We start from the raw sequence: 67,771 nt of genomic DNA, 5'->3' as shown, positions 1-67,771 counted from the left end.
GTGCAATGATGAATTTAATGAATGTATCAGTTCTTTGAAATAATGCGACTGACGCTCGAGAAGAGTTAAGCATCAGGACCCTTGTAAAACTTGCAGCTCTTAATTCGTCTTGGAAAAGCATCTGCAAGACGTTAACTGGAGTGAGGTAAAGATCATAAGACAAATAGCCACTGTTGAATGATTATACACTGACTGAATTTTATTGAGATTTGTTCCACATACTGAACGATTGTAGTATAGCGTAGAAAACAAATGAGACCAATACCACAAAGGATAACCCACAGCATCAGCATACACAAATGTCATGAATTCCCTGTAAATCAAAGAATGATAATGGCTCTTGAAGCATAAGATTTGCCAATTTTGCACTGGAAAAGTTCCAAGGTTAGGACGAAAATTAGTTCTAATTGGTCCTATTCCACGAAGTCTCATAACATACAAGAATTTTGTTTGGCTAATATTAACTTGATATCGTTAAAATCTGCAAAATAAATATTTTTAAATAAATATTGAAATAACGACCCCCAAACACACTTTGCTGGGAAAAAATAATTAATATATGAACAAATTTTGAAATATATTAATTCCAAAGTTAATTTAATTGATATAACAGCCAAAGTTTGAAATATTAATTCAAAATTGATTGATAAGGCCAAATTTTGGCATTGTTGCTACTGAATATTAATATACGAGATATAATATTGAAATATAACTTCATTCATCTCATATATTCTGGATTTTTAACTGGAAACAAAAATTTAAATCTTTAATGTAATGTAATTTCGAACTATTTAATAAAGTTATCATATTATGAAATATGACGAAATATTTATTTTTATTTAACTTAAGTAAAATTTACCTCAATTTCGAAACATTTACTGGTAACCGCAAACAAAAGTCCTTATAAGGATAAGGACTGGCTTAAAGGGGCGAAGCAATAATGCTTTTCATATTCCCCGTTATCTGTAGAGGACAGTGTAGGGATAAGGTGTTATTGAGCAATTAAAGCTCTGATCATGGCGGGAGGGTAACAGCAATAGCCGAGCCTCGGTTAGAACTTCATTGGCTACAGTATTGCCATCCATTAGCCTCCAAGGGTATTGGATTGGATGAATCAATCACCGCATCTCACCACTTCGCAAACAAAAGTAATTATAAATTTGGTAATTCATATGAAAATAAATCGTAAGAAATAAATGGTGTTTTTATATTTTTCCTTAAAAAAGTTTATAAATTCAAATAAATAATTCATATCAAGTGCTAATTAATTTTTTATTAGATATTATTTATTATTTTATAAAATTAATCATAAACCTTTTCATTTATAAGGCCTACCAGAAGAAAAATTCATGGTGGAGTTTTGCATATAAACAAATTAATTTAGTAGTGTTCTAATACCGCATAAATTAACTAGCCATATTATTATTATTATTATTATTATTATTATTATTACATGACATCACCGTTGTTTTATTATACATGGATTTAAATGGTAGTGCACATTCAATTTGAATTTCAACAGTTTGAAATCTGGAAATGTGTTATCTTATCTCTTAAGGGACTTTGGACCTCCTGCACTATTCGTTTTTATTAGGTTGATTAGATTTATTTATTACATATGTAAAAAAATAAATGCAATGACCTTAAATATATTTTATTACATATTAAATTAACATTTATTTATACATATTAAGTTCGATTTACTTTTTTATGTATTATATATGTAAAATATTATTATACACACCATTTATTTCTTACGATTTATTTTCATATGAATTTGATATATTTATTATGATATTTGATTTCGCTATTATATAAATAGATCACTTTTACCTAAGGTAAAAGTGATCTGCAAAACCTCTTCTAGCATGATTCTTAAATATTAGAAAAATAAATTTTGCAGAAAGACAATGTATCAATGACAAACTGTATTAATTTATAATAACTGTGGAAGATAATGGTTAAAACTCATTATAAATTGTTGATGGATTACCTCTCTCCATGGCAACAAAAAGCATATTATTATTATTATTATTATTATTATTATTATTATTATTATTATTATTATTATTATTATTATTATTATTATTATCTGAGACCTCTAGGGAGTCAATGACTCATCGAGGGAGGCTGTAAATTACCCACCCCAGCTATCATACCTTCCCTTAAATTCATTTACACTAGATGCACTCACTACCCCTAAGGGCAAATTATTCCACTCACTCACTCACTGCTCTCTGAGAGAAAAACCTAGCTCTTACCCCTTTCTTGACTGAGAACAACCTTAACTTCCATGGATGCCCCCGTGTTCTCTCCCCGCCTTCCATATAACGAAACATTTCTTCATTTGAAATGCTATAACACCCATTCAAAAGTTTATAGATCTCTATCATATCACCCTTCTTTCTCCTGTTAACCAGAGTCTATAATCCACATACTCGCAATCTGTCCTCATAATCTAAATCCCATAATCCGGATATAATCTTCGTAACTCTTCTTTGCACAGCTTCTTTATCCCCTCGGAACCCGGGAGACCAAGTCTGCGCACAGTGATCCAAGTGTAGTCTTATCAAAGCTTTATAAAGAGGCAAAATTACTTCCTTATCCTTACATGTCAAGGTTCGCTTCTGTATAGAAATTATCCTCTGAGTTGTATTTGCAACTTTTGCTATGTGACCTTCGAACTTTAAATTCTTATCTACTAATACACCAAGATCCCTTGCTTCTTCAGTTTCTTGTAGCATAACCCCGCTAATATAATATGCCACTGGATCTCTAATCACTCTAATGTGCATAACTTTACACTTACTAACATTAAACTGACAGCCATTTTCATTTGCTCAGATTTCCAGTCTATTCAAATCATTTTGTAATTGCTAAATATTAGTAGCATCCCTGATTGCCCTGTATATCTTTGCATCATCAGCAAACAATTGAAAATCTGGTGATAGACCCTGCTTGAAGTCATTAATGTATAGATTGAACAATAATGGCCCAAGGACTGAACCCTGAGGTACACTACTGGTTACCTTCAATCTGGCAGATTCATACCCACTGTATACCAATTTTTGATATCTGCCTGTTAACCATCCCCTGATCCAAGTCAATAGATTATGTTCGAGTCCAATATTCTCCAGTTTACACAACAGCCTATCGTGTGGTATCCTATCAAATGCCTTAGGAAAACCCAACATTATCATAGTGTATCCATTCCCTTTATTCAACTCGGCCGTAAAATGTTATAAAACATGAGCGAATTGCTAAAATCATGACCTTCCTTTAGTAAACCCATGCTGTTCCCTGCATAGTATAGAATGCTTGTCTACCCATTTCTGCATGCGAGTTCTTACCAACTTCTCTAAAATCTTCACTACCACACCAGAAATACTAATAGGTCGGTAGTTAGACACGTCAGTTTTTGCACCACCCTTGTGCAATGGAACTATATCACATTCCTTCCATTCCTGTGGTATCATTCCTGAGCTGAGACTCAAGTTATACAAATGTGTGAAAGGCCTAGCCAATTCAGCTGAAGATTCCTTTAACAAACGGGCAGATATTCCATCTGTCCCTATTGAGAAATTCTTATCCAGGTTATGCAAAAACTCTTCAACCTCATTTTCATGAACTCGTAACTCTTCATCCAACATAGCAGTAGCACCATACACCATGATGCATACACCTGGTTGACATATCTTAGCAAAGTGAACACTCCTTAACTGAACAATCTCCTTAGCTTCCGACACTCCTGTACCATCTGCATTCGATAAAGTTATTCTTCCACATTCATTCTTTCTTTGGCTTGCGATCTAACGATAAAATTCTTTTGGATTGCCTTTAGCTTGCATGGCCATTTTCTTTTCATACTCGTTACTTTTTTGGCCCGAGCTTCATTGTGTAACGAGAGTTACTCGTTACACAATACTCGTTACTTTTCTGGCCCGAGCTTTATATATTTCATAACTCCTCTCACTTTTATTCTCACGATGCTCTTTCCACATCGTCTTCTTCTTGTGGATTTCTAGCTTAATAAGGCTGCACATCCATTTCACACCCAACCTATTTACTCTTCGAATACTAGGGATACATTGAGATACCGCCTCATTCAAGCACTTTTTCAAAGATTCCCATTCATTGCGGACAGTTTTTCCATTCAGTAACTGATACCATGGGACCAAAGATAGTAATCTTCTAAGTTGACCATAATTTCGAGCTTTGTAATTCAGCATGTGGCCTGTTTTAATCGGAGCTTCCAAGTAGATACTTCCCAAGAAAGAACAGCATGATCACTGTCACCAATTGGTGGTAAAATAGTCATATTCTTGACAGAGATCCCTTCTGACGCTATGAGCAAATCCAACACTCTTTGACCTCGAGTTCTTTCTTTCACATGCTGCTTGAGAAAGTTATATCGCAACAATTCAATAAATTCAATGTTTGGAAAATTAAAGTCACCCATAATGATCATTCGCTTGGTATCCATAAGGCTAAATTGGCGATGCATTTCTTCGTCCCCTACAATTGAGCCGCCTGGTCTGTAGTAACACCCACCATATATTTCATTCTGTTAACCTCCACTTCACACCAAATAGACTCAAACTCATCGCTACATGGGACATTGTTACCATCATTGTTTTCTTGTATTTCTACCCTAACTGGACTTAAGTCATCTGATATCATTAGTAGCACTCCTCCTCCTCTCCTATCTCTTCTGTCATTTCTAAAAATAGTATATCCGTTACACTCGATCCTACTTGCCATATCTGATTCTGATAGTCAGGTTTCACTAATGCCAATAATCTTAGGCCACATCGTATTCAATAAAGAAACAAACTCAACCCCTTTGTTTCTAATGCTCCTGGCATTTGTGTATATACATAATAAATTACGACCTAGCCTATTCTTATAATTAGATATGCAATGTATTTGGTCTTGTTCTAGAATTTTCTCTTTTCCCTCCCCAGATATACTTAAAAGGTACGAACCCAAAGCATATTTTTCCACTCCTACGCCACATACATAACCATGTTCAAAGACATTTATATCTTTATCACGTTTGTATACCATAGCTGAACTTTCACACACAATTTCCCCATTCCTCTCTTGTTGATCTAGTTTCCCTGACTCTTTGCATTAAGTCTCATACCAAGAAGTCATTTCTCCAGTCTTCTGATGCCAAATGAATTCAAGTGCAGGCCATCATTCTTATACAAATCTTTTTTGCCAAAAAACACATCCCACACGTCTAAAAACTCACATCCATATCTTTTACATAGCCTGCGCGTGAAATCATTTGCTATCATCGCCCTCCTTAACTCAGTACTATCATATCTAGGTAGTAATCCTACAATTTTTACTCTTTCACATTTCTTTCTCGCTTCTTCAAACAGACCTTTCATATCTTCTCTCATACTATGTTTGTCACCACCTACCATTTCTTTTACATTTCGTTTTTGGTTTTCAATTACGTTTGTCATATTTGTAATTTTCGCTCCCGGGAAACTAAAAGTGGTGACTCCCTCGGCAAGCGCAAATTTTAAAATTGAGTCACCATACCATATCACCTCTTTTTTCTTAGATTTCAACTGACTTACCTTGTTGTTATCAATATTTTGATTACCAAGTTCAGTATTTTCCTGCCTGTTGTTGTTCTCATCTTTTTTCTTATCCTGTCGAAGTTTACAAACGTTTTTCTACCTTTTCCAATTCCCTGGTGGATTTCCTAATAATTTCTTTTAACCAAGCTACTTCTAATGTCACCATATCCTTATATAAACTATTATCATCACTACAGCAGTGTTTTTGTTCAGAAGAGACGCTCTCTTCAGTAGCAACTTTACCTTTAGTCACTGTCTTGTTACGACGAGTTTTTAGCTCCATTTTTAAGAGTGGTAAAAACTAATAATTTTTCCGAAATTATGTTATAAAACCCTTTAGTAGAATAGCTACATTAATAATACTACAATAATATACTAAAATACATAATTAAATTTAAGAAAACACTTAATAAATCAACAAAAATCACAAATCTTTCAGGAGCTCTCTGACAGTACGTCTTTTCACCATATCCTGGAACTCTCTGGAAAATATTAGTCAAATGGATGAGGAGGTATTACACAGTCGCTGTTTTGTTTTCCACATCGCGATCCTTTGTAACAGAGAATAAAAGAATAACCATTTCCTTCAGATCCTCACGAATAAATGACGGTGGGCGTTTAACGTAGAAGAACGTGGGGATTAGCAATACAATTCTGCCAACCGCGAATTTTTTCGCATACGCGATAATGATGTACTGTACTTGCAATCTTTCTTTAGATAAAAAAATAAAATAAAATAATCAATGGGATGTGTCATAATATTTGTAATTTATGATGAAAATCAATCTATAATAGTGACTGATATTTTTCTGAGGACGAATATAAACAGTATTAACAGTGTCGTTTAGATGGAAAGACCAAGATCCGAATCCCATCTATGTTAGTGGACAACTAATAGCCTTAATGCTTCGGTCATTCGAGAAGTCTGCTCCGGTCAACACTGAATAGGTTCTTGATCTTATAAGCTCGAGTTTTCTTAAAACTCGAGCTTATAAACTAAAAAAAAAGTTGACGAAACTAAAAAAAGTAGACGAAAATCGAATTTCTATATCATATCTTTATTTGTTTAATTTATCCTTCTTATCGTCAGCATTATTATTTTTGAAATTACATTTCTTTTAACTTTTAAATAGTATCCTTCATTCGAAAAAAATCCATAAAATTCAAGAATTGTAGTTTCTGCTGATATGATGGATGACATTTATATACAGTCATAAAACACTTAATTTTTTTTTTTATTTTTAACTCATTTTTGAAATGCAAAATAAATTATATTTTTTGCATTTCAAAATTTCATTATAATTATTAGGATATCAAACATCAGGCACACTTTCTATTTTCTCTTTCTTTTCTTTTTTTGATTTTATAAGTATGGGATGTTAATGAATCTGGTTGTAATAAATACATTGATAATAAATATTCATACATTAATCATAGGGATTTGCAAATGCGCGCGTCCACACAATATATTTTATTAGCATTACCAGTTATTTTCTATTCGTAAGTTTTTCAATTCATAAAGTGATACGTGAAGGTAAGTGCCAACATTTTATTTTAAGTTTTAAAAGTAAGTAAGCTTACTTATCCCTTAAATTAAAGTTATACTTAGCAAGTTGACTCGAAGAAATAACAGCTTAATTTTAAAAGAATACGTATGAAGTTACCTGTTTTATAAAAAAAAATTATAATTTATTTTTTATAAAATAAAAAATGAACACATTCCCCATGCGCTCTATGTTGATGGTTTACAGTCTCCTACGATTTTAAAATTGGAGGAAAAATTCAAAACATTTCTGCTTCCGAAAATGCTAACAACCGAAATTACATTTCGGATTTAATATAAAAAATATAATTTATTTTTTATAAAACAAATAATGAACACATACCCCATACTCCGTCTGTTGGTGGTTTACAGTTCCTACGATTTTAAAATTGGAGATTGGAGAACAAAATTCAAAACATTTCTGCCTCCGAAAATGTTACGTAATAAGTGCTATGTTCTAAGAACTGAATATGTGATCTGTAATGATATTTTACATTATTATTTTACATTATTAGTACATTTCATGCTTAAAATATGCGATCTGTAATGATATTACATTACACTTTAGGTTTAACAAGTTTAAAATCAATGTCATTAGCAACATTCTTTAGTTGTAAATATATATTAAAGAAAATGGTGTATTGATATTTTCGAAATAATTTCTAAATTGTTTAATAGAAACTTTTATAGAATTCAAAACTTAATTATGATTATGGAAAGTATTATCTTTTTATTTTTAATTAAAATTCATATAATTCTGAATGAATTTTTTGCATTGCTGCAATATTTTCACGAATTGTTTACGTAATGTAATATGACTGTAATTTAAATTCAATATTAGTAGAGATATAGGAAGATTAGGTAACGTCTAGAATCATACAAAACTGTATTACAATATTGTTATTAAAAGATAATCAAATGAAGAATTATATGGATATAAATTTGTGGGCATGTTTATGCGCGAGTGCGCGCGCATCTTGCTTAAATGTGAGTGGAATGTACTCGTATGTTATTTTAGGATTCCAAATATTCCTGAGCTAGTTATGAAACAGCGTTGTTGGCACTTTTTTTTTTTTTTGTTAGATTAATGTGCACTGAAACTGAATTCTGTTTGTTCTGAGCTTATAAATAATTAACACGATTCTTTAGCCAGTCGTCGGCATTTGTACTCTATAAACATTTTAACATTAAAGACAGAGTTCTCGCCATCGCACTGATGCCTTATTATTTTGTACCATTTGTCCCCACTGTGTCAGATCTCCATTACTGGAAGCTGTATAAGGTCCTGACTTAACTCTTCCAATGACGTAATTTGGATGTAAAAGACCACCTGCAGTTAAAGTGACTATTACGCTAGTATCTTCCAGAAAAGCAGGTGGAACAACAAAAGAAAACGCTTGGTTAAATGAAGGATCTCTAGAGGGTGTTGCATTTCTGCTGTGTTTCGTCTTCACTTTTTCTCCTGCACACATTAAAGTGACCTTGGCGTAGGTGTCGAAATTTTCTGCAAAAAAATATCAAAAATTCTATTTAAGTATATTTGCTGAGCAGCAATTATTATCAACGAATATATATAAAGATCAACCGACATGAAAAACAGATAAAAACTGTACACGAATGCCCTTATAAGGACTAGCTTAAAGGGGCGAAGCAAGAATGCTTTTCATCTTCCCCGTTATCTATAGAGGACTGTGTTATAGAGGACTGTGTTATTGGGCTATGAAAGCTCTGATCATGGCAGGAGGGTAACAGCAATAGCCGAGCCTCAGTTCAAACTTCACTGGCTACAGCATTGCCATCCATTACCCTCCAAGAGTATTTTCAATCCAACCGCGCCATCAATCTGCCACGAGCGTCCTCACTTAGTTATTTCTTGTTATTATTACGGATAAGAAAATTGGATTGGTGTCAAAATTTAACTTTTAAAAGTCAGATTTTATATTATTGATATTTGCCTTTTTTATATAAAAAAGGAAATAAATTTTATATTAAACAAAATTATATGACAATTTATTTGATAATCTAAAATATTGTACATTATAACTTAATATTTATTAAAACATGTTGCTATTGAATATTATGAATATTTTATTATGCAAGTATTTGTTTGGATATCTCCTTAAATAGCTGAAAGTTATGAAAAGAAGAGAACTGTTTATTATCATGATCGTAATAAAAATAATATAAAAAAAAGCAATAAACTAAACTATAAAAAAGTTTCATAAATAAAAACATGATTAAATGGTTGGGGAAAATAAAAACGTCCTCTGGTAGCATGCAAACGATTTATAAACACAAAATATAATTATATGACGTCACTAAGATAATCGGCTAGTATTAGTCAATAGAACGATTCTATTTCATTTTACTGTTTATTTTTAGACAACGAATTGCAAATATCATTTATCAGTAATAAGCTCGGTATTAGGCTTTACCTTTGGCCCAAGGTTTGAAGGAAAGTTTGCAGATAGGCGCCTCCGGTCGCAAATGACGAGCTTTTAGAAGAATAACGGTTAATTTCCCTGCAGAACGACAATAAGACAGAGAAAGAAGAATTTGACCAAGATCCGAAACTGGCTGGAAAAAATAAATAAAATGTGTAAATCTCATTTATGCGTATCATTAAATTAATAATGATATGAACAACTGAAACTATATTCAATTTTAATATATTTTTAAAATTTTGTTTTAAACTTTTAATTTAAAATTTGGTTAAAATATTTTAATTTAAAATTTTGTTAAAAATTTGTAGTTTTACATTTAATTCATTATTAATATCAATATGATAATTACTTATAAACTTTTTTAAATAATTAAAACCATCGGCTTACTCTGGATATTGGAGTAATAGGGAGGCTGTAATTAGTGATGACATCATTCATGTCAACTTTATTTATAGGAAGTACGACATATCCAACAGCATCGTGTCTTCCCTGACGTTCGCAGTCCATGACAGAAAATTGGAGGAATTTCAGTTTATATTCCTCTTTATCTTTATCCATCGGCAATTTAAAATAAAAATATTCTTTGTAGGAAGGGTTGAGACTGCTTTTAATTGCTCGAGAAAATCGACTGCTCTTTTTAGATGGCATTATTGACACCTTGACAAAAGTATCATAGACACTACGACTTCCCTTGCATGGCAGATCTTTTGCCATATCAAGGAACACAGTCAGCCTAAAAAAAAAAAAAAAAAAAACGAATATTGTTATGGTTATTTAATTTTAAACACTGAATATTAATTTATTATAAAAGACATCTTGTTCCAATGTAGGTATTCAGGAGTCATAAAAAATAATAAAATAAAATAAATAAATAACATAGATATGGTAAGGCTTTAGATGTTTTCAGGAAGACAGTGTAGTTTTCCTGAAAGTAGAGTGTAGATACAACCAGTAGCGCACTCAGGATTTAATCTTGGAGGGGGGCCGAGCACTCAAGATTTAATCGGGGAGAGGAGAGCACTCATGATTTAATCTTGGGGGGGGGGGAGAGTTGAGTAGACGATTTGAGAATGCACACCACATTGCATACGACCTATGACTGAGCATCTTCAGTGATTGCCAATACATGGTACCCGTGATCTCCTCTGGCCCGACTCGGGCAAACGAAGTAGCGCTCCGTCCGCAAGAGCACTACTTCGTTTGCCTTGCGTTCACAGTGGCCGGGATTCCCGTGAGCGCTATAGGGTATTCCCACTTTATGTAACCGCTAATTCATAAGTAGTATAGAAATATAAGACACAACATAAATAAATTAAAAAATGAATTTTAATTAGGAAAAGATTTTTGGAAAATTTTCTAGTGTTTTTTTTTTCCTTTTTCTTTTTGGGGGAGCCAGGGCCCCTTGGCCCCCTTCCTGCTGGATAAAACTGACATTTTTGAGAAGAAAACTTAATAAATACTGAAGAAACTGAAATAATTATCCGTTTTTTTTTTCTTTTTTTTAATCCATTCTTATTCTGTTGATATATTTAATGTTTCTCCATGTTTTATATTTGTACCAACATTTTAATTTGCATTAGTATTCACAAATGCAGGTAGTTTTTGGACAGCGAAGACAATAAATAACAGTCGACTTACGAAAATAGTTCACATTTTTGTCGATAGATGACAGTGCAGTAAAGATCGCAATGGAACAACAGTAGCTGAGACATGGAAAAGTAGTGAGTCAAATTGCACATTATTGAAAACTCTATGAGCCAGGAACAGTAGCGCACTCAGGATTTAATCTTGGAGTGGGGGGTGGGTGGGTGGGGAGTTGAGTAGACGCTTTGAGAATGAGCACTACGCATCGCATACGACCTATGACTGAGCATCTGCAATGATCGCTAATTCTTAAGTAGTATAGAAATAGAAGACACGACACAACATAAATAAAAAAAATATTTTATTAATTAGGAAAAGATGCGCCACTGACCTCGAGCAATAATGTGATCGGTGTATTTGATCCATTTAGGGAATTACAGCAACAGGTGTAAAGGAATGTGCTGTCTCTGGTGGTAATTTGAAGAAGCATTAAGCAGTTATTGGGAAAGTCAATGAAGTTTACTATGTCTTTCTATGATTTTAAGGAGCCTTCGGTTCTAATTCGTGAGCATGTATTCAATGGATTTCGTTTTACACTTACGCAGTCCTATTTAAAGGATCATAAGGATTAAAAAAAGTGTTCGGTGTTATTGCAAAAGTAAGAATTTGTAGTTTATTTATCTCAAAATCATTTACTTCTTGACCGTCTTTTACTATAGTTTATTTATTTTATTACTTGAAAAAAATTATTGAAATTTGTTTCTAAATGACCAAATAATCTTCAACTAATTTCATTAATTCTTTTTTCTTTCTTTCTTTTTTTTTTCTGTGTAAAACTTCGAGCAACTGGGCTCACATGTTGCGGTGTAAACAATATATTTAAAAACTATTTAAAAAAAACATAAATAAATAACTCTTAGATGTTTATTTGGTCTTTATAGGGAGCCCTAGGATTTTTTCCTCTCTGAAACTTTGGTTTCTCATTCGCAAATAGGCAAACCGGTCGGTCCCGTGAACAAAAATACTCTTAGAGAAATGCAGCATAGGAATGGCAAGCCGGCTACCTTAAACTGACTAAATCCCTTATCACAGGATTCTACCCTGAATAGGGATTTTAGGAAGGATAAATGGATGGTTTCACCTTCACTCCTAGGATTCCGCAGTTATTTCGGCAGTCTGCTTTAGCAAGCGAGGGAGGGGTAACCAAGTTCCTTAACATCCAGTAGTGTGTGTTCTTGTTAACAAAGAGAGAGCGAATGATCTTGCAGACGGTTGTTTGGTTCTAAACATGACTCGTAAGCTGAGGGAAGGCCGGACTATCTGTACAGTACTTCGAGAATGTTCCATCTCCCAGCTGTTTTGATGGATCCAAGCTTAATTTGTCATAATATATGTCAATTTGGGCTTGGATATCAAAACAGCTGGAAGATGTTTTGATGGATATACAAGGCGATGTACATAGTACATATTCGTGTCTATGTGTATAGGTGGATACTACATTTGTTTGAGGAACATAATATTAATACGAACCCTCAATAAAAATGATAAATTAAAAGAGAATAAAAATAGTCTCTAAAGTAATCCAATTCTTACAAATAATTGTTTGTACATACTTTTCTTGGACTTGGCAATACGAAGTTGTAAATTCCAAATATCCCAGGACCGTATCGCTATCTTGTGATGCACTGATACCATCCTGTTCAGCTTGCATTTCTCTTTGACCGAGTTCCGCATGAGTCGAAGACTGTTCTTCCTCAATGATTATTTCATCTTCGCCAATTGAATACTGTCTCCATACGCTGATATCATAGCTGGATATGTGTGGTCTTTTAGTTTTTATGAAGTCGCTGTCGTTGCGAATGTTTGCTGCGGACATACTTCTTGTTCTCTGGTAGATGGGTTCCTCGCTTTTGTTACTATTGTAATCTTCTACACTCGTAGATGCTGAGAAAATCGAAATAAAAAAAAGCGATTAAATCAATAGTCTATACTCTGCGCACAGGCATTTCAATATACTGACACAGTAGTTCTTAACCTGGGGTGTGTGTGTGTGTGTGTGTGTGTGTGTGTGTGTGTGTGTGTGTGTGTGTGTGTGTGTGTGTGTGTGTGCACCCCTGGGGGTGCGAGAAAGCATTTCCAGGGGTGCGAGAGAAGTTTCTAAATTTTCGATGATGGAAACTACCGCCTGACCGCCTGTGAGAAACTAGCGAACGCTACGTCGACTTTTGGGACCCCCACTCCTACCCTCTCTACCTTTGCCTCAGCCCATCGCGCTTACCAGCACATGCAGTACAATGAGAATCTGGATGATACGCGCACGTGTTTGCATACTCTGAGTACGAACGTTAACGAGGTGGTTTGACCCAGAAACGAGTACTAATTTTCTTTAATTGACCAACATTAATCAGTGACTAAAGCCCATAACCGGATACGATCAATTGATTACATAAAGGTTTGCTGCAAATTTTGAAAAATGATAATTATTATTTTATTGATTGTAGTAACCCTCGGTACGTCGAAAAAACGCCAATGGAAAGACACTTATGTTGCTTATGGATTCAATACATGTAATTTCCTAAATAAAGAAAGAGAAACACATTTTTCAAGGGGGTGCGAGAACTTATTTTTCGATTCAAGGGGATGCCGATCACTAAAAAGGTTAAGACCTACTGTACTAATAGATTCCTATTACATGGGCGTAATAGGAATAATATACGTAACACATGAATGCAACCAATCGGGAAAAGCCCTCCATTATCTTGATTGACAGCATACAAAGGCTTGTCTTTTGCTATAGGTACGGTTTTTGATGTTTTTATTTTAGTCTATATTATGGAATTCTAAAAGTTGTTTACATTATGAAGTATTAAACTTTGTCTTAAATATTGAAAAACAGTACAGCTTTAACAATGAATAATAATAATAATAATAATAATAATAATAATAATAATAATAATAATAATAATAATAATAAAGAAATAGTTGGAAGTTTTACGATTTATATGCAGATTCAAAATTCGTAAAATGTGCGAAGTGCAAAGGAAGTACATATCTCTGATTAATCCTTGTGTCTAATTTATCTCGAATTCATTTTGATTATTAAATCCATAATTATTCTCTATATTTCACGATATAAAATATGAAATAACTTTTGTTACTCGCAGAACGCAGAACGGTTTGATGGGTGAAGCATATATGCTTTTCATATTCCCCTTTGTCTGAGAGGGAAGTTCTTTAAGTAGAGAGTTACTGAGCTTTAAGCTCGCCCTGGAAGGGCAGTGAGATTAGCTGTGTTCAGCTGAGCATAGAACTGACTTGGGTCTTTTGTATTTGTAGAATTTTACTTCATTATTGTCTGAAGCTTGCTTGATTAGCGGTTTTGGATGATTGCTTGTCTTGGTGAAGAACGTTTCTAGTAGATCATGAAGGAGAGATGTGATGTAGAGAGGGTTGACTTCTCTGTGAATCTGGGATTTTCTAATGAACCATGGGGCATCCAGAATTATTCTCAGGCATTTATGGTATTTATTCTGTATCCTCTGCAGCTTTTTGAATGCTTATAAGGCTCCATGTAGGAGATGCGTAAGTGATGACTGAGCGTATTACCATCCTGTAAATGAGTACTTTATTTCGAGTAACCAGTTTGCTTCTTCTGTTGTTCATGGAGTACAGTTGCGCGATTACTTTGGATGTCTTCGAGCTTGTGTTTTATATGACTGGTGAATTGAAGATTTTTGTCAAGCATCATTCCGAGATATTTGACTTCAGTCTGCCATTGAATCTTGACTCATAGCAGGTGTATGTAGTCCTCCTTCGTCTGGACCTTCTTTTTGGAAAAACAGTACGGCTGAACTCTTCTGGGGGTTTGCTTGGGTCCTCCAGTCCATCAGCCACTTCTCCAGTGTATGAATACTGCTTTGGAGTTTTCTGATAGCCAGTTGAGGGGGGGGGGAGTGAGAGATCTTGCTAATAAAGCAGTATCATCTGAACATAATGCAGTGATTGTTGAACTTGGGTTTTAAGGGATATCAGCTATGTAGATAGAAAATAGGAAGGGGAGGAGGAAGAAGTGAGCTCTGCGGCACACCTGCTAGGATCTTGCGTCTGGTTGATGGCGTTTCATTCATTTTGACCTGCATGTACTGTATCTGTCTTTGAGGTATGTGTCAATTATTTTTACTAAATTAATTGGTATATTGAATTTGATGAGTTTGTAGAGAAGACCGTGATGCCACACCTTATCAAAAGCGTTCGCTGCATCTATAAAACCGTGGCTGTGTGGAAGTTCCAGTTGAAACCTTTTGTGATATATTCCACCAGTCGGTGTGTTTGTTGTACAGTGCTATGATTTTTTCTGAATCCGAACTGCTCATTTGGAATAATACCTAATTTATCCGTTGCTGATTGAAGTCTTGTAAGGATGACTTTTTCTGCAACCTTTCCAAGATGGACAGAAGACTGATAGGTCTGTAGCTTTCGGGGAGTTGAGAGTTCTTTCTAATCTTTTTCATTGGCGTGGTATTCGCCTTCTTCCAAGTTATGGGAAAATGCTTGAATCTAAGGATGGCATTGATTATGTTGACTAGATGAGCAACGGTTTTTCTGGGGAGTAGTTTGATTATTCTGTTTGTGATTCCATCTGGACCTCGAGCCTTGTTGTTGTTGTTCAAATGGGTTATGATATTTGTAACTTCTGCTGGAGAAGTGGGCGTGATAAGTTCTGAGTTATTCTTCTGTTGTCTTAAGACCTGCTTGACTCGGCGGTGAATCTTGTAGATAAGATTGATGTTCAGATTTTCATAAGAGGGGTTACATTGAGTTTCCAAGCTATCAATTAGAGGTTCAGCTTTTTCTTTATCTCTGTGAGCAATTCCTTTCTTGGTCTGTATTGGGGGTATAGGTTGGCTTTTAATGCGGAGGGTTCTCAATAATTTCCAGATGGTGTTGTCTTCTGGGTTTAGATTAGTCAGATTGGTTTCGATGTTTTTGCAGAGCTTCACGGACTTGTCTATTTAAATTATTCAGAGTTGTTCTATCTTGTGGGGCTCTTGCATTATGGTACTCTTTCTGGCTTTGTTTTTTAATCCGATTAGGTCCATGATTTCCTCAGGTATCCGAAAGCTAGTGTGAAAGACTTTGGTTTGCGTAACTGATGCTAATTGCTTTTTGGATTTGGCTGGTAAGGTTGTTTACGGCTATGTCTATTTCCTCTTTATTGTGGATAATAGGTACTGAGCCGATGTGATCTGAGAGAGTTCTGGAGAGCTTGTCCCAAGATATAAAGGAGTGCGGAGGAGAGAATTGCTCTTGTGTACCGAGCCTTCTTAAGCAGAATGGGGTTATGATCAGAAGACGATTCGTTTAACGTTTCCAGTTGATATTGGTATCTGATGTTTCTGAGAATGGCGATGTCGAGTACATCTGAGCTTCCAGCTGGGCTGTGATGGGTGGGCTCTGTGGGTTCGGCTATAACAATAGAGTTTCGCGTTGAGTAATGGTTTAGAATACGATCTTTGTCATTGATTGTGGAGCTGTTCGCCTGGCGTTAAACTCTACAGCCATGATGGAGTCTGTGGAGCCAAGAATGGAGTCCAAGTCCCAGTAATGGAATACTGGATGGACTGTATACAGCATAGATTTTGATACTGCCAGCATTGTTTGTATGAACTTCAATACCTGCTATCTCTAGGTTCTTGGTTAGCGGATTGGTCACGACATTGTGGCTTAGATAGTTTTTAATGTAAACGGCTGTACCTCCTCCACTTGTGGTCAGTCTGTTTGTTTTGTACAATATGTAGCTCCGTAATTTAGGGTTATTAGCTGGCCTGAGATGTGTTTCATTTACTAAGATAATATCAGGAGTGTATCTGTGAGTGAACTGTTGCAGTTTCATGATTTTGATGCTCAGTCCATTTGCGTTCCACGCAGTTATGATAAGGGAGTTAGGCTTATATTTTCTTTTATTCATTATTGAGGGTTGTCAGAATTGAATGGGTATCTTGCAGGAACTTCTTCGTGGAGGATGGCGTATGATTTCTTTTGCTGAATTCCTGAAAATTGGTAGCTAGCGAGGCAGCTAATACTGATGTTAAGTTGGAGTTTGTGAATTCGTTTGGAGGAAGTATCCTTGGATCGTGCAGCCTCGGCGTATGTTTTGGTCCTGGTTTCAGGTTGTTTTCCTTACCGAGTTGTTAAAGTGGAGGTTGTTTGGACTGGATGACGATCTGCACGGTTACCCGGAGTGTCACTGCTGTGCGGTAGATGCGCGGCTTTTGCTGACCTGCAGTTCTTTGGGTGTGCTAATGCACCCTTTATAGTTGGCGGGATGGGGACCTCCGCAGTTTGAGCACTTAGTCAGCGTAGATCTTGGTTTGGTGCATGTGATGGTCTGGTGGTCTACCATCTGACTACCTGAAGTTGGACTGGCGTAATTTTTTGGCATGCCCAAATCGCTGACATCTGTGGAACTGTCCTGCTGACGCTCTCTTTTTTAGAGGTTCCGTAGTAATTTTAAGGCCACAAATAGCAGTCAGTTCATATATCTTTTTCTGAGTGTTATCAATCTCTACAAGTACTAAAGACATTTGCCTTTTGTCATACCTGAACATCCTGCTCACTTTGATTGGGGTCAGGCTCTGGTTGCTTAGATCAGCGGAGATTTCATCGGGGTTGATTCCTTCTGTGACACCGCATATCTACAACTTTAGGGTCTTTTTGCTTTGTAAAGCAAAGGTATGGTAGGGAAGATTTCTGTTGTCCATTAGCCTTTTCATATGCCTGTAGTCAGTGACAGTAGCCAGCTGGAGTTTGATTCCCTCATCTCAGTTTTTTTGTCCAGGAGTATGTGATGTTGTGCTCCCTGAGGGCTGATGTGACACAAGTCCATTTCTCCTTATCCTGTAATATGACTGGGGGGGGGGACCTCCAAGTTTTTTGGAACGTCCTGTGTGGATGAATCCTCCTCCATAAGATCTTCTGTTGTTCTTCGCCGTTCGTTCGAATATTCCCCTTGTGAGTTGTTATGGCAGGGGGGAGGGTTAAGTGACTGCACAGTAGTGAATTCCCCTTGAGATTCCTCATCCTCTCCTTCTGGATCGTTTTTTTTTTGGGGGGGGGGGGGTACAGGTTTAAATAACCCGGCCAGTCAGTTTCAAACTTTGTCATGATGAACTTCAGCACTTCCAGTGACTCCTCCTTGTTTAGAGTCCGGTTCCATTCCTTGATGCCCTCCATGCCAATGGGGCATCTCCTGGAGTTATTTGAGGACTGTGAAAGGCTTGGTAATAAAGTTGGGAGGCGGGCCTACAGTTATATTCCAGCAGGCTTAAAGACTTGCCAGCAGAATCCTGTTAACTGGAACAGTCAACTAACAAAGATCAAGAAACGGTGTTGTGCTGTGGGAAGAGACCCATAACAGAGACCCGTGGAATTGCTTGGCTCAACTCGGATTTCCTATCTCCTTAAAACCATACATCCACCATTGGTCATCAGTTGCGGGTGGGGTCTACGCAGCCATTGATCTCATACACATTTCATGTATAGGGGGAGATAGTAGGAATTAGAGTAGAATTAGAGCCAGTGCAATGCAAGATTCACGGAATACCTTTGTAAATTGTGTAGTACAGCCTAAACGAGCATAGTAAAAAAACACGTCTGTCCTACTGAGATTCTCCTAATCCGATCATCCTCAACTTTTGTTACTTTTTTGGGGGGGGGAGAGATCGACTGAGTCCTTGACTCTTTATCCCTTCATCTGATTGAAGAAAATGTATGGATAGGATGTTATTGAGCTATAAGCTCTGGTCATTGCGGCGAACTGCAATAGCCGAGCCTCAGTTAAAACTTCACAGGCTACAGCATTCCCATCCGTTACCCTGGATGGGTGTCGACAGACCCCTCAACTTTTGTTACTCGCAGAACGATACTGATTGGTTGGGTGAAGCATAAATGCTTTTCATCTTCCCTTTTGTCTGAGAAGGAAGTTCTTTGAGTTGAGAGTTATTGAGCTTTAAGCTCGCCCTGGAAGGGCAGTGAGATTAGCTGTGTTCAGCTGAGCATACAGTTGGCTTGGGTCTTTTGTATTTCTAGAATTCTGCTTCATTGTAGTCTGAAGCTTGCTTGATCAGCTGTTTGGATGATTGTTTGTATTGGTGAAGAACCTTTCTGCTAGGTCATGGAGGAGGGAACTTTTGTTACTTAAAAAAGTCCTTAAAAGGACTGGCCAAATGGGCGAAGGAAGAATGCTTTTCATATTCCCTGTTATCTGTAGAGGACAATGTAAGGATAGGGTGTTATTGAGCTATATAAAGCTCTCATCATGGCAGGAGGGTAACAGCAATAGCCGAGTCTCAGTTAGAACTTCATTGGCTAAAGCACTGCCATCGATTACCCTCCCTGGATACCCATTTTAGTCGCCTCGTACGACATGCATGAGCTTCAGTGGTGCTTTTGTTAAAGTAAAGCCAAACTCTAAAAATTAGGACGATCCCTAGATCACTCTATAGTGGCCGAAAGACCGTCCAACTCAGCGTTGGTTCCACTCAGTGACGGGCCCACCACAACCGAGCAGAACCGCTAATATTCCAGGGAAAAGAATCCACCGACAAGGCTCCTCACCGGCCATGCCGGAGAACACCTCCCCGGAGACTCAAAATGATATCCCAGGGCAAACCCCCCCCCCCCGGAATCTAAGCCTCCTCCACACCGGGAGAAAAATTCCGGAAGAAACTTGAGAGAGCAAACCTCTTGAAACTCTGCGTTCATTTTATTCGCCTCTTACGATTCGCATGAGTTGCATTGGCGCGATCCCGGCAACCACACGGGGAATAAACACTTTTGTTACTTAACATTAAAACTACTTAACATTAAAACGCAATTAAATAAAGAATAATTTCAATGAAGTCCGTGGGCAACTAAGCCATACTGCGGTATTTATAATTGTAAGATGCTTTCCAGATTCACAAGGAACGCTGTGCATTTGATACTTTACATAAAATCCTATAAAATTAAATATTAAATAGATGATTCTTCAGCCATCTACAGCGCCAAGCGGTACTTAAGTACTAGTACTAACGCCGCAGGTTGAAGCAGTAGTTCGTTCGAGTGCGCTGTCTAGTGCCTTCCAGATACATCTCGAAGGTTCTCGATACTTCGTTATTTTCATATAAATACAAGAGGATCTCATCCACAGTCAGTCGTGAACAGTGTGTCATTCGTGTATAAGCGCAAGCAGGTTCGTCGCTTCAGCCATAGCCTGTTGTTCTTTTATATTGCCAGACTTTTTTTCATTAGAGTGAGACATATTCAGTGGATAATAACCGTTACACGGCATTTTGGAGCATTTTTTGGGTTCGCCTTCCATCACTATGGCGTCAACGTGAAAAAAGGATAAATCAAGTGATTCCTATCGGGTTTTTAAAGAAAAGTGGACTAATTTGTATACTTTTTTGTGAATATCAACGATAAGCCAGTGTGTTTAATTTGTCGTGAGCCAGTGTCAGGATCCAAAGAATACAATATAAAACGACACTATGAGACAAAGCATGCATTCAGTTTCGATCACCTTCAAGGGCGACTTCGTGTGGACAAAGTGAACCGTTTCCAAATTGATTTAAAATGCCAGCAGGGTACGTTTAAAAGGCAAAAGGAAGCGTTCATCAAAGTAAGTTATGTAATAGCTGAAAAAATCAAAAGCCTTCTTGGACGGCGAATTTGTGAAAGAGTGTCTCATCGCTGCTGGGGATATTCTGTGCCCAAATAATAAGGAAGTGTTTAACAAACCGAGTTTGTCTGGGGTAACTGTAGCACGACGTGTCGAAGAACTTGCCAATCACATTGAAGGAACTTAAAAAAAAAAAAACGGTCGTCCGAATTTAGGTCATATTCACTTGCTTTAGATGAGAGCACAGAAGTGATGGATACTGCACAACTGGCTATCTTTGTCCGTGGCATTCATCAACAGTTCACTGTGGCAGAAGAACTGCTAGCTTTTGTACCTATGAAGGGAACAACGAAAGGCACTGATATTCTTGAAGCCGCTAAGAAAACGTTCCAGCGTTTCGACTTCAGCTTAACCAACCTCGAGGGTGTGGTAATTGATGGTGCTTGCTATGGTGGGAAAGAACAAAAGGTTTGTTGCGCTGCTACGGAAAGAACCGGAACTATAAGGAAAGGATTTCGTCCATTACCACTGTTTAATCCACCAGAATTTGTGCGCGAAAACTATTGGATTTGAGAATGTCATGAACGTTATTGTGACTGTCGTCAACATTATTGGGGCAAGAGGATTGAATCATCTTCAATTCCAAGTGTTTTTGACCCAAGAGTGCGAAGTGGATCACGGACATGTGGTTCATTATAGTGATGTGCGTTGGTTGACCAGAGAAAAGGTTCTTAAAAGGGTCTTTGACTAGGAGGGAAATGCAGCAGTTCATGCAAACCAAGGGGAATCCGATTGCGGAATTTAACGATCCGAAGTGGATGACAGACTTTGCCTTTGTGACCGACATCTCGTTGCATATGAATGACTTAAATATGCGGCTACAGTCCAAAGATCAACTGGTGCACACTCTGTTTGATCACATCAAAGCTTTTGTGGCCAAGCTCAAACTTTGGGAGGCACAACTCGCAAAAAAAGACTTCTCAGTTGGACTCAGCTTCTCGCTGAGTCCAACTGTTCGTCTCTTGATGAATACGCTACAAAATTAGCCGTGCACGAAGTGAGTTCGAAGAGAGATTTAGTGATTTTCGCACCCGACAGTCTTCTTTAGATTTATTTTCAATGCCATTCAGTGTCAATGCTGCCGAAATGCCAGGCTCAGTACAAATGGAGCTGCTTAATCTCCAAAACAACTCTTCTTTGAGAGAAAAATTATTCAGTGTGCGCTTGCTTATATTTTTACAAAGAGTACATTTCTGTGGACGCATTCCCTAATCTTCGCCGGCAAGCTTTGAGAATGTGCGCTTTGTTAGGAAGCACATACTTATGTGAGCAGTTCTTCTCCAGAATGAAGCATGTGAGGTCCAAGACAAGAACTCATTACGGACCAACATCTCGAGAATACTCTACGCATAGCAACTTTCAACAATGATGCCAACATCGACAAGCTGGTCAAGATAAAACATTGCTAAGTTTCCCATTGACATTGTAAAAAATGAATGTTTTCTTCGTTAAATTATCTTTTTACAAGTATTGAGTGTATTTACTTATCATGAACTTCTACACTCTAACTACACTCTTAAAGCTGAGTTTGTTTATTTTTATAGGATTTTATGTAAAGTATCAAATGCACAGCGTTCCTTGTGAATCTAGAAAACATCTTACAATTCTAAATACCGCAGTATAGCTTAGTGGCTCGGGGGCTTCATTGAAATTTTTACTGCGGCTCGCACTGTCTGGAATGTTCTTATAGTTCTTATAAAGACTGGCTTAAAGGGGCGAAACAAGATTGCTTTTCATATTCCCCGTTGTCTGTAGAGGACAGTGTAAGGATATGGTGTTATTGAGCTATAAAGCTCTGATCATGGCAAGAGGGTAACAGCAATAGCCAAGTCGTGGTTAGAACTTCATTGGCTACAGCATTGCCATCCATTACCCTCCCAGGGTACCAATTTTAGTCGCCTCGTACGACATGAATTAGCTACATTGGTGCTATTTTTATCCCCGCAGCCACACGGGGATTATCAAGGTTGAAGACCCCTAGTAAGATAGCTTAATTTTATCAAACAAATGATCTTATGTATTATAATTAATAGGGTGTCTGAATTTAGAAAATTTAATGCTTTAATTAACTGATGGTTTTAAATAATCATTTAAATTTATAATGTTAATTCAATATTTATTAAACATCAAATTTAATCTATTTTATTTTAATTTAATAAAATCGCTCATTTATTTCTTTTTAAATGTTTGTTTGTATTCAGAACTGAATGCTTCTCCATTTTGTGGCATTAAGCAGTTTTTTTTTTTTTAAATATTGCTTTCTGATCTTAATAATTATTTCATCATTTAATTTGTTTTATAAAAAATTTTGAAGTTTAAAAAGGTTTATAAATGTAAAATGAGTAACTAAATATACTATTAAAAACAAACCAAACAAAACAAAACGGGCATAAATCAAATAATATATTAAATAAAATAAATATAAGTGAAATGGTAAGGTTAGTAATCATGTCAGGAAGGAAGAAGTCCATCGACCGTGAGATGCGGTGATTGATTCATTCAATCCAATACCTTTGGAGGGTAATGGATGGCAATGCGGTAGCTAATGAAGTTCTAACTGAGGCTCGGCTATTGCTGTTACCCTCCTGCCATGATCAGAGCTTTAATAGCTCAATACCACCTTATTCCTACACTGTCCTCTACAGATAACGGGGAAGATGAAAAGCATTCTTGCTTCGCCCCTTTAAGCCAGTCCTTATAAGGACTATAATCATGTCAGACATGCACTGAAAGTCACCGATACCTGCAACAACATACCTCCAAACACCTCACCAGCGGAAATCTATGAAATTCTAAAGAAGCTAAAGAATAAAAAAGCCCCTGGCCCAGATGGCATAACAAATAGAGTAATAAAACTGCTGCCCCGAAGACCTGTTGTACATCTCACCACCATAATCAACGCCATGTTCCGATTTAACTATTTCCCCAGCTATTGGAAAGTCGCAGATGTAGTCCCAGTGCATAAACCAGGTAAAGATCCACACCGGCCTGAAAGCTATCGACCCATCAACCTAATCTCAAACTTAGGCAAAATTGCTGAAAAAATCATTCTCTCTAAACTCCACACCTCAGTAAATGAGTTAAATATCATTCCTAAGGAACAATTTGGATTCAGACAACATCACAGTACTACTCAACAAATTTATAGGATAATTGAGTATATCACCACCGGATACAATTAGCACCAGCACACCGGAGCAGTCTTCCTTGACATAGCGAAAGCTTTTGACAAAATATGGCACTTGGGATTACTACACAAACTCATTTCAGCAGGTATACCATCAAGTATAGTCCACCTAATTAAATCTTACCTCCAGGACAGACACATACAAGTCAAAATAAATGGTACAGTTTCAAGTCAGCGACGGATCTCTGCGGGAGTTCCTCAAGGTTCGCTATTAGCTCCGATCTTATTCCCAATATATTTGGCAGACATCCCGCATAACCCAATGTCATCCATCTTAGCACTTTATGCGGACGACACAGCAGTTCTTGCCAGATCTCTACGACCTCATCTTGTCACTAAAAAGTTGCAAGAAAACCTACTACAACTAGAACATTGGTTCTCCAAATGGAGATTACAAGTGAATCCCCAGAAGAGTGTAGCAATACTTTTCACCAGAAGAATGGCAACTGCCATGGGGGAACCTTTATCTTTTCAACACCAAAATCCCCTGGCAAACAGAAACAAAATACCTTGGAGTAATTCTGGACAAAAGATTAACGTTCAACCCACACACCAAAGCCTTATGTACGAAAGCATCTAAAACTATTGCATAACTTTACCCTCTAATAAATAGAAAAAGTAGACTGAATACCAGAATCAAAGTGCTCCTCTACCTGTTGACGATCCGCCCAATGTTGACATATGCCTCTCCAGCCTGGAGCCACACATTCAACTCCAACATCCTCAGTCTGCAGAGAGTGCAAAATAGGTGTTTACGCATGATATTGGACGCACCGTGGTTTGTAAGGAACGTGCAACTGCATAGAGATACAAACATCCCTTACATCTACTCCTTCCTATTATCTACAGCAGAAAAGTTTTTCTCAAAGATCTCTACACACCCCAACGATCTAGTTAAACAAGCAGCAAACTATGAAGAGACTGACCTCTTCAAATACAAGAGGCCAAAAGCCATCCTAAATACTTGCAACAATGACTAATCTCCGTGCCCCCCAGGGCGAGCTCTCAGCTCATAAATGTTTCCTTCAATTCATCCTCCTTATCAGACAACGGGGAATAAAAGCATCTTGCTTCACCCTTCTGGCCAATGATGTTATGTATGTAATTCTTAGTAAGATGGAAATGAATCAATCGACCGTGAGATGCGGTGATTGATTCATTCAATCCAATATCCTTGGAGGGTAATCGATAGCAATGCTGTAGCCAATGAAGTTCTAACTGAGGCTCGACTATTGCGGTTACTCTCCTGCCATGATCAGAGCTTTAATAGCTCAATAATATCCCTTATCCCTACACTGTCCTCTACAGAAAACGGGGAATATGAAAAGCATTCTTGCTTCGCCCCTTTAAGCCAGTCCTTATAAGGACTATAAGATAATTCTTAGCAAGAAAAAGAAATTCGAATTAGATAAGTCCTTTTTAGGACTTCCAGGGTAAAAAATGGCAATGCTGTAGCAAATGAAGTTTTAACTGAGACGCGGCTGTTACCGTTACCCAGCAATAACTAGAGCTTTTAGCTCAATAACACCCCATCCACACAGATTTTCTTCATTCAGATGACGGGATAAAGAGTTAAGGACTCAGGTCCATCTCCCAGTTCTTTTAAGAACTTTAATTCTTAGTAAGCATTACTGAACTAACAGTTTGATATTATTATCCGTCTCTCTGGTTCGATATAGTTAGAATTCTGTGGATAGTCAATAAAAACCGGTCAGCGATTTGTGTATCAATATTGGCTCTCCAGAACATTGTAGAAGTGATTGTGTAATATTTTCAATTTCGACAGGTGATTGTTCACACTGTTAGAGTAGACAATTTATGCTTTATAATTAGTACTGGTTCACAAATGCCATATTAGATAAATTCCATAGCGTTAAATCGGTATACCCTATCATTTAATAGAAACAGTGGAGCGTAACGATGCGCAATTTGATGCAAAGTATAACTATTGACCGTTTTAATATTACTCATGATAACATACGCATTTATAGGAGCGCCTTTGTGAATATAATCGATGCATGATTTTACGAGTTCCTCCTTTGTTCCTACTGTTGGAGAGTTGGTCAGGTTCGTGTTATATTATTCTGACTTATGTATGAAGGCGGATATTTGTGGCTGAGCAGGTGAAGCCTAGCGTGTTTACATGAAGATTACCAATTAGAGCTAGGCGGTGTTATACTCGATAATATCATTTATCCCGGTTTCTAATTCACGAGGAAATCTGTCCGGATTTGTGTCGGGACGTCTGTATATTGTGTCAATAATGTATTTGTAGTTACACTCGTCAGTGATTTCCTGCTACAGTTTCAGCGTCTTTGAAATCGGAAGGGAGTTTTAGCAACATTATATCCTTCCATAAAGCAATGTTTTTTTTATTATCTTCCAAGAGTGTAGGGGTGAAATTTTCTGATGTTTTAAGCATGCATTTTCATATCCTTGTTACGAATTTCAGTGAGAAGTAATCTATATCAGTCGGAGTATTACTAAATAATGCTAGCAAAACGAACTGGTTTTTTTTTACAGAGCGGTTTAGTTTTGGTTGTTAATACAGCTACGATTATGAAGTCAGTGTATTATAGCGGTCAATTGCATGTGTTTTCTTGTTTTACAAGCGTTTCCAAGTTTCTCGAAAGAAAAATAGCTGCCATCTTTGCATGAGATCAGTTTGAACGTGTTTCACCTCTGTTTAGGTTAGCGATAATGGCATATTCAATACTTCAGAGATTTTTTTTTTTAATTGGAGATTACCGAGTTATACGGGTAGGCTGGTTAGATCGGAAGCAGATGTAATCATATATTCTTAAATCACAAAACCTGTATTTTTTTCTGTTTTTGTTTTCCTGGTCGAGAACAGTAGATTCTCCTCCAGCAACATTAAGGTTGCTAGAGGAGATGTTGCATTAAGGTTGCTCCTCCAGCAACATTAAGGATTTATTAGAGTAGAATAAGTCACGAAATAATATACATTTTGTTTGCCCTTTCTTTCTTTCTTTCTTTTTTCTTCTTCTGTACATTGCGTTTGCTTACACCTTTTGCTTAACGCATAGCTACTAAGATCCCAACAGTTACATACACGCCATCAGGATGCAGTGCCTCGTTGCACCTGTTGGAGAACATTCTTAGGCGTTTGAAAATGACCTTGATAAGACACCTGCCTTCCTTATAGAGTTCACTTGCCATTGGAGCTGAGAATCAGGTGTTGCGTCGATCAGCAGGATGGTCGCTAATTCACCAGTTGCCGTTTCTATTGCATCCTAATGATGAGTTGTTTCATTTAGAATCAAACTCCAACCGGTTTCAATAATATATTGAAAAATTTTATACGTGACACGAAATTATATTCTTGTTTTATGCTTTATTCAAACGTAAACAAACAATTCTACATGTTTGCAAACGAAAAGCTATAGGCCTACTTTAGTTTAGTGCTAAGTTTATATATTGAACGTAAAAAGTAGAAATTGTGAGAAAAATGGAATTTACTGTTGCATATTAATAATTGTTATAATATTTTTATTCGTCTTTGAGAATAGTTACAAATACTACTACTAATAAAAATAATAGCGTTGAAATTAATATGTCATATTTTCTTATTAGTAAAGACATAGTACAAAGTACATTCATCATTTGGATAACTATACCCACCCAAGCACAGTAGTAGTGTTAATTCATTATTACTTAAAATATACAATAAAGACAATTTATGGTATAAGCTGGAAAGAATCCATGTAAATCAGAGCTTAAAAAGCGATATATAGAACAAAAACAACTTCCATTGCGAAACATGCCGAATTAAATGTAATTATTACACCAGTAAAATTAAATTAAATAAAGGAAAAATTAAACGAATATAGTCAATAATAAACGAAGCATAAAAATACCACTTCCTACTGGCTCAACGACTGTTATCCAGAATTTTGCCAAACACGGTTGAAGTAACAAGCAACTAGCGGACAAATTTAATTATACTTTCAAGAAACGAAGTTAAAACGAACTATACCATCTTGGAAAGCCAAATGCTAACTAACATTATCCAAACACAAAACAAGACTAGTTCCCCTCGATAACATAAAAAGCTTTGAATACGATTATCTCAAACATCAACTTTTAAACATCCAATGAATTTTAAAACAACCAAGGGATATCGAAGTGCACTTCCCTACCGTATCGCCAGTTATACTCAAATTGCTAAACCTAATATTTCAGAAATACAAAATACCACCAGGCATAAAACAACAGTGATAATTCCACTACATAGAAAACGAAAATCCGATGAAATTAACAATTACAGGCCTATATCCTCGCTGTTCATAATAGAAAAAATTATGGAACGGAATGGGAATGAAAAAAATATCCACATATCTAGAGTAATTCAATATAATATCTAAACCTCAATACGGATTTCGCAAAAAATAAAGGAACCGATATCTTACTGGATGAGCCCTGTGACATATTCAACTCATCTCCGCACAAAACCCACTTTGCCTTTGAACTAGCATCTGACTTCTCTAAAGTTTCTAACACCATAGAGTACATACGTTTTCATTATTTTATTTAAAAAAAAAACACTTGAAGCGGTTGGCATAAGAGGAAACTTCGATCCACAACTGGATCGAAGACCTTCTAAAAAACAGAACCAATATTCCAAAAATAAATCCCACATATAGCAACAGAACTGAGATTAATTGTGACATTCCACAAGGGGCAATTCTATCCATGCCTTTTTCAATATTTATGTAAACGATCTATCCAACCTGAAGCTATTTAGTGACTTCTATCAGTACGCAGATGAAACACTATTCATATCCATACACAAAGACCTAACAATGGACTTACAACATTTACAGACTTCAACATAATCACTGATTGGCTCATGCGTAATTCTATCGTAATAAAGAGCAATAAATCTGAACTCATATTTAGAAACCCTAGGATGGCTATAGATGTCTCCTGCATATCACTTAAATGCCATACCTCACATTGCCCAAAGAAAATAAAAACCTGTCCTTCCCCAACAATCCAGGAGGTTTCAAACATCAAATATTTAAGCCTGAACTTAGACCACATGCAGTGGAACACACACACATTAACTATATACACAAAACCCTGCGCATATTACTGTTTAAAATGTGCTACTTGCAAGACATGAACTAGGAAACTCATCTACGAATCCCTAAATGAGTCTGTACTGAGATATGATAAATCTTGTTATGGTTCTGCCTCGCAATACTTAATGAAAATACTAAAATAGGCTGATGGCAATAATAGCTCTTAGACAGACTGTAAACACGCCAAGTTAAAGAATTTTTAAATAACTCTAAAAATACTAGCATACACGATCAATATAACACGTTGATAGAGGGCGCTGAATTTCAAAAAGGAAAGAGATTGGTATATAATATTACACACCACTGCACTGTATATATTCTAAACATTGAAATTACCATGCAACTATAAAATGAAATGTCATGGGACTCGTATCAATATTGTCAGCCTTAGATGTCATTTAATAAATCTCAATATATCAACTTTTTTTTAAAAATTTTCCTTTTTCTTTCAGCGCTTAAACAGAATTCCCTAATTATCAAAATAATGAAATCCGTGATATATTTAATATACTCACATGTAACAGCTGACGAATGTCTTCTTGGTACGTAAAATGATAAAGATTCCAAGTCATCACCTCCTTCTGTTGATCTAGAATCTTTCCTTAGAATAAATCCTTTCATATCATCGATTACTTTGCGGGAATAAATAGGGGATGGACAATATCGACAACAGCAGGAGCACATCATCAGTGACTCTCACTCATTCCATAACGAACGAACGCTTTACGAGGTGAATTACACGAAGGAAGTGCACACCAACGTTAACTGGAATAGATCAGTTATAATTCTATTAGCGCAGCCATATGTCCTATCTCTCTTGCACACATAGGTTAGTTATAGCAAGTTGTTACATGACAATATTTAGTTTCCGTTTAACAATTTATGCTAGTACTTTTTCGTCAATTATACCTCTAGGTTGAGGAACAGTTGCGCTACCTAGTGCCATATTGTTGTCTTTCAAAATCAGCGCAGGGGGGAAGGATAACTATTATGCAAATAAATAGTAGCATACTTGTTATTAGACTATTGTACTCTCTCTCTCTCTCCAATCACTACCATATTTATATACTTATAGCAAACATTCTATATTTATTTATAAGTATTTCATTATAACAAAAAAAAAAAATAAATAAATTATTAAATGTTTAAACCCCCTCGTAATTTATCGGCCATCCTCTATAATAAACAATACTGTACGAAGCTCTTGTTTATCTATAATAAAAAATATGAAACTGTCACCTATTTATTAATCTATAAAATAAAAAATGTAACCATCTTCAACCAGAAAAAAATATTTATTCATCTAAAAATAAGATTCAATTAAAACGAAGAACGCTAAACTTGCTTTCATCTTCAGCGTAAAATGAAATTTTCAGTATAGTCCTTATAAGGACTGGCTTAAAGGGGCGAAGCAAGATTGCTTTTCATCTTCCCCGTTATCTGTAGAGGACAGTATAGGGATAAGGTGTTATCTAACTATTAAAGCTCTGATCATGGCATGAGAGTAACAGCAACAGCCGAGCCTCAATTAGAACTTCATTGGCTACAGCATTGCCATCCATTACTCTCCAATGGTATTAATCACCGCATCTCGCGGTCGACGTCTAACCCTCCTAGAAATTTTCATTAGTCCTTATAAGGACTGGCGGGCGAAGCAAGAATGCTTTTCATATTCCCCGTTGTCTGAAGAGGACAGTGAAGGATAGAGTGTTATTGAGCTATAAAGCTCTGATCATGGCAAGAGGGTAACAGCAATAGCCGAACCTCAGTTAGAACTTCATTAGCTACAGCATTGCCATCCATTACCCTATCTGGGTACCAATTTTATCGCTCGTACAACATGCATTAGCTATATTGGTGCTATTCTTATCCAGGCAACTACACGGGGATGAAAGTATCAGTAGTCTTTATCCTTATAATGACTGGCTTAAAGGGGTGAAGCAAGAATGGTTTTCATCTTCCCCGTTATCTGTAGAGGACAGTGTATGGATACGGTTATTGAGCTATTAAAGCTCTGATCATGGCAAGAGGGTAACAGCAATAGTCGAGCCTCGGTTAGAACTTCATTAGCTACAGCATTGCCATCCATTACCCTCCATGATCGCATCTCACGGTCATGTGAACTGTTCATGAATTAAGTTTCAATATATTAAATTAGTAAAGGTGTTTTCTAATTATTTTCTATTAAAAAATAAATATGCATTAAAAACTGAAATACTATAACATTTTTTGTAGATTTTAATATTTACAAAATTTTAGATAAGTTAAATTTGATATTTTTAAATTTATTATAATTAGAAATTAAAAAATTACCGAGACTATAAATGAGAAAACGATACACTGAAGAAAGTACAGCCCGTAAGCTTAAAATTATATTATTATTATTATTATTCCTGATTCCTCCAAGGAGTCCGAAGACTCATCGCGGGAGGACACCTACAACTGTCTCAACCATTACACCGAACCTTTACTACGAAATCCAAATATAAGTACAATATATGTCTTTTTCCCCCTAAATCTTAAAGAATTTATTATTAAAAGAGCCTGAAATCGGAAATGTTGCGGGAAAAATTTTTTTTTCCATTTTTACATCACTTTATGCACTGTCAAACGTTTGTTGCAGTGATGCAGAAATAATTAATCATTTCGCTGTCAAATATATACAACTTCTTCACTGAAACGTTTATTTTATTGTAAATATTGCCTGTTGTGTAATCTCCAATTAAACTAATTACCATTCTGTTATCTGCATCTGTGGCTCATATTGTATTGTGAGGGGGGGGGGGGGGGAAGAAGAAGAAACAAAATAGGGAATAATTTTGCCAAGCTATAGAGTCTGATCACGAAATACAAGTGTTGCGCCATCTGCTTGACATCCGTTAGCTTGTAGAACATGTACTCTCCCTTTAGCGCACGCATGCAATTGGATTTTCATCTCTTTAAAATAAGGAATGTTTATATTTTATTTAAAATACTATAGAGATAAACTCTGTATTATTATTTCGACAATTCTTCTGCTTGTATTTTCTTTTGTGCAAAAAAAAAAAAAAAAAAATTCATAACAATTAGGCAGACGAATTCTTATTTGATTGTGTTCAGAATAGATAGTGAAGAACACGCATGCTTGGGATTTGATGATACGGTTGCTTAACTTCACATAATGTAATGTAATGTTACGCGATCTTTACTTTACCTAATACTGTATTTGCAATAATATCAACAGAAAACGTACATATGAAATATATGCGACCTACAGATATTATAACGTGTTACTGGTGTGTGAATGGAAATTCTTTTAAATATAAACAGGGATTATTCTTATTCTATTTATTCTTTAACTTAATTCTTTGCAAGTAATTTAGCTGCTTTTCAAAACTGCCACACACACACACACACACACACACACACACACACACACACACACACACACACACACACACACACACACACACACACACACACACACACACACACACACACACACACACACAGTTCAATAAATTTCTGACAAATTTTGGATATAGCGGTTTTGAACATTAGGAGTCCCTTATAAAATTCAACTCAATCGAACAACACTGCAGGGCGCCTAATTGGGAAGGAGGGGGGGGGTGCATCCTTTGTATATGTCCTACACTATCTAGTTTAGTCCAAATTTAGAATATAGCTGTTTTCAATTGTTCCACTCTCCGACAAAATTCCAACAGGAAAAAGTCAGAGGAAGTTGTAAGGTTTATGTGCGGTCCTGCGCATATATATATATATATATATATATATATATATATATTACTCATCATTTAAGTTTCACGAATTTTCACAATTCTTAGAAGAAAACAACTGTAATTTTTCTTTTCCTATTTCATTCTTTATAATATTTCTTGTTTAGCACAATCCAAATTAAAATGCGCTGCTTATGTGTCTTTCTAAGAATCACTTTGCTGAAATTATTGTGGTTATTCGTCTAAAAATTTCGGGAAGGAAGACTAACGAAAAGTAATTTCATATACATCAAGGCCTAGTATGAAGCATTTATGCAAAACTTACAATGCAGTTCAACATAGCAACATATTACATCAGTGACTTCTTTTCCATATCTAATACAGGTAATATATAGTACGTACCATCGGATTAACAGGCAAATAGTAAACCCACGCAAGTATTATAATAATATATTATACTGCAAAATTTATTAAAATAATGTATACATATAGAATCCAAAATCGTCAAGAATTAAAAACATTTTCAAATGAAAACTATAATTTTATGTTCATACAGATTGCTATATTAAGTTTATTTCAATCACTATATTACGACTATCAAAAATTCAACCTTGTCTCGAAATATGTACATAAATCAAATGAAAATGACAAATGTGTGGCTTGCCAGACAATGTGAAACGGATGTGACGTACCGTTTCCATGAGAACAATAATCAATATTTTACTCGTCGAAGAACTACATCAACATGGATAATAAAATATATCTGTATTGAAAAATTTAAGCAAATAGAACGTATACTTATGCTAAATAAACTTGGAAAATATAAAATATATATAAAATTTTAATTGTTATCGTAAAATATATAAATATGTTAATTATTCCTCTAAAATATATATTTAAATTTTAATTATTACAGTAATATTATAATTATTGTTGTTGAATGTTCAGGATACTCCCAGCCTAAGGATAAAAGAATAACAATCATAAGTTAAATTTAATTTTTGATCCTAGAGAACTCAGCACAAGAAAATAAAAGTTTTTAAATATTACACAAACACCAATACTACACAAACTGTGCTCTGTAAATTTAAATCCACTGCATTTTGGAAAACGATAGCAAACTGAAACTGTCTTTTACATTAAAAGAAAAATTAAATATGCAAATTTCCAGCATTCCATGAATTTGCGGTAGCTATCAGCAGAAATCTTATCAAGCAGTATGGGATATGCAATAGAAATGGCATCCTTAAAATAGATTTCCACAAACTGTAACTTCATTTCAAGACATGAAAGTGTTTTTGCGTATTCACAATGCTCGGAAGAGCCTGATCAATGCAAACCAATAACAGACTTTCTGTTTCACACAAACTATGCCCAGGGTACTGCCGATGTTAAGTATGTTTACAATATTTCTTGGGTGAGAGACACATTATACACACAGACGCATACATACACTATGTTGACAAAAGTGTTTGGACACCTAGTTATGGTCAAAAATGTATTTTAATGACATTTCAAGTACTGAGAAGACCCATCTTTGGCCTGAATGACATCAATTGTCCTTCTAGACATGCTTTCAACCGATTTCTGACACGTCCTAATAGGAATATTTCCCCATTCCTCGCGAAAAGCTAGCCACATTGTTGATGACAGTGACTGTAGTCTGGAGCGAATTCGACGATCTAATTCGTCTCAAAGATTTTCGATGGGTTGAGGTCGGGATTCTGAGTCGGCTAGTCCAACACTTCAACGTTATTTTTTGTAAACCAGTCTCGGACAGGCAGTGCAGTATTGCATGGAGCATCGTCGTGTTGAAACATGCATCAGTTACTGCCAAAGTACTTCCATAGCGTCTGAAGCATGAAATTGTCCAGGATATCCATGTAGCTCAAACGTGATGGTTTTGAGTCCACCAATGGACCAAGACCCATCCAACTGAAACATTCCCATACCATTACCGAGCCTCCACCAAACTTGACAGTTGGAATGGAGTAGTCCCGCCAGAACCGTTTCCTCGGGTAATCTCCAAAACACGATCAACAGAGTGAAACATTTGGAAGCGTGATTCCTCGCTCCACAAAGCCCTTTTCCAATCATCTACAGTCCGGAAACGGTGTCAAAGACAATCGAAACGTCGTTTAGCGTTGAAGTGGGGAGTGATGTGTGGCTGGTTTGCATTTCAAGTGAAAACTGAATATATATGTAGAAGATTTCGAGATATTAGTTGGGACATTTTTAACAGATTTACAAGGACTTTTCAGGCAAAAGCCGCTAAGCAGGCATTATATCTCCCCCCTCCTTTTTTTCCCTTTCAAAATCTACGGTTATTTTTTGTGTAAAACATGTAAACCGGCCAGGAGAATACAAACAATTGCCAACATAAGACAGTCACGGACGCTTGCTTTAGTTGGGTTGGTGTAATTTAAAAAAATAATAATAATGATTTAACAGAAAGTCGAAAATGATAAGTGTATATAAAAATTATTCCCAACAACCATACAATTTAGAGACTCACGTGGTCCACTAAGATAAAAATTACAAATCACGTATGTCTATTTCCACTATTAGAAATGGTAATCGTTACTCTGAATGCAATTATCTTGTCAGCCTTAAATTATTCAGAAACTTTGTGTTCATCACATTCGCAGCAAAGATACAGCTACTACCTTCCAGGAAAAAAATCTCCTGTAAACACCTTCCTCACTATATCTTTATCAACTTCAAAATGACTCTTTGTTCTCGCATTTCTTCTCCTACTACCAATAAATAATTCTGCCAAAATCAGTTGTCAGCAACGTGAAAGTTTTGAACATATCACCACTTCAACTCCCACAAAGCGAGGTAACGAGAATGTTAAAACATTTGCTCTCTGAATCCTGTCAAAGACGCGAGGAACTTTTATATGGACTTTTCATTTGAAGGTGAGTTCTTTGGTCTCATATGGTAGCAGCAGAGTTTCTCCTCCCTAAGACAGCTATTTTTTCCCTTTCTTGATAAACGGAGATTAGATGCCATTAACGAACCTAACACACCGACCTGGCCTTATAACAATGTTACTTTAACTGTAATTCCAAACCACTCAATTCAAATGCCTTATGTTGCGAAAACTCATTTCTATATCCTGACTTATAACCTAATCATTTATGTAAACGTCTGTGTTCACTAAACTTCAACTGTCTCTCTCTCTCTCTCTCTCTCTCTCTCTCTCTCTCTCTCTCTCTCTCTCTCTCTGTGTGTGTGTGTGTGTGTGTGTGTGTGTGTGTGTGTGTGTGTGTGTGTGTGTGTGTGTGTGTGTGTGTGATTCATTTCACGAGAAGTTTGAATAAAAGAGATACTGTGTATGAGTTAAATATATATTGTTATTAATAATGGTTATTATTATTTCATATATATATGAAGTTTCTCTGTTAGCAGAGAAGTTTCATACATATGAAATAATAACATATATTTCAAAAATATAAAACTAAAAGATAAAAAAAACGCTCTATCACAACTGTGTTCACTTTATTGTAGATAACTTGAGAATTAAAATTAGAACAAATTTTAAATAAAATTTAACAATTTAACAAATTATTAATATAATAAATATGTGTGACTATATTTTAATAGATAAAGCATCTAAATTATTTAACTATTTTAAAAATTAAGAAAAAAATCCTTAAATTATATAATATAACAAAATATATAACGAATATATTTTCTTTATATATTTTTTTAAAAATTGATATTTGCCGGATAAGAATGGCCCATTGTAGCTCATGCATGTCGTACGAGGCGACTAAAATGAGTAAACAGGGAGGGTAATGGATGGCAATACTGTAGGCAATGAAGTTTTAACTGAGGATATTTTAATAGATAAAGCATCTAAATTATTTAACTATTTTAAAAATTAAGAAAAAAATCCTTAAATTATATAATATAACAAAATATATAACGAATATATTTTCTTTATATATTTTTTTAAAAATTGATATTTGCCGGATAAGAATGGCCCATTGTAGCTCATGCATGTCGTACGAGGCGACTAAAATGAGTAAACAGGGAGGGTAATGGATGGCAATACTGTAGGCAATGAAGTTTTAACTGAGGATCGGTTATTGCTGTTACCATCCTGCCATGATTGGAGCTTTATATAGCTCAATAACATCTTTCTTTCTTTTAGGGTTACACGGTGATCAGCACTCATATTTGTAGATTTAGGGACTCAAAAACACACGTGTTAAACAGATTATTTTATTGATTACAAATAAAATAAACTTGACGTTTCGACCTCTATATCGAGGTCATCATCGGAAGAATACAACTGTAAGCAGAACCAAGCTACATGCTCATGCTTTCTATACTAGTAAACTAAATCTACGCAGTTAATAAATCTTTTTTCTAGCCTGACCTCTAGTGATAGAAAAGAAAAACAAATGAATAAAAAAAAAAAAAAAAAAAACTTAAATAAATAAATAAATAAAAAAATAAATAAATAAATAAAATAAAAAAAAAAAAAAAAATATATATATATATATATATATATATATATATATATATATATATATATATATATACATATTATAAATAGATAAATGCAACTACAATAAACTGTTAGAGTCCTCATGTATTAATATTCTGGATAGTTACAAAATGATTTCTTTCAGTTGCTATTGAATGTTCTAAACACTTCACCAAGTCACCAGGTTGTCTTCTTGTAGTGGGAATTTTGAATGTTGCTATTGAATGTTCTAAACACTTCACCTGGTGACTTGGTGAAGTGTTTAGAACATTCAATAGCAACTGAAAGAAATCATTTTGTAACTATCCAGAATATTAATACATGAAGACTCTAACAGTTTATTGTAGTTGCATTTATCTATTTATAATATGTATATATATATATATATATATATATATATATATTTTTTTTTTTTTTTTTTTTTTTTTTTTTTATTCATTTGTTTTTCTTTTCTATCACTAGAGGTCAGGCTAGAAAAAAGATTTATTAACTGCGTAGATTTAGTTTACTAGTATAGAAAGCATGAGCATGTAGCTTGGTTCTGCATACAGTTGTATTCTTCCGATGATGACCTCGATATAGAGGTCGAAACGTCAAGTTTATTTTATTTGTAATCAATAAAATAATCTGTTTAACACGTGTGTTTTTGAGTCCCTAAATCTACAAATATGAGATCAATAACATCTTATCCTTACACTGTCCTCTACAGATAACGGGGAATATGAAAAGCATTCTTGCTTCGCCCTATTTAGCCAATCCTTATAAGGATACCTTGCATATTTTTATGTAATTCATATATCACGCTTCTATTATGTTTTGTATTTCCTTCATATGTTTATGGAGGTAGGGAACAGCATTTCAAGGTTTTTCCGTGCAAAGGAAGGTTATGAGTAAGAAAATTTATGGATTGGCAAAGGCTGGGCTGATGCACTTATCTGTCTTCCGAAAGTTGTTCCAGTTTCTGCCTTATGGCTATTTCGTTTCCTCTTAACAACGATATCAAGTTGTCTGAGTGTCTTGTCGCTGAAGGAGGAAATTCTTTTATTATCGCATTTCTCTACTTCCTGTCATTTCCAAGGAGAGAGAGACCTGGCTGAAGACATAGATGGAGTATTTAAATAGCTTCTATCATCTGAAATGATAGAAAGTTGGATGGGCCATAGGAGTTTTCGAAGGAAAATTAGCTGATATGCTAATGGATGAATATTTAAAATCACCGGAGGTAATTTTAATTTTTAATTCCATGCTATCGGTAGCAGTGCTGATGCAAGAAATTAGTTTGTGTGTGTGTGTGTGAGAGAGAGAGAGAGAGAGAGAGAGAGAGAGACTGATTTTTATATTTGACAGTAAAACCTCTTTTTAGTGTGTAAAAATTTCCCCGTTAGCCTAGCTACTAATCTTTCTAGAAGCGCACATTTAATGAGTTCAATTTAATTTAGTAGAGTAGAAAAAGTTATCCAAATGTGTCTTTAAGAATCTTAGTTACACTTTCGGAAATGAAGGAAGAGAGAGATGACTCGCTTAATTTACAATGTAGAACATCGATCAGCAACATACCATTTTAGGTTCATCTCAACAGCAGTAATTGTTTCTTAGATGTTAATGCCACCCATATTCTGCGTAAAAGAAATTAATAACGCCACATCACTGAATCATGTAATTTAACCTCTCTTATGCAAATTTACTGGAATAATTCACGCCTGAGAATAACTAAGACAAATGCATACCCACGAGGAATAAACATTTTTTTATTTTTTCCCTTGCTAGATGGGCGAAGCAAGAATGCTTTTCATATTCCCCGTTATCTGTAGAAGAAAATGTATGCATGGTGTAAATCTACCCTATATATATAAAATGATAAGCCTCTTTATGTCGCGTTTTTTGAAACGTTTTGAAACTCAGGGGCTACCCTGAGTGTCGAGTCTTCAAAATTCGAGTCATCAGAATTCAAGGAGAAGCGGCCTACCAGTCCGGAACACGAGGGGTTGGGCGCCGTAGGCGCCTGGCGTGCCCACCCCTAGTAGGGCTATAAGCTCTGATCATTGCAGGAGGGTAACAGCAATAGCCGTCCTCAATTAAAACTTCATTGGATACAGCATTGCCATCCGTTACCCTCCCTGGGTACCCATTTTAGTCGCCTTGTATGACATGCATGGGCTATAGTGAGACTATTCTCATCCCGGCCAATCCACGGGGTTAAACATAAAAACTATTATTCACTCTTCATTTAATATATTTGGTTATTTCCAAGTAAAGGTAAAAAACTAATAATATGTTTTATAATTAACAAAAAATACAAATTATTTATCATATTTTTCATAGAATTTTAAAACTACAAAAGAGTTTTATAAAATTTACTATAATATCTTTGAAATAATAATAAATAAAATAAACTTACATTATGATGACAAGTAATTATCCTGTATATAATTCGTTTAGTTGACTTGTATAATACGGAATTATATAGCCTTAGCTCTAAATGTCTGAAGTGATGATACGTGAATTTATGTAATCACGTCTTTGTGTATTTATGATTAATATTTTTTAATTTGAAAAATTAAAAATTTTGACTCTTTGTAACGATATAATTCTAAATCTGCGGTATGAAATCTTTCTCCTTTATCTTGCTGCTATGATTTCATTTTTTTATTTTTGGTTAACTTTTTTCAAATATTTTAAAGAACAGAATACTGTAGAAGGAAATATTATGCTAAATGAGTACACTCTTGAAGGGAATGATTTTCATTACCTTGGTTCCTGCATCGATACTCTGATATAATGATAAAGAAAGCACAAAGCTCTCGAATTCCATAAAAGCCTAATTAATATCTAGAAATCCAACTAATCACCACAAATACCAAAATTCGTCTGTACAAAACCACCAACCAAGCCATGTTTCGCTATCCAACAAGCAAGTAATATCATCTATAACTTTGGCACAAGATTTTTTCAATCAGGACTAGGATACGCATGGCAAGATCCAAATAATGCCATTCTATGAATATAATAATAAGAGCTAGAGGAGGAAAGTGAAAAGTTAAGTGTCTAATTAGAACTGGGGGAGGGATATATAATTTAATATTTTTTCACATTTTTGGACATTACTTTAATGAATCTCGGACATGTTAGTACGTGACTTTGGCTTCAGCACAAAATTTGAATTTAAAAGCAATACCGAACTAGAAAAAAGCAAACAAACTGGGTTGTTAATTAATTATTTAAATAAATCTAAAGTACCTGAAACCCTTCACCATCAAAATAGTGTCAAATATTACATAACCTTCCATAATCCAATTTGAAAACACCTCAATCAATTCCTGTGATCGACAATTGAGATTCATAAAAATCGCACATTAATTATTCTAAAGCATATAAAAAACAAAATGGTGTATTGTAAATAACATAGTAAATTCGTTTGGTTCAATTTTGTTGGAATTAGTGCCAATGTAAACAAACAAAAAAAAAAAAAAGAATTCTTAAACTATAAGTTTATAAATAATTTTTTTGTAGGAGGAAGATATGTGCTATAAAATAAATAAATAAAAATAAGAAATAAATAAATAAATAATTCAGTTCTGGTGTTAAGCTTGAGATGGCATTAGTCTTGTCTGATGCCAAACTTTCTGGCATCACTGTAGACTAAAATATATTAAAAATTATTACTAGTCATACCAAATTCTTTAAAATTTATTTAGCCAAATCACTATGAATATTGAGCTCGGTAGCTGGGTGTAGACGAAGCCATTTGGTTGGAAAGACATGGGTTAGATTCTCGTCCATGACGTGAAGAACCTTCATCTGGTCTTTTTCGACTTAAAGTGAGAAATTCGGTCTCATACGGAGGTAGAGGATTTTACCCCCCATTTTACCCCTGGGGTTTTCGTTCCTCAGAATATGCAAACCGGCCAGTGAACATACATAGATCTACAGTCATAAAATACATATTTGATTCCTCACTAGGAGGGCTCAACCATTCCTAAGGGACAGTTGAGAAAAGGGGGGAACCCTACACGAATAAATAAATAAAAACTGTGAATATTAAAATTTGAATATTAAGAATGAAAATATCACTCAGTATAATTTTCAGAGGACCACAGTAACATGGAAGCTATAAGGACTGGTTTAAAGGGGCTAAGCAAGAATGCTTTTCATCTTCCCCGTTATCTGTAGAGGACAGTGTAGGGATAAGGTGTTATTAAGCTATTAAAGCTCTGATCATGGCAGGAGAGTAACAGCAATAGCCGAGCCTCAGTTAAAACTTGATTGGCTACAGCATTGCCATCCATTACCCTCCAAGGGTATTAATCACCGCATCTCACGGTCGATTAATCTGTCGCACTCCTCTTAGCCATTTGTCACAGATCTAAGCTACAAGTAGACCGCTAATACACCATAAATTTATTAAAATTTATGGTGTATTTTGATATACCCTCCCCTATAAGGAGTTCTAAATTTCCCAGTGGCACGGACTTTCGTTACCTAACTTAGATCCTGATTCACAGTATAAAAATATATCGTTCAAAAATAAATACTAAAGCTCAGCATAAATAAAAATTCTTACTCTTATTTAAAATATACTAAATAAATACCTCTTTGTTCTTATAATTATTGCTGCATAACAATATTCACTTGCACGAAGGTTCCACGTAAATTAAACAAAATTGCGCAGTAAAATTCCATAAAATAACAATAATAAAAAAAAATACCGGCTTCTAATTTGAGTAGAATAGGACACTGCAAGCCACCTACTGTCACTAATACGTTACTCGTGTTTGTTAATTGAAATGTAAAAATATTAACTTAATATTGGAGATGTCTGCAAGAGATTTATCGACGTTAGAAACAACGAAGGATGAACAGGATCGTAAAGTGCAACAGAAGTGCTAATACAAGACAAATGACTGCTTAAATACAGTCAGGGATTGGAAGAATATTATGCACACTGTATCATGCATTGAATATTGTTCCAAATTAAGCATAACAGAAGGTGACCATTGAAAGTACTACAGGTTCGCAAACACAAACAGTTACGGTATGTTGGATAAGGGAATATCATCATTGGTCACTCTCGAGCGGATTAAAGATATGCTATATGAAATTATTCAAATTTATGTTTCTTTATGCAAGTGGAAGAACAAAAGGTATAGAGACAACAAGAGCAAGGCATCGTTTATTCATGCATTACAAGAGGTAGCAATGAAGTGATGTGGATATTTTTCGTGTATTCCTTAGCTCCTTGACATCAGTAGAGTAAGAACTGACCAATCACTACTAATCAAGCCCACCCACTCATGTTGACCATAACGGATCTGGGTGGCCGAGTGGATAAAGCACCCACTCTTCAATCAACAGGATGCGTGGACTCAAATTCCGTAATAATTCAAATATTACATTTTCACGGTACTAATCCATTGCAGCTATTGTAGAATACTTCCAATAAAATAATGCCTATACCATAAGGTAAACTCCAGTTTTTTATGCGGCTCTCATCAAGTTTATCTAAAACGTTTTGTAAACCAATACCGTACCATGAGTCAGCTACGGCTTTTTGCCTATTTTTTTTTATTAATCTCATATTTTATGTCTTTAATTATTTTTTACACAGTCAGGAAACCTTTCTCTAGAGAAGACCAGATATGAAACTTTTTCAAGCCACTTCAGGACTCCAATAAGCAAGACAGTGGCCCTTTACCGGAGAGATGAAATTCATCTCCCACTTAATAATAATCACAAACATCCATGACAATGCGAGATTCGAATGAGCGGCCCTATTGGCTGGAGAACAAATACGCCAACCACTAAGTCAACCAAGCGAGATTAAGCCTTCTATTCCTCGTCTTCGTTTGCAGATTGCAATCACACTGAGCATCTTTGAAAGAAATGTTTGCAATAGGTACCACAAAATCATCATTATATATATATATATATATATATATATATATAACGCAACACAAGAAGCCAAGAACGTCATCTTTAGGCATACTCGGTTACTGTTCTCAGCAATCTTCAATGGATAAACAGAACAGGAAACCCACTTCACTAGAGATTGTCAGCTAAAAAGCGAATGGACTGACAAACAAGATCCTAGAACTACACGAATTCGCTGCAGAACTACACGAATTCTGATAAAGTCGATATTATCCTTACCGCTATATTCATCAAAAGTGGAATAGAACATAATGAAATCGCTAAGCCCCGAACAGAACACGTTGAAACAACCGGAATCGAAGTGTACATGGAAAACACAAACATCTTCAAGATATTTGAAACCTACAGCCCCCAAAATACATAAATTCAAGGCCCACTCTTCCTAATTGGGTTGTGGGGGCAACAGCTGCAAGAGGAACTTCCAATGGTCACGATCCTCTGCCACCAAGCCCAGGTGTTCTGGTGGGATTCCCAAACGTGTCCACCCAAGGTTTTGGATATAATCTATCCAGCGAGTCCTTGGCTTTCCACGTGGCCTCCCACTCTCTGGCTTGGCAAAGAGGTCCTGCTGAGGGAGCCTCTCCTGTGGCATCCTCACCAGGTGCCCGCAACAACGTAACTGTGATCTCTCAACACGGAGAAGCAGCGGTTGAGTATTGAGGGTTTCGCGAATTGCAGAGCTTCTGACTCTGTCGAGTTTTGTCAGCCCCGCAACCCCTCAAAGAAATCTCATATCAGCAGCTTGGATTCGTGTCCGCATTCTTTCGGTCATTACCCAACTCTCATGATTATAGGTGAGGATGGGGACCTAGCCTGTATTGAAGACAACCAGCTTTGCTTTCTGGCTTAACTCCTGCTTCAATACTACCGAACGGCCAAGCTCCCGCAATATTGAGCTTGCTAAGCCAATTCGAGTAGCTAGCTCTACGTCCCATTTTCCATCATTCGTGAATATCGATCCAAGGTATTTAAACTTCTTCACCTGCCTCATTGGGACTGCACTTACATTTAGAGTGCACTGGGAGGATTGTCTTGAGATCACAAATGTTTCAGTTTTGGCCACCCTGATCTTCGTTCCGAGACGTCTGCACAAACAGCTACAGACCTATCCAGGGTCCGCTAGAGGTCATCTGCAAAAAGCAGACGTCCAATGCTACATTTTCCAATTCTGACACACTCACTGCTTCGGCTGTGCCTATCAATCCAGTCCATAAATATTATGAAAAGGAGGGGTGACAGAACACACCCTTGGCGGAGGCCAACGGAGACTGTGAAAGGTTCAGATTTTGTGCTGTTTACCCTGACACAAAACTCTGGGCATTCATACAGGGACTTGATGGCAGTTAATAGTTGGCCATCCACTCCATACTCCTGTACTACTTGCCAAAGCTTATCCCGAGGAACCCGGTCATATGCCTTCTCCAAGTCCACAAAACATGTGCAGACATTCTTGACATATTCCCAAGATTTCTCAAAGACTTGCCTTAAAGTGAAGATTTGGTCAGTTGTGCTTCTACCAGGACAAAAGCCACATTGTTCTTCCTGGAACTTTCACTCAACTATGCTCCTGCACCGTCTTTCCAAGCACTTAGCATACACTTTCCCAGGCAGGCTGAACAGAGAGATGCCACGATAGTTACTGCAATCCTTCTGGTCTCCCTTCTTAAAGACTGCTATTATTATGCCTGTCTGTCATTGCTTTGGTGCTCGCCCATATATCCAAGCAGCTTGACACACTCGAGTCAGCCAGAGAACACCGTCTCGATTTAAGGCTTTTAGCATTTCGACCGAATTTCATCATCGCCAGCAGCCTTGCCCGATTTTAGCGATTTTATTGCTAAATGGACCTCTCCTTCTGTGAGACTAGTCATTTCCCCGATCTGCACCTCTTGGATGTCCACAACTGCTGGGCCACCCGGGTTAAGAAGGCTCTCAAAGTATTCCCTCCATCTGTGGAGGATATCCTTCTCGGTTGTTAAAAGTGCACCATCAGAGGCCTTAACTGCCCTTGCTGTGCACGATTTCCTCCCTCGAAGGCGGCGGATGGTCTGCCAGAATACTTTGTTTGCATTTGCATAGGATGAGTCTAATCTTTCTCCAAAGGCTTCCCAAGTCTTCTGCTTTGCTGTCTTTACTGCCTTAGCAGCAGCTTTTCGTGCCAGCATACCGCAAACGCATCTCAAGTGACCTGACTCTAAGCCATGTTAGGTAGGACTCCTTTTTTGCACTGACAGTTTTTCGGACTTCTTGGTTCCACCAAGGTGTCCTTTTCTCACTGCCCGTTACCACGCCGAGCCGATTTCTGCCACACCACAAGAGTGCAGAGGCAGTGCCAGCTGTTCTGAACAGCTTCCATTCCTCCTCAACATCTGCAGTATGATTGGGAATCTCTTTGAACTTGAAGGAAATGTCACCTGTAAAATTCTTCCTCACAGCCTCATTTTCCAATGTCTACCATTTCACGCGGTATAGCTGCTTAGGCCTACCAGCGTTGATGGTAGCATCTGGTTTCTGAAGCCGTAGAGTGCAGACAACAAGGTGGTGGTCAGTTGACAGTTCTGCCCCTCTTCTCACAAGAACGTCCAACACTGAGGAAAATAGGTCTGCTGAGACTATAAAGAAGTCAATCAGACCTTTGTTCTAGTGTATCCCTGTACCAGGTATACTTACGGACTTCTCGGTGCTGGAAGAAGGTATTCATTATGGACAAGCTGTTAATACAGCAGAAGTCCAATAATTTCAACCCATTCGCGTTAAGGTCAGGAGCACCGTTCCTCCAAACTACACCCCTCCATGTCTGGTCATCTGTTCCAACATGTGCATTGAAGTCACCCATTAGCAGGACTGATTCCATGTCCGCCACCCTGTCAAAAGCAGCATCCACTTCCTCTAGGAAGGCAGAGTATTCTGACTCCAGATTAGGTGCATAGGCTTGCACCACAGCCAAATCATGGTTTTTCATCTGAAGCCTTAACACACGTCAAATAATAATACATAAATAAAAAAACTCCCAGAATAAGACCCGGAAGGAATTACTGAACACAGGTAGAGCAATGATCATAGCCAAAGATTTTAATGCCAAACATCCAACCTGGAACAGTATAAATGCAAATAACCGCAGAACACGAAACATATATGCTACTACAAGAAACATGGCAACAATAGGACCTACGGAACCCACATTCTATGGAGCCACTGGCCGACCAGACGTAATAGATGTAATAAGGCTAAAGAACGCAGCAGACGGCTATCAAATAGAGGCTATCAACTAAATGAGCTCGGACCACAACCCTATCATGCTGCAACTAGGCACCACACACGATCTAAACGAAGACAACACCTTTATCAACTGGAACCAACTCCCCACAGCCCTCCAGGAAACCTAGGACCAGTACCACAAAACATGTACTGAAGAAATAGAAAAGAAAGTGGCAACCTCTGAAAAACAAATATTGGCAGCAATATCCTATGTAACAAATACAACCGCACATGTAGTATTTGTTACATACTACACGTGCAGAAATAGACTCCAGAGGATAAACTAGAAGTTAATAGAGTAACGAACCAGGTTCGATACGCACTAAAAGACCACCGAAACCAACTTTGGAAAAACAAGATATATCATCTAAACACAGAAGACCAGTCAATATGGACAGTTATGAGGTTGCTTCGCTCAAAACATGATACACTCCCTCCAATCAGAAGTGAATACGGAATAGCCTATAAAGATGAAAAAAAAAAAAAAAAAGGCGGACGTCTTTGCAGATAGCTTGGAAAAACAATACGACCCCAAATATTGCGAAGTACACTTAAACTTCATAAAAAATCCACATCCAAGTGTGCAAAATAACTCAGAACGCCAAACTCCAATCCCACAACAAACCCATATCGTCAGTAGAAATATACCAGATTATTAAAAAATCTCAGTACCAAGAAGGTCCCGGGTCCCGACAGAATCACGAAGAAGGCGCTCAAGCTGCTCCCACGTAAAGGCATTATGCATCTAGAAGCCATCACCAATGCCATCTTACGGCTAAATCATTACCCAGGGTGAAACTCACAGACGTCCTCTTAATTCCAAATTGTTCGTCTGGTATGACGTAGTTGTTTTACACAGTTTCCACTGAATTATTGACTAATTAGCCTACTATCATGCATGGGCAAGATAGCCGAACGCACAATACTTGCACGGATCCAGCATAAAACAACTACGTCATACCAGACGAACAATTTGGCTTTAGAAAACAGCCTCCACAACTAAATAAATCCACAGAATCATAGAATACATTACCAAGGATACGAATGTCAACAGCACTCTGGCGCAATCTTCCTGGACATAGCTTAGGTATTCGACAGAATCTGGCACTATGAACTACTTTACAAGCTACATCAAATCGGAATCACAATACCACTAGTCCTACTCATCAAGTCCTATCTGAACAACAGGAAATTTAGGATAAAAAATCAATGGAATTGGATTCACAGAAAGAAGAATCACGGATGAAGTCCCACAAGACTCCCTACTGTCTTCCCTACTCTTCTCCATATACATGGCAGATCTCCCCAAGTTGTCCAAATCCATCACCGCCCTCTACGCAGAAGAACATGATCATCTTAGCCAGATCTCTCCGTCCCCAATTGGCCATAAACTGCAGCAATCAACGAAATAGAGAATTGGTACAGCAAATGGCGGATCTCACTCAACCCAGAAAAACGTTCCGCAGTACTATTCACCAGGCGAAAGCAGAACCGAACATAACCATACAAATGTTTGAAAAAGCCATCCCTTGCCAGAAATCAGCCAAATACCTAGGAGCTGGGCTGGATAAAAGCCTAACCTTCAAGACGCACGTCGATAGTGTCTCTATCAAAGCCAACCAGACCATAGCACAGCTATACCCGCTCCTGAATAGGAACAGCCTCCTAAACATAAACAACAAAATTCTTCTCTACAAATCAGTGATAAGACCTCAACTAATCTACGCCTCACCAGCTTAGGGACATACTACTAAAAGAACGTTCAAAGATTAGAACAAATGATCTAAAACAAATGCCTAAGAATGGCGGTAAACGCTCCCTTGTTCATCAGAAACCTCCACCTACATCGAGAAACTAAACTAGCAGAAATCAAGACTCACATGAGAGGCATTGCAGAAAAATTCTTCACAGTCACAGATGACCACCAAATCAGCTAATACGACAAACAGCTGATTGACAAACAGCGGTTTGAGGCTATTGTAGCCTCAGACCGCTTCAAACACAGAAGACCGAAAACATTTATTGCAAAAGAAAGCTGAAACAACACAAAATGCTCACAAAGAGCGGATAAAGCACACATACTAAACTTCCACCAACAAGCAAGACCTTCGAGTGATGGACTCAGTCCATCACTCGAAGGAAAACTTTTAGGAAACAAAAACACTCTTAACAGTGTTTTTTGTTACCTAAAGGACATTGAGAAGAATGTGCTTTATGTCTTTTGTTTCCCTTGCCTGTTGACCTCAATGGCCCATCGCTGCTAAGCTAATTTACTTGCGGTTTATCCTGATTGTACCGAGTTTTGTGGGCGTCAATTATGTTTATGCTTCTGTGTGATTTGTCAGATATGAAAGATAAAAAATATGAGTTTCTGGGAGGAGAAAGCATGCCACTTCCTTTTGATAAAGATTTGCACCCGTCGAACCTAGGTCTTTCTAAACAAAAAGCATCGTCGAAACCAACTAAACTACGGAGATGCCCCCTAAACTATGGAGAATGTTTTCATATTTTGATATTGGGTACGCTAATTGCAATATTCTGTTGAATAATAAAATATAGGTTATTAATTAAATAAGAGATATAATAATTATTCATTAATAGTAATAGAATTGAAAATTTTTCTGTTGGTATAAAACAATTAAATATATTTTGTTATTATTATTATTAAATAAAATAAATACCTAACTTTTCTGCTGATGAGAGATATATTTGTTATTAATTAAATTTTATTTATTATATATTATTACATTAAATTAAATATTAAAATATATACTTAAAATTAAATATTAATTTTAATACTTATTTAATATATTCCTTCAACACTTACTTTAGGGGGAGCTAAAAATACACAATTGTAGAAAATGACTAGAGCAAAAAGAAATAATGTGTGTAGAAGAGGTAATTGAAGAGCTACAAAACCTTTTCAGGAGACGGATAATTTGGGAAAGAAATGCTAAGAAAATAGTAGTATTATCTGTACGTATCTTCTAAATGTCAAATCCACCTGATGAACCTAGAGAAAAACACATTCATCAATTTTGAAATGCTTACGATATACTCTATGTAGCATTTAAAGACAACAATAAAAAAAAAAAACACCTATATTTCATACTATCCTATTTTTCTTACCTTGATGACTAGAGTATATTAGGTGAACACTTTCATTATTGATAGCATTGCATGTACAACGTTGACACTCGGCTTCGACACACACACTCCATATGGTACGGAGCGAGGTCACCCACGCCTCCTTTGACGGCAGTGATGATATTTGCGCATGGGTAAGACGACGACAGGAAGTTAGAGTTGTTTTGATAGTAGAGGATGAATAAAACTCAGAGGGAGAGTGAAGTAGCAATGGATAGATTTAGTGAAGCTGAAGGGATTCGAAATCACGGTTTAGGAGGGGGGGGAATACATTTGCCCACATTTGTTTAGGTGATCATAACACATCAAGATATAAATGTGTTATCAGAATAGGTTTCGAGTACAAATATATTATGTGATTTAGGTAAACAGTGTCGTAATAAAAACAGCGAAGGGGAAATAAATGAAACTTGAGTTTAATTTTATATCATACAGTAAAGACCTTGATTGAATTTCAACACACTGCTGGGTTCAGTAACAAGAAAGTTACTTCAAGGTTTATTATATTATTTCAAATACTTGCAAGAAAGCCCATAAATTGGAATAAATTTTAAAAAGTAATATAACTTTAAATTTATAATCATTAACAAAAAAATATAAGACTATAAATGATTATAATTTTTTTACAATAGTATTTTTTTTTACAATGGGATATGTAATGTTAAATTACAAATCTTCAATAATATAAAACTCTGATCATGGCAGGAAGGTAACAGCAATAGCCGAGCCTCAATTAGTAGTTCATTGGCTACATCATTGCCATCCATTACCCTCCAAGGGTATTAATCACAGCATCTCACGGTCGATCAACCACCCTTTCAATAATCCTTATCCTTATAAGGACTGACTTAAAGGGGCGAAGCAAGAATGCTTTTCATCATCCTCGTTATCTGTAGAGGACAGTGTAGGGATAAGGTGTTACTGAGCTATTAAAGCTCTGATCATGGCAGGAGGGTAACAGCAATAGCCGAGCCTCAGCTAGACCTTCATTGGCTACAGCATTGCCATATTTAAAGGTAAAGCCATCTCTAAAAATTGGGACGATCCCTAGGCCACTCAATCGTGGGCGAAAGACCGTCCATCTCAACGTTGCCTCCACTCAGTGATGGACTTCCACCCACACACCACCACCGAGCAGAACCGCTCATATCCCGAAGAAAAGCATTCACCGACAAAGCCGCTCAGCGGGCCGTGCAGGAGAACACTTTCCCCGGAGACTCAAATTGCTCCCTTAAGGCAAAAACTTTAAGAGAGCGAACTCAAACGCTTGAATCTCGGCGTCCCAGGAGGTAACAGCAACAGCCGAACCTCAGTTAAACTTCATTGGAACAGCATTGCCATATGTAAATATAAATAAAGGTAAAGCCGTCTCTAAAAATTCGGACGATCCCTAGGCCACTCATTCGTGGGCGAAAGACCGTCCATCTCAGCGTTGGCCTTCCACCCACACGCCACCACCGTGCAGAACCGCTCAAATTACGAAGAAAATCATTCACCGACAAAGCCCCTCAGCGGGCCGTGCCGGAGAACACTTTCCCCGGAGACTCAAATTTCTCCCTTAAAGCAAAAACCCTAAGAGAGCGTACTCATAACTCTCGAATCTCAGCGCCCCTGGGGGATAACAGCAGCCGAACCTCAGTTAAACTTCATTGGAACAGCATTGCCATCCATTACCCTCGAAGGGTATTAATCACCGCTCCTTTAACATTACTTCGGAGTATATTAATGTTAAATATCTAAATAAATAGTAGGTTTGATTGCAAAAATAGCAATACTTTGTGATATATGATGTAAATTGCAAAAGGTAATATTTTATTTTTAATGCATAATTATTTACTAAAAAAAGGTAGAAATAAAATGAAAAATATTTAAAATAAATAATGAAGTTTTCGGTTTTCTCTTATTACAGTTCAGTTTAAGATTGCATTGAGTCAAAATTATGTAGCCTTAGTCAATATAATTAAGATTTCTGGTTTTAATCATGTAGGTTTCTTAGCGCTCACGAGTATTTTATCTTTCTTAATGGCTTCGAATATTGAAATACCAAGGACATATTAAGGAGCTATTTCGATAATGGGAATAAAATATTTTTGCAACAGGTGTTCTTCCCCATGATAATAAATGAGATCAAAGGACAGGTTGATGCTGTTGTTACGCGGACAGTTTATTCGGAACTTGAGATAGGTTTGATGATCCTTGCTATAACAAAGTTTTGATAAAGTAGAAATCTTTAAATATTCCTTCTGATTACTTGATTTCACTTGATTGCACTTCATCAATTCGCAAAGAACGAACATTGAGAATTAAATAAATCCAAGATCAATTTTTACATATATTTTCGTGTAAATAAATAAATGTTAAACAGAAATATTATTGTATTCCAGTAATATATTTAAATATTTTATAAGCAAAACAAAGAAACATTCACATTTTTTTATATTTAAATGAATTTAAAATAACTAAGAATATAATTACTTTTTAAATCATTAATATATTTGTACTTTTAATATTTTCATTATGGTTACCTAATTTTGAAGATTTTTCGGTATATCTAGGCATCTTTTTACTCCTGCAATAAGAAAACTTGTTCTGTTCGTACAAGCAGCGTTTAATTAAGATTAAAATTGTTAGTTAGGCAATCAAAGATTTCTGAACTAACGATGACTTTTAAAAAGTCCAGGATCTGAATCAATAACGAGTATCTCTGTCATCTTCCAAATATGAATGTGAACAAAATTCTGAAAAAATTTCTTCAGTGTTTCGTTCTCACTTAGTCGATCCTTAAACTATGCTATTTTTATTTTGAGTTTTAAATCCTCACTTGGATTTTATATTCTTTACTGATATCTATCGTATTAGCTTGGACACAAACTAAATAAAAACTGGAAGATGCTGCAGATTTTCAATTAAAATCAGATCAACAGCAAATTTCATTGATATCATTCTGATCTCACTGATTATAGTATGGCTAGAGATCAGTAGCAATGATATTCCAACTGGAATATCATTGCTACTGATATGATCTATACCTTGAAAGAGCCCTATAAAGACATATATTGTTAATAAGCATTGCTTGTTTATCAAATTACTCTAACTATCATTTCCAATGCTAATTTGATTTTAAAATTCTTGCTGGAGAATGAGAAAAAAAATAAAACAAACCGCTATAACAGAAACCCGTTATAACCGAGGCAAAGCTATAATGGGTAGTATCGTACAAGATGGTACAATCATTCACTTGAGATTTACGACTTAACAGCTATTCACTTAAAAAAAATACATCCAATCATTGAATACTGCTTTCACATTTAGGATTGTGTCCTTAAGAACTTCCGTATAGACTAAACTTAGAAGAAAGGACATAATTTCTAAGGACATAATTATGTCCTAGGAAAGGTTCGAATATACGATACTAAGCACAGGCATGCAGTAATTAAAATACAGCGTCCTAAAATTGGAAATGAATTTTTTTATTATTATTTTATTTAAAAGATGAGATATCAACATTCACATCCACGTGGCACGTGTTAACTGAATAAAATTATTCATTCTATTTACTAGCGATATTATTCATAATGACAATAATATCGCTGGTAAATAGAATACATCGTCAAAGCGATAAATATGAATTTGTCGCTTTGACGATGCACTGAGCACATATTGGTGTGCATCGCCCACCATTGATGCGAGAATCGCTACTAGAGGCAACGAAGTTCATTATTTGAACGCTAATTAGCTAACCTAACTATTAACGATCAGCGTGTTTCCCATGAGCAATTTATGCATCACAAATCAGGAGCGTTATTGCGTTACAGATATTTATATCTGGGAAGGGATGTTCTTACTTTACTGGATGCTCACAAATACCAATTTATCCCTTTATAAGATATGAATAGCATAGTGGGGGACCAGACGGGGAAGATCCGTATTATATAGGAGAATTTGTGAACAATACTCCTATATATTAGGGGGAAAAAAAGAGTTAATTTGAAGTTAGTTAAGAAACTCTTAAAATATTAGATCACGTGACTTTCACGTTAAGAAATTTTGTGCAAAGTCACCATACTAAATTTTAATGTAAGTATCCGACGACTTAATTGATTATTGAATCAATCCCAAGGGTGATTGGTTATATCAAACTACCCTAACTGGATTTTTTTTTTTTGTTTCGCAGTATCACTAAACTTATCAGCAGAGTTTCGGTAGCCAAATACTTGCTTCTTTTTTTTTCCCGCATGACGTTATTACGTATTGTATAAAAAACATTAGACCAAGAAAACACATGGGTGGATTGAAAAGTACTAAAGCAATTATCTATAGACTTTTTGCTGCCGAATTTCATAATTGTTTTTCTCCTATTTACATTTTTTTTTCTGGAGACAACTAATTTGCACATGAAGAAAGGCACAGTTCTGCAACACAATGACATCTTTGGCAATTTCCTAAAACATTTAGTGTTCAGATGCCAACTTGGTTGGCAGAATGGTTAGTATCGTCCGCTTTCCAATCTTCGTTCGTTAAAGGCACAATGCTTGTGCCTTTAGGTAGTACACAAATTTCATCATCCAATCCCGCTTACTGGAGGCATGAGGCAGGATTCAAAAAAGCTCAATGTTTGGTTTCTAGAGCAAGGGGGGGGGAGAGATTGGATTATTTATCCATTCTTAGTCCATCTGCAGTTCTAATACGTATTAATATGCCACTAACGCCCTTTCTTAGGTGGAATTCATATAAAATAATAAAATACCAAAAAAAAAAAAAATTAATAAATAAAAATATTTTTATAAAACATTATTACATCTCAAATAAATTACATGCACATTCTATAAAATTTAGCAAGAATACTATAATAATACTATTATTCATTGCATGTGACTAATTCAGACTCCAGTTAACAACCTTATTAAATAAAATATTTTATTAAAATAAAATATTTTAACATTCTATATATGGATGGCATTTTACGTAGCCATTTTTTATGTTGCTCCCACCCAATAAAGATTATTTTGCAAACCCATGCTACATTTAGTATCGTGGGTAGGATGTTTTTTTTTTTTTTTTTAATCAATTAATGGTTACCAAACAAAATGTTCGTCTTTTAAAAATATATATTTATCTCTCCTTTGTTTTTGTTTTGCTGTAACTATCTATTGAAAAATGCAATTCAATTAATTTTAAATATCGTTGTTGAAAACATTTACGAATTCTATTTTTTTTTTTTTTTTTGTGACAGCAAATAATTTTGTTATTTGAATCACCACTAATAATTAATTATTAAAATAAATGTGATTCCCGTAATTACTATAAATTTCATTCGGAACTACTCTGAAGAAATTTGATCCTTTGAAAGAAATAAAATTAAAAAACATAAATTACTTAGATTAAAAAAAAACAAAACAGATTCATATAATTAAAGATGAATCTAACTTTGCTTTTTTATTATTCTAATCTAATACTATCTGATGTCTTTGTCATTAAAACGAATGAGACAGTTGTTTTTCAAGTAGATTAGATTTTCCTACCGTGGATAAACTTACAACTATCAGTATTACAAACACGGTATTATGGCTAAGCCTGTAAGCTTTGTCAAAGTGAAATAAATCTATCGTGACGCTGTCCATTTTATGTACAACGCAAGTTAAGACTGCCATAACCTATAGTTATGAGAATAATCCTCTCGTTGTTTGTGTAGAACTGCTGTCAAACTTTCCCAGTGAATGAGATAGCTTGATAGCAATCTAAACCCAAGATTTAGATTTCGGAAGGCAGTTAAGCATCATATGAGTGTTTTTATGACCACGAAAACACGAATGCTAAAATGCTACATGGACGAAACAGTACTACATGTTTGTGCAAATCAAAAGTTAATATTCTTCTAGAGCCAGGATATATTATACGTGCTTGGGCATTTACATGTACTGCCCATGAGATACAAGAAATCGTGTAAGTGCACAAGGTTTCTAAAAACGAAATTCAAATTCAACGAAAAAAACATTCCAGTTTAATAGATTCTCTAGCAAAGAGAATAATTTCAAAAAGTGCTGTAAAAATAGGAATACAATAAGAGAATATGAATATTTTCATATTATGAAGAAAGAAAAAAATATAGTTGCCTTTAAAATGTCATTTAAAACCTAACAATGATGCAATGACTACTAGAGAAGCAAACGTTCCTTATTTATTTTATTTTATTTTTATTTTTATTTCTCTGGATAGATGAGTGAAGCAAAAATGCTTTTCACATTCCCCGTTATCTGTAAAGATAATGTATGGATAGAGTAATATAGCGCTATAGGCTCTGATCATGGCAGGAAGGTAACAGCAATAGCCGAGCCTCACTTAAAACATCATTGGCCACAGCATTGCCATCCATTACTCTCCCTGGGTGCCCATTTTAGTCGTCTCGTACGACATGCATGGGTTACAGTGAGGCTATTCTTATCCTGGCCACCACACGGGGTCTAACGTGACGTATTAATAAAAGAACCAATAAGTACTGACTATAGTATGTTTCGATAATGTAGCGTCACCTAACGGATTTAATCACAAACCTTTATGTTGCAAAATCTGCTTATTCTCTGGTGAGCATCCATGAATATAGTTAACAAAAATAATATATTTTTGTCGAATACTGTGGTGCCACCTAACGGATTTAATTGTAAACCTTTGCGTTGCAAAACTATTTTTTTTAATGTAAATATGGTGCGCGCTCTGAAAAATCTATCCAGTTAGATACAACGTATTGAAAAAAAAATACATACATATTTAATTATTAGAATAATTTAAATACTTTGCTGCTTTATGGAGCACTTGCGATAAAGCAGCATATTATTTAATTTAAGAAATAAAATTTAATATTTTATGTTATTTAACATTGACCATTTAATACATTCTTGTGTAATACTCAGTCCTGTATTTAACATGGAAATCATTTGGGTGTATTAAATGGTCAATAACATAAAATATTAAATTTAATTTCTTAAATTAATTAATATAATATAGTTTTCTAATTTTTAGAATTATAAAATACTGTAATATAATTCAGTAACTGATAAACATATGTCGAAATGTTCGAAACAATAGATCATTCAATGTGAAGTCAACGACGATTTCAATGCTAAAGTGGTGCCATCTAGCGCAATCAACAGAATGTTTCATCAGCAAACTAGGTGGCGTTGATAAACTTTATGTAATTAAAAAAAAATGATAAAAATATGTAGGAAGGAGATTTTAAAAAGAATCAAAGTCGAACAGTTTTCAGAGATGAGCTACAGACTTAAATATACAAATATTATAGATAAAAATGACAGTGTTATAACAAAACCTAAACAAACAATCTCAGTGGAAACCCGAAGAATACATTAAATGACTGTTCAGTCGGGGAGGAGTGTAGTTTGCAGTGACAGAAAACTTGAAACTTTGTGATGGACTAAAGAAGTGAAAGAAGCACACTTGAAAAAAAAAATAAGATAAGAAATAAGATTTAATCGATCTAATAATATGTACTTAGTAATTCAGTAATAAAACTTCTTTTTGTAGAGGGATTTTATTAATGAATTAAAAACAAAACAAAACCAAAGAAACCTTTATGATTTATAAGAATTCCTCGAGCACTCTCAGCAAAAGGGTATTGCCGTCATAACTCACTAGGTCGAACAGTTTTCAGAGGTGTTGCCTAGATGCAACATGTATCCTAACAACGGTCCTGGAATAAGATGCAGATTAGAGGACTTTTATATTTTTCACGTAAATGTTTATTTCTCCCAAATGTTAAAAGCTGTAATAGCCATCTTCTTAGACTAGACTGTCAGCTTTTTTTTTTCTTCCAACGTGGAAAAGTGATGATATTACAGTTTTATTTCGAAAATCAGCGCTTTTGTTGAAAGCACCCTATATAAAATTGTATTGCAGTTGTCTTTCAACAACTCCAAAGAATTATATATATATATATATATATATATATATATACAGGTGCTGCTCGTGCATAGGCACTGCGGAACTGCAGCACCCCCAATTTTTCTCGATACATAAATACAGTATATTTATTAATTTATTTATATTTGCTTGTAATATTTAATTTTATCTTCAACAATCATATACAATTCTCTTATTTTGTATAAAAAATAATAAAAATCCATCTTGTAGCACTTAGGAGGGCGAAGGACGCTAGCAGCACTGTATTTACCACAGTGCCATATTGCTACGCACGCAAGCATATGCACGTCATAGTGAGATGCGAGCTATTATATAGAGTAATGCGGCACTGTCCGTTGCGCAGTTCCACTGTTGTTTATATGTAGTTTGCGCCAGTAATAGAGTGTTCGCAGTGATTACCCCGTGTTATCGTGTTTACTCCGTCTCTTTAAATATTTGGGCATTACAATTAAAGGATTTAATTGTAATGTCCAAAGATTGTAAATCCATTCCTTTAATTACAATTAAAGGAATAGATTTTATTTTTAAGTAATTTTGAATTATACCAAACTGTATAATTTTATCAATAAACAATATTTTGTCATGTTTAATTTTCATTTTTTTAATTTTACCATAAGTTTGATATTTTATCCAAACACGTATACCCTGTACTTACAGTGTGTATGTATATTCCGAAAGTTGCAGCACCGTCATGATTTCAAGCCACATGCTGTCACTATATATATAGAAGGTAGTTCAAAATTCCTCGTACAAACTTTGAGCGGAGGTAGAGAACACCAAAATCAACCATATTCACATAAGAAAGCATGACCGGAAACGCCACCGGAAGGTACTAACAGGGACACAAAGATACAGAAATAACACAAGGCAGTAAGTTGTGTAAAATACTTTATTAGGCGTAACTGAATAGTTCAATAGTAGTTGGATACATAATATGGTAAACGAAGTGCATGTCTGCCATCTCAGCGTTCGTAAAACGACACGACGCATGTTCTTCGTACGACGTCAAAAGCTTGAATGAGGAAGCCCCAATTGCTCACCTGGAGCGCTGGCCAACAGCGCCACCTATCACTTTCTGGTGGTGTGTTTTTTCCGGTCATGCTTTACTATGTGAATATGATTGATTTTAATGTTCTCTACTTCCTCCCCTCAAAGTTTGTACGTGGAATTTTGAACCACCCTATATATATATATATATATATATATGACAGAATGATCATTGACTCGGTTAACATACATAGTTTTATGAAAAAAATTGAATGACTAGACTAGAACCGAGATTTAATTAAAAAGGTTTTAATATAAACACACTACTAGTTTCGGCCTGTAACAGCCTTCTTCAGGTGACATTATAAAAGAAAAAACACTAAACATTGAGGGTTAAAAGACTATGAACAACATAGACAGTCTTTATACATAATTAGCATGAAAACGTTGTAGTTGTATTTGAAGCTGTTCTTTCGTTTGTTGCATTGTTGGGAGAGTGCGTGCTTGCTGCATCACGTGAACGCCAGTACATGATTACAGCTGAATGACTATCTGGGAGGTTGTAGCTTAAGTTGTTATTTAGATGAACAGGATTGAAGATGATTTCTCTCGATTCCAAAATTTTTCTCTCTATTTCGTCACTGCAACGGAAGATGTTTGTAGATTTTTTCCAGCAGACTTTGTGACTTTGGTTATCATCATTAGGGTTAGCCGAGAAGAGGATATGACTTGATAATGCACTCGCTCGCTGTCTCTTGTAAGTAATGTCTCTCATGTGTTCTTCCATACGCATTTCGACAGATTTGTCTGTCTGCCCGAAATAAGGAATATCGCAGTCACATAATATTTTATATACGCCAGGGTATTTGAGTTGATGATGACAAGGTTTTGGGTGACTAATTAAGGAACGGATCTTTGGAAGTGAAGTGAACAAGGTTCTGATATTGTATTTTTTTAGAACTTTTGCTAATTTATGTGAAACAGTACTTATGTAAGGAATAGATATATTGCTTTTGAATCTATTTGTTTCTTCTGAGTGATGTCTGGGAGGATTAAGAAGGAATTTGTTAATGATTTTCTTGGAATATCCATTAACTTCGAAAGAAGTTTTCAGATGGTTTATTTCTGTAAGCAGTTCATTTGGCTCATCAAGAAGAGAACGGGCTCTATGTCCCAAGGTGGAAATTATTCCAAGCTTATGAGGAGGGAAATGATGGGACTGACTGTGCAGATATCTGTTGGTATGTGTGGGTTTTCTATATATCGATATTTTTAGTTTACCAGAAGAGCGAGTCAGTTTGACATCAAGAAAAGGCAAGGAATTATCCGTTTCAAGCTTAGCAGTAAACTTAATACTTTGATGTCGGCTATTGAGATGTTCTAGGAAAACCATAAGGGATTCATGTCCATGGCTCCAAACAATGAAGACATCATCCACATAACGTTTCCAAACTTTAGGTGTTAAAATAAAGGAAGAGATAGCCTTGGTTTCAAAATCTTCTAAGTAAATATTTGCAAGAACCAGAGATAAAGGATTGCCCATAGCCAGTCCATGATTTTGTTTGTATATATTATCTTGAAATTTGAAGTAACCGGACCTGATGCAATGTGTAAGCAAGGCTAACATTTTTTTGGATAACTTGTCCTTGAATAATGTTAGGACTTCATCTGTTGGGACATTAGTGAACAAAGAAGTTATGTCCAAGCTAGCCATGATGTCATTTTCATCAACTGTAATATCCTTGATGTATGTAACAAATTCTGGAGTGTTCTTGATAAATTTTCCTTAATTTTAAATTTAATTTTCCTTCTATTATTTCCAAATAAATCACATCCTGCCGACTGCACCAAATGGCGCAGTCGGCAGGATGTGATTTAATTGATAGAAAGTAATTTAACAGCTGTAGATTAACAGATTTAATTTAACTTGGTAATAATAATTGTGGAATTGCTCCCTGAAAATTTAGAAAGTAAATTGAATAGATCACAATGAACTGGTTGTAATCAGAAATCAGGCAAAGAAAAAGTTTTTTTTTTTTTTGGAAATTAAAGGATTATATTATTTAAATTAATACTCCATTTATCACAATGGCTGTTACTTCAAATTCAGAGATGGAAGACAGTGAATTTTTTTGAAGTGCAAATCCCCAACAAGTAGTTCCCCCATTTTCAGGAGAAGACTCTGATGATATGTTATCCTTCTTTACTTATATTGAGAAACTCAGAGAAACAGCAGCTTGGACAGACTTTCAGTTGTTGATATTACTTAGAAACAAACTAATTGGTAAAGCTAAGACGTATTTTTTTCATCTCCTATACTTAAAGAAACATTTGAATACAAGAAGTTTAAGGAAGTCTTGCTATCTCAATTTTGTAAACGGAGGAGTGTTGGACCAAATTTGTGGAAGCTACAGAGGATTATACAGAAGGACAAAGAATGTGTTGGTGATTTCTACAATCGGTTACTAACTCTCTCTGAAAGTTTAAATGTATCCAATGAAGACCAACCTCATTTGGATTGGGCAGTTTATCAACAATTTAGACAAGGTGTCAAACAAGAACTGAGGGAGACAGCCTATAAGAAGAAGATAACCTCACTAGAGGAATGCCTTGTAGCGTCAAGGAAAAGGAACAAATGATTGGAGACCAGTTCAATTTTAGTAATTCCCGTGATTTTTACTGGTCTCTGAATCAGGGTGATGTTTTCAGAAAAATCATCAACAAGTTTATTCACCATAGAGTTAGAAATAACTGATATATGGGCTCCAGTATCTAACAGAATATTGCACGGAATTTTTCCAATCAGACCTTGTACAAGGGTTAAAGGCAACTTGCCATTCTCTTTGACCATCGTATGGCCAAAGAGAATGGCAAGTGAAATGGAAGTGGCAATGGAAAGATAATACATCATCAGCGTCTTCTCCTGAAAATTGGGGAACTACTTGTTGGGGATTCATACTTCTAAAAAATTCACTGTCTTCCATCTCTGAATTTGAAGTAACAGCCATTGTGATAAATGGAGTATTAATTTAAATAATATAATCCTTTAATTTCAAAAAAAAAACTTTATCTTTGCCTGATTTCTGATTACAACCAGTTCATTGTGATCTATTCAATTTACTTTCTAAATTTTCAGGGAGCAATTCCACAATTATTATTACCAAGTTAAATTAAATCTGTTAATCTACAGCCGTTAAATTACTTTCTATCAATTAAATCACATCCTGTCGACTGCGCCATTTTGTCGTGACGTTGTTCTCTTGGTGTTCGAATCCGCCATCTTGTTAAAAGTCACTTTCATAAATTAAAAGAAAACTAATTGTAAATTGATCACCAATCTAAGGGTAGAGAAATTTCTATTATACTGCGCCACTCTATCCTTAGATAAGTCTATATGAAATAGTAGGATCAATTCAAAGTTAGTTAGCAGTCTTCTCATTCATTCAGGCCAAAGTATTTATTTTCTCTCTCTTTGGGATTCCCGCTAGATTCGAATTTTTGTGAACGGTGCAGTAAAAAGAATTTCAGGCAAATACAACAGTTAGGTTAACAAATAAAGCATTTAATATAGGTCAAATAACACTTACATAAATTTTACTTCTAATTTTAAACAATAGAAATAAGTCAAACATTAAGTCAAGTCAATTACATTAGCACAGTCTTCCAAGTCTTCTCATACACCTGCTTAGCTTCTGGGTTATAAAGTTTTTACACTTAAATGAATATAACTGAACATCCAATCTAATTAGTTTTCACAGATTTCTCAGTCATGCTATAAGTTCAAAATATTACAGGATCTAATAGCTGAAAATATCTTTCAAACAATTCTTATCTCCAACTCTTAATCACGAAGGGTTTCCACAGTTAAAGTTAATAATACACTATGATAAATCTTACTGGAAATGGTTCCTAGAACATCTATTATGTTGTGAGCAAACTTCTGGAATTTACTTATCACACTTAAAGAATAAAAACACATCTACAAAACTTATCCGCAGTTATACTTAAAGCACTATCAATTACGCTTCAGAATTCTTGGCATCAATTAGGGCACTTCAACTGTCCTTATTACCTCTTTTTTGCTTATCAGATAGCTTTTTTAAGCCTATAAACCTTCAACATATTCTGAGAGGGAGCATTCCATAGACATGTCACAATCTTTGTCACTTTCCACCATTTCTTCATCCCCACAGAATCTGGAGGTGACCAGATCTGTGCACAGTAGCCCAAATATTACCTTATTACAGCCTTATATAGGGAAAAATTAACTTATCCTTGCTTGGTGCATATGTTCTTCACAACCACGTAATATGATGTGCTGTTTCGGTTGCCTTTGCAATTTGTCCTCTAAACGTCAACTCCCTGTCCACAATCACACCAAACTACCTGACCTTATTATTTTCTTGCAGTTTAGTTCCATCAGTATAATACTGTGGTACACAACTTCCGAACTCTTCCCAAAATGCATCACCATACACTTGGCCGTATTAAAATAGTAGCCATTTACCTTTGTCCATACTTATAGTCTATTTAAATCTCTTGCAGGATCTGTGCATCATCTTCATTTACCATTGCTCTTCACAGTTTAGCATCATCAGCAAAGTGAATATTTCTTGTCAAATCATTTCCTGTATCACTGATATACAAATTGTCCTAGTACTTGGTATCACTAGTCATTTGTCCTCTCCTGAACTCACCTTCTTCATAAATCACTCTTTGATATCCGTCCATCAGCTACTCTTTAATCCCAATCACTAGATTCATATAGATCCCACATTTGCTTCAATTTATACAATAGAGCTCTATGTGAAGTCTTATCAAATGCTTTTGCAAAGTCTAACAATATCAGTAGCCATTTCCCTTATCCGACTCCATTGTCGCTTTATTATAAAAGGTAAGCAAATTACTAAGGCAACACCTACTCTTCACAAAACCATGCTATCCGTTATAGAGTATCTAGTCACGAATTCTGTCTTTCACTGATTTCTCCACTACCTTTACCACAACTTCGAGATGCTGATTACCCTATAATTTGCTACGTCTAACTTGGAGCCGCCTTCATTTAGGGAGACTATTTTGCCCTTTCCACTCCACTGGCACTTTCGAAGTACTGAGGCTTAAATTAAATAGCTTGGTCAGAGGAGCTGATAATTCCCTTACACATTGTCCTAATGCACATGCACAAGCAAAGACTGTGTTCGTATTAAGGTTCTGCATTATTTTATGCCCTTCCATTTCTTCAACCTCTATTCTCCTATCAGTCGGATGTCACATCTGGCATTACACCCCCCTGCAAAATGCTCGCTCAGTAATTCTACGATTTGCTTTGATTATTGCCACCATCAACACTTTTTAAATTAATCTGGCCATTGTAATTCCTCTTTTTATTTGCCACACAGCGAAAAAAACTCCTTAATATTTCTTTCGGCCTCATCAACCAGCTTTCACTCATTATTATCTTTGGCCTTCCTTACCATACAAGTCACCTTCCTTGCTTGTGCCTTCTACTGCTCATGGGTATGTTGGTCACCTTTTCCTTTATAATCCCTCCACAACATTTTCTTTGTGGCAACTTCTGCTTAATGAAACTACTCATCCACCTGATTTATCCTTCTGATATTGTTTTCTTCAAGCATCCTCTGACCACCTTCCATGCACTACTAGCATCTCTACCCTCCGAATTCTCATGGCATGGCACTGCTGAAAGCTGACTACTTAGCTTGTCATAATCACCTGTTTTGTAATTCTACATCTATACATTCTTAAAGAGAAACTTTTACACGTCTGGCAATCTCCTAGGTCAAGACTAGATGATCGCTTTCTCCAAATGGAGGCAGCTTAGCTAGATTGGCTGGTGTTAAGTTCTCTGATGCAATAATCAGATCTAACACTCTCAAATCTCACGCCCAACATGACATGCTGTCTCATGTAATTATCTCTCAGCAGCTGTATAAATTCCATTTTCTTCTTTGCCTATGACATTCCTCCTCCGAATACATGTCCTCATAGCTTAAATCCTCCATAATAAGTACAGCGTACTCATCATGTTAACGAATACATATAATTTGCATTCTCCCTTATAATCACTGAATTATACCATCAACCAATTACAGATTCAGTCCTATTGGCCTCTATCTCACACCGGATATTCAAATGAATTGTCTTCTGAATTATTGTTCCACTAATGTACTTCTACTCATTTGGGCTTTAATTCCCCTGCTATCATTAACAAAACGCTCTCCTTCCGTCCTGTTCTTTTTGTTCTCTCTGAAGACATCATAACCTTTGCATTCTACTCTTATGACTATATGGTCCTCGGTCAACCAAGTCTCACTAATGCCTATAAAGGTTCTTCCTTTTTTTTTTTTTGGTTTAATAACTCAGCAATGTAGCAGTATCTGATGCTGAAAATCAACATTAAGTGAAATCATTTACAAGCACAACATTGCTCTGTTTTTCTCGCAGTGTGTTATTTCTGGATGATACATGACTAAGAAAATAAAATTTGGAATGATGACTCTACTTACTGCCAACCGAGCTCCGAACTCTTGACAAATGCGTGATTTATGATCTTGATTCTCTGCTTGGTGAACTGGTTACAGGCTATGTGATAACTTTAACTCATAAAAGATTTCGTTGGTAAACTGCTATCAGAAGTAGAAGCATTTTTCCACCACCGAGCAGGGAGATAATGTAATGTCTTATCTTACGTTGCAAAGTACTTGAATCATGTTATATATTTATATAATATATAATATGAATTTATTGTTGCATATAGGATATTATTACCTGCTTATAGTTTTTATTTATTTATTTATTTATTATCAAAGCCGAATAATATCTTTATTTTAAAGCAGAGGTTTTCAACGCATGGTCCACGGAGCTCTTTGCCGTGGCCCAACGGCCATTTTGAAAAAATAAAAAAAAAATACAAATTACTACTTAACTTTAAAACGCGATTAAATAAAACATAATTTCAATGAAGCCCGCGGGCTACTAAGCTATACCGCGGTATTTAGAATTGTAAGATGCTTTCCAGATTTACAAGGAACGCTGTGCATTTGATACTTGACATAAAATCGTATAAAAATAAATATGAAGAACCATGTCTATTTAATATTTATTTTTATATCTACCAGCGCCAAGCGGTACTTAAGTACTAGTATTAACGTCTAAGATAGATGGCTAGTGCGCTGTCTAGTGCCTTCCGGATACATCTCGAAGGTTCTCGATACTTCGTTATTTTCATATAAATACAAGAAGATCTCATTCACAATCAGTCAGTCAGTCAGTCGTGAATAGTGTGATACTCGTGTATGAGCGCACGCAGGTTTGTCGTGACAGCCATAGTCTGTTGTGGTTTTATATCGCTAGACTTTTTTCATTAGTATGAGACATATTCAGTGGATAATAACCGTTACACGACCATTTTGGATAATTTTTTGCGATTACCTTCCATCACTATGGCGCCTACAAGTAAAAATTGTAAATGAAGTGATTCTTGTCGAGTTTTTAATGAAAGGTAGACCAATTTTTACTTTTTTGTGCATATCCACGATAAGCCAGAGTGCTTAGTTTGTTGTGAGTCAGTGTCAGTATCAAAAGAATACAATACAAAACGACACTATGAAACAAAGCATGCATCCAATTTCGATCATCTTTTTTTAAATGCCAGCAGGGTACGTTTAAAAGGCAGAGGGAAGAGAGCAAAGCGTGAGTTAAATTACGTTATGCATTAGCTGAAACAATTGCTAAAAAATCAAAAGCCTTCTTGGACAGCGAGTTTGTGAAAGAGTGTCTCATCGCCTGGGGATAATCTGTGCCCAAATAATAAGGAAGTGTTTAAAAAAACAGAGTTTATCTGGGCTAACTGTAGCACGACTTGTCGGAACTTGCCAATGACATTGAAGGAACTTTAATAAAACGGTCGTCCGAATTTACGTCATATTCACTTGCTTTAGATGAGAGCACAGATGGGAAGGATAGAGCACAACTGGCTATCTTTGTCCGTGCATTGATCAGCAATTCACTGTGACAGAAGAACTGCTAGCGCTCGTACTTATGAAGGGAACGACGAAAGGAACTGATATTCTTGAAGCAGCCAAGAAAACGCTCCAGCATTTCCACCTGAGCTTAACCAATCTCGAAGATGTGGTAACGGATGGTGCCCCTGCTATGTTGAGAAAGAACGAAGGGTTTGTTGCGCTGCTACGGAAGAAAGGAAAATATTTCGTCCATTACCATAGTTTAATCCACCAAGAGAATTTGTGCGCGAAAACTATTTTATTTGAGAATGTCATGAAAGTTATTGTGACTGTCGTGAACATTATTAGGGCAAGAGGATTGAATCATCGTCATTTCCAAGAGTTCTTGACCCAAGCGTGCGAAGCGGATCACGGCTTCGCACTCTTGTGGTTTATTATAGTGATGTGCGTTGGTTGAGCAGAGTGAAGGTTCTTTGACTTAAGGAGCGAAATACAGCTTCATGTAAACCAAGTGGAATCCGATTGCGGAATTTAACGATCCGAAGTACATGACAGACTTTGCCTTTGTGACCGACATCTCGTTGCATATGAATGACCTTTTGTGGCCAAGCTCAAATTTTGGGAGGCACAACTCGCAAAAAAAGATTTTAACCCATTTTCAGCTTCTCGCTGAGTCCAACTGTTCGTCTCTTGATGAATACGCTACAAAATTAGAATGTTGCGAAGTGAGATTTAGTGATTTTCGTAACAACAGTCTTCTTTAGATTTATTTTCAATGCCATTCAGTGTCAATGCTGCCGAAATGCCAGACTCAGTAAAATGGAGCTACTTGAATTCCAAAACAACTCTTCTTTGAGAGAAAAATTATTCAATCTGCCCTTGCTTACATTTTACAAAGACTACATTTCTAAGGACGCATTCCCTAATCTTCGCCGGCATGCTTTGAAGATGAGCGCTTTGCTAGGAAGCACATACTTATGTGAGCAGTTCTTCTCCAGAATGAAGCATGTGAAGTCCAAGACAAGAACTCGGATTATGGACCAACATCTCGAGAATACTCTGCGTATTGCGACTTCCAACATTGATGCCAACATCGACAAGCTGGTCAAGGAAACGAATTGCCAAGTTTCCCA

The 67,771-nt window shown here is 35.9% G+C and overlaps 1 protein-coding gene across 1 annotated transcript; it reads right to left on the bottom strand.

Annotated features, from left to right (window-relative positions):
- Nucleotides 1-7,499: 7,499 nt before the first annotated feature.
- Nucleotides 7,500-49,817, bottom strand: LOC150099463 (synaptotagmin-7-like). The gene is made up of 6 exons (XM_090404189.1): nt 49,714-49,817; nt 29,697-29,946; nt 12,782-13,112; nt 9,972-10,317; nt 9,576-9,717; nt 7,500-8,644 (listed from the first exon to the last, which is right to left on the bottom strand). Exons 2-6 carry the CDS (start codon nt 29,866-29,868, stop codon nt 8,328-8,330), a joined length of 1,308 nt encoding a protein of 435 aa, XP_090260315.1. The 5' UTR covers nt 29,869-29,946; nt 49,714-49,817; the 3' UTR covers nt 7,500-8,327.
- Nucleotides 49,818-67,771: the final 17,954 nt, after the last annotated feature.

The sequence above is a fragment of the Typopeltis vanoorti genome, chromosome 14 (assembly GCF_054136105.1).
Source record: "Typopeltis vanoorti isolate ZY-2024b chromosome 14, IOZ_Tvanoo_1.0, whole genome shotgun sequence".
Classification (NCBI taxonomy): Eukaryota; Metazoa; Arthropoda; class Arachnida; order Uropygi; family Thelyphonidae; genus Typopeltis; species Typopeltis vanoorti.
The sequence above is the reverse complement of the archived record's forward strand: the minus strand, read 5'-3'. Positions and strand labels throughout refer to the sequence as shown.

What these genes read in the sequence shown, in the direction of transcription:
- LOC150099463 (XM_090404189.1), bottom strand. Translation starts at nt 29,868, where the DNA reads ATGATGTGCTCCTGCTGTTGTCGATATTGTCCATCCCCTATTTATTCC. An exon ending in ACATTCGTCAGCTGTTACAT is followed by an intron (nt 13,113 to 29,696) that starts GTGAGTATATTA and finishes CGATTTTCTCAG; the next exon opens with CATCTACGAGTGTAGAAGAT. An exon ending in TATTGCCAAGTCCAAGAAAA is followed by an intron (nt 10,318 to 12,781) that starts GTATGTACAAAC and finishes TTTTTTTTTTAG; the next exon opens with GCTGACTGTGTTCCTTGATA.